At 47.8% G+C, this 72,089-nt stretch overlaps 1 protein-coding gene across 4 annotated transcripts; it reads left to right on the plus strand.

Annotated features, from left to right (window-relative positions):
* The first annotated feature begins 3,188 nt into the window (after positions 1-3,188).
* Positions 3,189-48,384, plus strand: mul2 (mitochondrial E3 ubiquitin protein ligase 2). Of its 4 annotated transcripts, none has more exons than XM_085990053.1 (6): positions 3,189-3,434; positions 4,227-4,316; positions 30,579-30,734; positions 34,825-34,912; positions 38,276-38,396; positions 45,795-48,384. In XM_085990053.1, the coding sequence occupies exons 3-6, from the start codon at positions 30,618-30,620 to the stop codon at positions 46,522-46,524; spliced, it is 1,056 nt and encodes a 351-aa protein (XP_085846179.1). In that variant the 5' UTR covers positions 3,189-3,434; positions 4,227-4,316; positions 30,579-30,617; the 3' UTR covers positions 46,525-48,384. The 4 variants fall into 4 exon arrangements, with proteins under 4 accessions (XP_085846179.1, XP_085846178.1, XP_085846180.1 ...); XM_085990052.1 differs by having other exon boundaries at positions 3,189-3,417; XM_085990054.1 differs by lacking the exon at positions 3,189-3,434 and adding an exon at positions 3,532-4,138.
* Positions 48,385-72,089: the final 23,705 nt, after the last annotated feature.

The raw sequence follows: 72,089 nt of genomic DNA on the forward strand, positions 1-72,089 counted from the left end.
GAGGTAGAGAGGCGGAGAGCTTTAGGCAGGGAATTCCAGAGCTTAGGGCCTAGGCAACAGAAGGCATGACCACCAATGGTTGAGCGATTTAAATCGGGGATGCTCAAGAGGCCAGAATTAGAGGAGCGCAGCTATCTCAGGGGGGTTGCAGGGCTGGAGGAGATTACACAGATAGGGAGGGGCGAGGCCATGGAGGGATTCGAAAACAAGGATGAGAATTTTTAAATCGACGCGTTGCTTTTATGAAAGGCATGGATTAATCAAGGACAGTCAGCATGGATTTGTTCAGGGAAGGTTGTGTCTGACTAACTTGACTTAATTTTTTGAGGAGGTAACAAGGAGAGTCGATGAGGGTAGCTCGTTTGATGTAGTCTACATGGATCTTAGGAAGGCTTTTGACAAGATCCCACAAGGCAGACTGGTCAGAAAAGTAAAAACCCATGGGATCCAAGAGAAAATGGTAAGTTGGATCCAAAATTGGCAGGAAGCAAAGGGTAATGGTTGATGGGTGTTTTTGTGACTGGAAGGCTGTTTCCAGTGGGGCTCCGCAGGGCTCAGTACTAGGTCCCTTGCTTTTTGTGGTATATATCAATGATTTAGACTTCAATGTAGGGTTGATAGTGAGGAAGAAAGTTGTAGACGGCAGGAAGATATCAATGGACTGGTCAGATGGGCAGAGAAGTGGCAAATGGAATTCAATCCTGAGAAGTGTGAGGTAATGCATTTGGGGAGGGCTAACAAGGCAAGGGAATACACAATAAATGGTAGGATATTGAGAAGTGTAGAGGAACAGAGAGATCATGGAATGCATGTCCACAGATCCCTGAAAGTAGCAGGACAGGTAGATAAGGTGGTTAAGAAGACTTACAGGATTATTTTATTAGCCGAGGTACAGAATATAAGAGAAGGGAGGTTATGCTTGAACTAGTTATGCTGAAGTACTTCCTACAGTTCTGATCACCACATTACAGGAAAGGTATGATTGCACTGGAGAGGATACAAAGGAGATTTACAAGGATGTTGCAAAGGAGATTTAGCCTGAACTAGACAATTTCATTCACTTTGCCTCCAATTTCCACCCTTCCCTCACCTTCACATGGTCCATCTCTGACTCTTCCCTTCCCTTCCTCGACTTCTCCGTCTCCATCTCTGGGGATAGGTTATTGACCAATATTCACTACAAGCCCACTGACTCCCACAGCTACCTGGACTACACTTCTTCCCACCCCGCCTCCTGTAAGGACTCTATTCCATTCTCCCAGTTTCTCCGTCTCCGCCGCATCTGCTCCGACGATGCCACCTTCCACACCAGTGCTTCCAACATGTCTTCCTTTTTCCTCAACCGAGGATTCCCCTCTACCGTGGTTGACACGGCCCTTGACCGTGTCCGTTCTATCTCCCGCACTTCTGCCCTCACCCCTGCCCCTCCCTCCCGGAACCACGATAGGGTTCCCCTTGTCCTCACCTTTCACCCCACCAGCCTCCACATTCAACGGATCATCCTCCGCCATTTCCGCCACCTCCAGCGTGATCCCACCACCAAACGCATCTTCCCCCCCCCCCTTTCAGCATTCCGTAGGGATCGCTCCCTCCGAGACACCCTAGTCCACTCCTCTATCACCCCCAGCACCCCTTCCCCTGGCACCTTCCCGTGCAAGCGCAGATGTAACACCTGCCCTTATACCTCCCCCCTTCCCACTGTCCAGGGCCCCAAACACCCCTTCCAGGTGAAACAGCGATTTACTTGTACTTCTTGCAATCTAGTATACTGTATTCACTGCTCACGATGCGGTCTCCTCTACATTGGGGAGACCAAACGCAGATTGGGTGACCGCTTTGCGGAACACCTCAGTTCAGTCTGTAAGGGTGACCCCGAGCTTCCGGTCGCCTGTCATTTTAATTCACTGCCCCATTCCCACTCGGACCTCACCGTCCTTGGCCTCTTGCATTGTTCCACAGAAGCTCAACATAAACTCGAGGAACAGCACCTCATCTTCCGATTAGGCACTTTACAGCCTTCCGGACTCAATATCGAGTTCAACAATTTCAGATCATAACCTCGGCCCCTATCACATTTTTACTTATATTTTTTATCCACACCTTTGTTTTGGTTTCCCCCCCCCCTTTCCTTTTTTCTCTCTCCCATTCTGCCAGCGCATTTCACACCTAATCTAGAGCTGTCTTTTGTCTCCACTAGTCCTATCACCATCTCGTCTAGTTTTGAATACCTCTTAATGTCTCTTCTCTTTTGTTCTCTCCCAGCCCGGCCTCTTAATCTATTTCATTCCCTGTGCCTCTTTAGTCTTGATAAAGGGTTTTGACCCAAAACATTGACTCTAATTTCTCTCCACGGATGTTGCCTGGCCTGCTGAGTTTTTCCAGCATTTTCTGTTGTTATTTCGGATTTCCAGCATCTGCAGTATTTTGCTATTTTACAAGGATATTGCCTGGACTGGAGAATTTTAGCTATGAGGAAGGATTGGCTAGGCTGGGGTTGTTTTCTTTGGAACAGAGGAGGCTGAGGCGAGACTTAATTGAGGTGTATAAAATTATAAGGGGCCTAGATAGAGTGGATAGGAAGGACCTATTTCCCTTAGCAGAGAGGTCAATAACCAGGGGGCACAGATTTAAAGTAATTGGTAGAAGGATTAGAGGGGAGTTGAGGAGAAATGTTTTCACCCAGAGGGTGGTGGGGGTCTGAAACTCACTGCCTCAAAGGGTGGTAGAGGCAGGAACCCTCATCGCATTTAAAAAGTACTTGGATATGCACTTGAAGTGCCGAAACCTGCAAAGCTAGGGACCAAGAGCTGGAAAGTGGGATTAGACTGGATAGCTCTTTTTCAGCCGGCACAAACACAATGGGCCGAATGGTCTCCTTCTGTACCATAAATTTCGACATTCACTATGCCTCTCCACAAATGCTCCCTGACCTGCTGAGCAGTGCCATTTTATTATAAATCCCAAGGGTCCATGTGCCGGTACCGCATGCGCAGTGCCGGGCAGAGAAACGGGTCAGCGCATCGAGGTGCATTGTGGGAACCGTTGGTGTCACTGTCCCGTTGACTACAAGTCCCAGAATTCCGCGGCGTGATCCCGGGGTGCCATGCGCCGCAGCCGCATGCGCAGTGCCGACCTGCGCCGGGAGGTGCATTGTGGGAACCGCAGTTGTCACCGTCCCGTGGACTACAAGTCCCAGAATTCCCGGGGCGCGGGGCAGTTTGGGAGATAGTTCAAGTGGTGGTCTGGCTGAGCGTTGGTTCGGTAACGGGCAAACTTGATCGATAACCCGCCCCGGTGCTGGGGGCTCGGCGTTCTTTCATTGTCACTGCCGCCCGCTGGGCGAGGAGGAGAGAAGAGGGCTTCAGTCCTTCCCAGGAACACCACACGAGCAGCAGCGAAAGTGCTGGGCGGCCTGAGGTGTGTGAGCGGCTCAGGTGAAGTGTGCGGCGTTACCCTGGTAACTCGGTAACTCGGTCACTGGGGCTCAGGGGATGGGGGAAAGGCTGGGGACATTGTCTCTCGGGGGCCGGCAGGACCTTTTCTTGTTGAAGAGCCAGGGCACATTGTGCAAGGACGGCACCGAGGGTGAAAAGGGCTCGGAAGGTCAATCCGTGACCCCCAGGTTTGGGTTGTAAAGGTTGAAGGGGAGGTGAGCAGTTTGAGTTTTGAGGTCCTGGGAAAGGATGAGTTAGAGTAGGAGAGGCTGTGCTGGTTGGAAGCACGTTTACTCTATACAGAATCATAGAATGATGCAGCACAGAAGGAGGCCATTCGGCCCATTGTGTCTGTGCCGGCTCTTTGGTAGAGCTGTTCATCAATTAATCCCACTCCCCTGCTCTTTCCCCATAACCCTGTTGATGTTTTCCCTTGATTTAGCCAATTCCCTTTTGAATGTTATTATTGAATCTGCTCCCAACACCCTTTCAGCCAGTGCATTCCAGATCACAACAACTCGCTGTGTAAAAAAAAAAAAAAAAAAGTTTTAGCATGTTGCTTCTGGTTCTTTTGCCACTCACCTTAAATCAGTGTTCTCTGGTTACTGACCCTTCTGCCACTGGAAACCGTTTTGCTTTATTTACTCTATGAAAACCATTCATGACTGAACACCTCTATCAAATCTCCTCTTAACCTTCTCCAGGTGAACAACCTCAGCTTCTCCGATGTCTCCACATAATTGAAGTCCCTCATTTGGCAAATTCTGCTATATTTTTGATATGTTTTGACAGATAATGCAGAGTGAGAACTGACTAAAGAGGAATTGTTACAGACTCATTCACAACCTGGCTTCTGCACTGCATTCTGCAGACTTCTGACAGGTAAGATTTGTGCTATGAAACAGATTATACTATCTTACTATTTTGAAAGCCCAAAATATTCAGCCAGAATTTGCTAATGGTGCTCACTGTTATTTATGGGTAAATGGTACAGCAACTTCAGGCGAGGAGCAGACTCGCCATTAAATGAGTATATCTAAAAGTTGCTGTCCAAATTGTGCTGCTCTGCCATTAGCTTTGCAAAAACGGCATCTCGCTGTTGGCCTCCCTGCTTTTATAAGGAACTTGCCGTATTTGCCCGTTAAACTCGCCACAGAAATTTAAACCTTGTCACCACAAGCGTAAGTACCCTTTTAATGACATAAGTGTTAATAACTGCCAGTTAACGCCTCTGGCACTGAAAATGAACAAAAGCACATTCCTGCAGGTTTTGAATTTTTCAGGGAGATTTTAAAAATGTCATTTTAACTTTTTTCGCTTACTTTTCCTTTCTTTCTCTTAATCCAATCTATCTTCCTGTCATTATTTCACTTTCTGTACCTGATTATACATTGAATTCACCCCCTTTAAATCACCCTCCTTCTCAGTACATCTTGTGTTTATTTCCCGATCCTTAAATCTCACTGTTTATGGAGATGCCCTGTTAGCTCCGGTCCAAGATGCCCTGTTTCCCTCGCTGTGCCGATATCAGTTTGCACTTTCAGTAATTTTGTGGGCAAAACATCTTTGAGCTGAAGGGTGCAGGGGCAAGTTTAACTAACGACAGACAGCGTTCGATGCCCCGCTGCAGCAAATTCTGGCCCAATATTCTGTATTGTGACTTTCTCTGTTGCGTGTTGTTAAATGAGTTGGTGTACCTCATGTGAATTGAAAGTATGAATGTTGCATACTGGAATTCCCTATTCTGTGATAAAAATTTATGGATTGAAAGAGGCGGGCCCTGTTTAACTTGTTTACTCTTGTCTAATGTATTAACTGCGGAATTTCCCATGCGGTAGAGTAATAGTATGGTATGTGATAGAGCCGGTTGAGAGACACGTTATACTGTATTCAGCATTGTGGAATTATTCATATACTCTTCAAATGTGTTTTGAAATGCTTCATTATGTGTACTTTTAACTAGCTAAGGAAAACACTTATTGGAACAATCTAAAAGATTTGTATTGCATTGTTTGTAAGTGATGACAGTAACAACTGAGCTTAGCTGTTCTGGGAATGGAAATACCCACTGATGTAGAGATGATGCTCTTGCGTTGGGGATAATGACATAGCATGTACAGCGCAGAAACAGGCCATTCGGCCCAACTGGTCTGTGCTGGTGTTTTCACTCCACACCAGTCTCCTCCCATGCCATCTACCTCCTTTCAGCATATCTTTGTGTGTTCCCTTTTCTCTCATGTACTCATCTAGTTTCCTTTTGAAAACATCGAAGCTATCTACCTCAACCGCTTCCTGTGGTAGCCAGTTCCGCACTCTAACCACTCTGAGTAAAGAAATTTCTCCTTATTTCCCTATTGGATTTATTAGTAACTCTCTTGTATTTATGGCCTCTAGTTTTGGATTCTCCCGCAAGTGGAAACATTTTCTCGCATCTACCCTGGCCAGCCCATTTTAAAGACCTCCATCGGGTCACTTTTTTTGGTCTTCTCTTTTCTAAAGAGACGTCCCAACCTGGTCAATCTTTCCCGATCGCTGTAATCTCTCAGTTCTGGTACCATCTTTGTAAATCTTCTTTGCACTTTCTCCAGTGCTTCTATGTCCTCCTTTTATAGTATGGAGACCAGAACTGTGCACAGTACTTAAGTGCGGCCTGACCAGGGTCCTATACAAGTTTAACATAACTTCACTACTTCTGAATTCTATACCCCTAGAAATAAATCCCACTGCTTTGTTAGTATTTTTAAATGCTTTGCTGACTGGCGATGCTGCTTTTAATGATTTGTTTACCTGTATCCCTAATCCCTTTGCACAGTTTTTTTTATTTTCTAAGGTGTAGGTGATGTTTCTATTTTTCCTACTCGCATTTGTCTATGTTATAGTTAATTTGCCACTTAACTGCCCAATCTACAAGTTTTCTAATGTCTTGTATTGGTTGCATTCTTCCTCCGTATACCCCCCTGATGGGCCGTCAATAACCACAAAACTAGAAGTTATAGACTTAAACAAGTTGGCTTTTAATCACTAAGATCAGAGCTAACATCTCAACACAACGACTGGTTCACAGGAATGAGTCATACAGATCCTGGGATCTTTATGTAAGCGAAGTCGGGGGCGGAGCCAAGACCTGGAACCTCCCAGGTTAGTCGGGAAAGAGGAAGTGAAACTATACACAGTGGGGGAGGGTAATATACATGAGTGCAAAACGAATACAGGACCAAGACAAACAGATTTCATTACATTCACCCCTTCTATAGATTTAGTCCATCGGGGTGATGTTTCTTAAAAGTTGGTATAAGTGAGTCTGTCAGGAGGTTTTGCAGTTCTGTGATCGGCGCAAAGCCGGTTGGGGTGCCTCTAGGGGAGTGGATTCTGGTTCCTCCGCTGTCCGGGCCTCCGCAGTGTCTTCCAGGTTATCTGCAGTGTCCTCCAGGTTAAAGTTGGGTATTGATACCTCTGGGCGTCCTGTCTCTTTGTAGTGTAGATCTTCATCGGGTAGTCTCCCATCGTTCTCTCCGCTCCCCGAGGGAGCCAGGTCTTTTATGGAAACAGTGTCCTCTCGCCCGTCAGAGTATTCGATATAGGCGTACTGAGGGTTTGCATGGAGGAGCTGTACCTTTTCCACAAGGGGGTCCGTTTTATGGCCTCTCACGTGCTTCCGCAATAGTACTGTCCCCGGAGAGGTCAGCCACGCGGGTAGAGATATGCCCGAGGTGGATTTCCGGGGGAAAACGAACATCTTTTCGTGAGGGGTAGCGTTAGTGGCAGTACATAACAGAGACCTTATGGAGTGGAGCACGTCTGGGAGGACTTCCTGCCAGCGGGAGGTCGGAAGGCCTTTTGACTTTAAGGCTAACGTGACAGCCTTCCAAACAGTAGCATTCTCCCTTTCCACTTGCCCATTACCCCGGGGGTTGTAGCTAGTGGTTCTGCTAGTGGCTATCCCCTTCGAGAGCAAGAACTGGCGCAGCTCGTCACTCATGAATGACGTCCCCCTATCGCTGTGTATGTAGTTCGGCATGCCAAACATGCAGAATAGATTACAGAGACACTTGATGACCGTGGCACTGGTCATGTCTGGGCAGGGAATGGCGAAGGGGAAGTGGGAATATTCATCAATGATATTGAGGAAGTATACGTTACGGTCGGCAGAGGGAAGGGGTCCCTTGAAGTCCAGACTTAGGCGCTCAAATGGCCGTGTGGCTTTGATAAGGTGTGCACGGTCAGGCCTGTAGAAACGAGGCTTGCATTCCGCACATTTGCGGCAGGCTCTGGTCATTGCCCTGACCTCCTCGATGGAGTGGGGCAGATTGCGGGACTTTATAAAATGGTATAGTCGGGTGACCCCTGGGTGACAGAGGTCGTTGTGGAGACCCTGTAATTTGTCCGTATGAATGCTGGCACACATTCCCCGCTATAGGGCGTCTGGGGGTTCATTAAGGGCTCCCGGCCTGTACATAATATCAGTCGAACGTGGATAGTTCGATCCTCCACCTGAGTATTTTGTCATTCTTGATTTTCCCCCTTTGTTATTAAACATGAAAGCCACCGACCGCTGGTCGGTGAGCAGGGTGAAACGTTTGCCGGCTAGGTAGTGTCTCCAGTGCCGCAGTGCCTCCACTATAGCCTGTGCCTCCTTCTCGACAGAAGAGTGCCTGATTTCAGGTCCCTGAAGGGTTCGGGAGAAGAAGGCCACAGGTCTCCCAGCCTGATTGAGGGTCGCAGCTAAGGCAAAGTCTGACGCATCGCTTTCGACTTGAAAGGGAATGAATTCGTCCACTGCACACACTGCAGCCCTTTCAATGTCCTGTTTAATACTGGTGAAAGCCTCCCGAGCTTCAGCTGATAGTGGGAAGGACGTCGATTTAATGAGGGGTCGGGCCTTATCAGAGTAATTGGGCACCCATTGGGCATAATACGAAAAAAATCCCAGGCACCTTTTTAAAGCTTTGGGATTGTGTGGCAGGGGCAGTTCCTTTAGGGGGCGTAATCGGTCAGGGTCCGGTCCAATTACCCCATCTTCCACCACACAGCCGAGGATACAGAGATGGGTTGTGTTGAAGACACATTTGTCTTCGTTGTAGGTTAGATTCAGCTTTAGGGCAGTTTTTAAAAATCTCGCAAGATTTAGATCGTGGTCTTGCTGGTTGTGCCCGCAGATAGTGACATTGTCCAGATAGGGGTAGGTAGCTTGTAGTTTATTCTCGTCAACCATGCGGTCCATCTCACGTTGGAAGACCGAGACCCCATTTGTTACCCCGAAGGGCACTCTGAGAAAATGGTAGAGGCGCCCGTTCGCCTCGAAGGCGGTGTATGGGCGGTCCTCCGTTCTAATGGGGAGCTGGTGATACGCGGATTTGAGGTCGATAGTCGAGAAGACTCGGTATTGCGCAATCTGGTTGACCATTTCTGATATGCGGGGTAAAGGGTAGGCGTCCAGCTGGGTATAAATATTAACAGTCTGGCTGTAGTCAATTACCATCCGTTTCTTTTCGCTATTTTTAACTATGACTACTTGGGCACGCCACGGGCTGGTACTGCATTCAATAATGCCTTCCCGCAGGAGTCTGTCCACTTCCGCCTTGATAGTGTCTGTCTTCCAGACTGTACCGTCTACTTTTGGTCACTATGGGCCTACAGTTTGGAGCGAGATTAGCGAATAAAGAGGGCGGGCTGATTTTTAAGGTTGATAGGCCACAGACTGTGAGTGGTGGCTGGGACCCGCCATATGCTAGCGTGACACTTTCATGGTGGCACTGGAAGTCCAGGCCCAAGATTACATTAACACAGAGTTCTGGCATCACGAGGAGTTTAAAATCCTTGTAGTCCGTGCCTTTTACAGTCAGTGTTACCACACAGTAGCCCAAAATGTCCGAAGTGTGGGGCTTAGCAGCCATAGCAATTCTGCTCCGTGTAGGGGTTACCGTTAATGAGTGCTGCCGTACCAGGCTAGGGTGGATAAAACTCTCGGTACTCCCACAGTCAATTAAGCATTTCGTTAAATTCCCGTTTACCTGTATGTCCATCATAGATTTTGTCAACGGGTGTGGCCTGGATTGATCCACCGTGATCGAAGCCACTGTTGGGCCCTGGGCGGCTGTTGAGTCGGGAAAAGATGGCGGCCCGCACGGCACGCACGAGGCGGTGACGGAGTTGGAAATCAGATTCCCCCTGCAGACTTTGCTAAAATGCCCCTTTTTTTCTTACATTTGAAGCATGTAGCGTCCTTCGCTGGGCATCGTTGTCTGGGGTGCTTGGCCTGGCCGCAGAAGTAGCATTTCGGGCCTCGAGACATTGCCGCTGTAGTAGGACTCCTGGGTGAACTTCTGTGTGGGGACTCCGGCGGCGTAGAGCTGGTCTGAGACCTGGATGGGGAAGATGGCTGATTCCAAGATGGCGGCCCCCTCGGCGCACACGAGGCGGTGAGGGCCGCATGGCCGGAAGAATAAGAGTCAGAGTTTTTCTGGGCCACGTCCAGCGATCGCGCAGTGGCCACTGCCTTTTTTAAGTCCAGGACCTCCTTCTCCAGCAGTCTCTGCCGGATATAATTCGATTTGAGGCCCGCGATGAAGGAATCGCGGACCAATTCGTCAGAGTACGCGTTGGCCGTCACTGCCTTGCAGTTACAGTCCAGGACCAGGTCCTTTAGGCCCTGTATGAAATCGTCCATTGATTCCTCTGGTCGCTGCCTGCGTGTAGCCAGCAGATGTCTGGCGTACACTTCGTTTACCGGCCTCTGGTATTGGGCCTTCAGGATAGTGATGGCCTCCGTGTAAGAGGTGGCGTCCCGGATGAACGAATAAATCCGATGACTTACGCGAGTAGTCAGTAGACTCAGTTTATCTACCTCGCTAGCGGATGAGGCCCCCGCGAAGAGTTCAAAGCATTTGAACCAGTGTCCAAATTGACTTGATGCTTCAGCAGAATGTGGATCCAAGTCCAGACGCTCTGGTTTTAGGAGTCGATCCATCCTAGTATTCTTTAGTGATTAAAATTGATGGGCCTTCAATAACCACAAAACTAGAAGTTATAGACTTAGACAAGTTGGCTTTTAATCACTAAGATCAGAGCTAACATCTCAACACGCCGACTGGTTCACAGGAATGAGTCATACAGATCCTGGGATCTTTATGTAAGAGAAGTCAGGGGCGAAGCCAAGAGCCAAGACCTGGAACCTCCCAGGTTAGTCGGGAAAGAGGAAGTGAAACTATACACAGTGGGGGAGGGTAATATACATGAGTGCAAAATGAATACAGGACCAAGACAAACAGATTTCATTACACCCCCAGTTTGGTATCCTCTGCAAATTTTGATATTGAGTCACTTGTTCCTAAGTCCAAATGATGATCCGGGAGTGTTAGATGTTGATGCCGGTGCAAACCTGTTCAATTTCTGCAGCAGTGGTATAATCCTAGTAACCCTTACCTGTCCCTCCCTTGCCCCTGAAAGGGAAAAATGCCCCAAAGTACCAACTTTTGAAAGGTGCATGTACGGTCTGTCCCAGTGGTCTTGCGATTAAAAGCAATGTCCAGTAAAATATTATGCCATTCAGACCAGAGGTTTGCAGGTTCTGTCCCCAGCCTATGATAAGTTAGCTGATCTCACCAGGGTAGTAGTTAGGGATCTATGATTGTTCTCTCTTACAATCAGCCAGGCTTCTCACTCCTGATTTTCTTTACATAGACCATTGCGAGTAAATGTGTGTATGTAGGTGATTTACAATAACAAGATCCGGTTTAGCTGTAATAATCCTTCCCTGGTTGAGTAGGCTGCTGATGGTCACTTTCTAGGCTCATGCATGAAGGGTTGCCACTTGGGTGAGGTACTGGACAGCTGCTGGTACTGTAGAGCGGAACTCTAGCAAGAGCTAGCACCTATAGGAGAGAAGGGAAGAATTGAAACTTTAAAAATAAAAGTACACTTGGGTTGTGTTACAATGGAAACCGTTGGATGTAAATGTAGAAATTGGGGTATAATAAGAATATAGCCATTTATTATTATTACACTATGGTGAAGGCTTTTACTCTGCTGGTTACTCTGTAATCTTCAGACATACCAAAGGTCCAAGATTTCTTTTGGGGTGAGTGGGTGTGGCAACATCGCTCCCCAAAACTTTGAATACCTAGGGAATAACATGCATTGATTCTTGGCACGATCTGCCCATGGCAATAGTTTACTAGAGCTGCAAACCCAGGAAATAATGTTTAAAAAGTTAACTGAAAGGCTAGCAGACAAGTGGCAGATGGAATTTAATACAGAGAAGTGTGAGGTGATGCATTTTGGCAGAAGGAACAGGGAGAGGCAATATACACTTAATAGCAGTTTAAAGAGTGCGCAGGGACAGAGGGGCCTGGGAGTTAATGTGTATAGGTCCCTAAAGGTGGCGGGACATATTGAGAGAGGGGTTAGCAAAGCATATGGGATCTTGGGTTTCATAAATAGAGGTATTGAGTACAAAAGTAGAGAAGTTATGCTGAACCTTTTATAAAGTGCTAGTTAGGCCACAACTGGAGAATTGCGTCCAGTTCTGGTCACCACACTTTAGGAAGAATGTGAAGGCCCTTGAGAGAGTCGGAGATTTACCAGAATGGTTCCGGGGATGGGGGATCTTAGCTACAAGGTCAGGTTGGAGAAACTGGATTTGGTTTCATTAGAGCAAAGGAGGTTGAGGGGTGATTTGATAGAGGTGTACAAGATTGACGGGTTTGGATAGGCTAGATGAGGAAAGGATGTTCCCACTAGTTGTTGGTACAAGGACCAGGGGACACAGATTTAAGGGCAAGAGATACAGGGGGGAATGTGAGGGAAAAAAAATTTATGCTGCGAGTGGTGAGGACCTGGAACTCGCTGCCAACGGAAGTGATGGAAGTGGACACAATCAATGTTTTCCAGGGGCACTTGAGAGAAATAAACTTGCAGGGTTACGGGGATAGAGCGGGGTAATGGGACTGACTAGATTGCTCTACAGAGAGCCGGCACGGACTCTGGGCCGAATGGCCTCCTTTTGTGCTGTTATAACTCTAAGACATTGAAGGGTTTTTATAGTCTTGGTAGCTGTTTAGGTACATGTGTTTTAGTTTACGAAAGTTATGTGACTTTTTGAATAATTTAGAAAGGAAACCTTGCATCGTGTTGGAAACCCAGTTATTTGCTGTATTTTTATACGGCGTTATGTGCACCAGTCGCTGAAGGTAAGCATGCGGGTGCAGCAGGCGGTTAAGAAGGCAAATGGTATGTTGGCCTTCATAGCAAGGGTTTGAGTACAGGAACAAGGATGTCTTGCTGCAGTTGTACAAGGCCTTGGTGAGACCACATCTTGAGTATTGTGTGCAGTTTTGGTCGCCTTATCTGAGGAAGGATATTCTTGCCATGGAAGGAGTTCAGCAAAGATTCACCAGGCTGATACCTGGGATGGCAGGAATGACGTATGAAGAGAGATTGGGTCGATTGGGCTTGTACTCGCTGGAGTTTAGAAGAATGAGAGGGGATCTCATTGAAACTTATAAAATTCTGACAGCACTGGACAGACTAGATGCAGGAAGGATGTTCCTGATGGTCGGGGAGTCCAGAACCAGGGGTCACAGTCTAAGGATAAGGGGTAAGCCATTTAGGACAGAAATGAGGAGGAATTTCTTCACCCAGAGAGTGGTGAACCTGTGGAATTCTCTACCACAGAAGGCAGTAGAGGCCAATTCATTAAATATATTCAAGAAGGAGTTGGATATATTTCTTAAGGCTAAAGGGATCAAGGGGTATGGGGAGAAAGCAGGGACAGGGTACTGAATTTGGATGATCAGCCATGATCGCATTGAATGGCGGAGCAGGCTCGAGGGGCCGAATGGCCTACTCCTGCTCCTATCTTCTATGTTTCTATGTTAGCCTGAGAGGAGCGATGAAGCTGCCAATCTAGAGAAACTTTTAGTTTACCTAAGTACCTATTTCAACCACTTCCTCACAGAGTGCCTGAACAATGGCCTTAAAAGGAAAGCCCAGGTTAGCTGCTAAAACAACCAAACCCCAAGTTGCTTGTGAGTTTTTACAGTTCATGCTGATGCCTTTTGACAATATAACTCCTTTTACGCTCCTGGAATACAAACCGCAATGATGGCTGACTGCCACAGGAGAAGTGAGAGTACCTGCCTTCAACATCAAGGCCGAATGGAACCTAGTATCGTACCAAGAAGTCCAACAAAACTGTGATAAAGGGAATCCCTCCAGTGGCTAGAGTTCTAACTGACAGATAGATGATTGTGGTACGATAGCAAAATACTGCGGATGCTGGAAATCCAAAATAGCAACAGAAAACGCTGGAAAAACTCAGCAGGCCAGGGCAGCATCCGTGGAGAGAGAAACGGAGTTAACATTTCAGGTCGAAGACCCTTCATCAGAACTGGAAAAAAAGCAGGAAAAGGGATAGATTTTAAAGCAAGTGGGGGCTGGGAAAAAGGTGAGGGGATGAAAGTGCAACAGGGAAGGTCAGTGATAGGATAGAAAGTAGGAGAGATTAAGAGATATTCAAGGAACAAAGGATGGCTCTAGATGAAGTGTGAATGGCCCTAGCAGAATGAAGGACAGCTGCCATGTGGGAGGGAAACATAGAAACATAGAGATAGGAACAGGAGTAGGCCATTCGGCCCTTCGAGCCTGCTCCGCCATTCAATGAGATCATGGCTGATCTTCGTCTGAGATCATAGCTGATCTTACCAGTTCAGTACCCCGTCCCCGCCTTTTCTCCGTAACCCTTAATCCCCTTAGCCTTCAGAAATATATCCAATTCTCTCTTGAAAATATTTATTGAATTAGCCTTCACAGCCCTCTGTGGCAGGGAATTCCACAGGCTCACCACTCTTTGAGTGAAGAAATTCTTCCTCATCTCTGTTTTAAATGATTTGCCCGCTATTTTTAGACTGTGGCCCCTGGTTCTGTGCTCCCCTGCCATTGGAAACATTCTCTCTGAATTCAGCCTGTCCAGGCCTGCCATAATTTTATATGTTTCGATGAGATCCCCTCTCAATCTTCTAAACTCCAGTGAGTACAAGCCCAAACTATTCAATCTCTCCTCGTAGGTCATTCCCGCCATTCCAGGTATCAGCCTGGTGAATCGCCGCTGCACTCTTTCCATGGCAAGAACATCCTTCCGCAGATGGGGCGACCAAAACTGTACACAATACTCCAGATGCGGTCTCACCAGCACCTTGTACAGCTGTAGTAAGGTATCCCTATTCCTATACTCGAACCCCCTTGATATGAAGGCCAACATACCATTTGCCTTCTTAATCGCCTGTTGCACCTGCATGCTCTCCTTCAGTGACTGGTGCACAAGAACACCCAGGTCCCTCTGCACTTCCCCATCTCCCAATCTATTGCCATTTAGATAATAATCCACCCTCCTGTTTTTACCCCCAAAGTGGATAACCTCGCATTTATCCACATTATAGTGCATCTGCCACGTATCCGCCCATTCCCCCAACCTGTCCAAATCGCACTGTAGCCTCCTGACATCCTCATCAGAGCCCACCCCTCCTCCTAGTTTAGTGTCGTCAGCGAATTTGGAAATATTGCATCCAATTCCCTGATCCAGATCATTTATATATATTGTGAACAGCTGGGGTCCCAGGACAGATCCTTGCGGCACCCCGCTGGTCACTGCCTGCCACTCCGAAAACGAGCCGTTTATTCCAACTCTCTGTTTTCTATCCGCCAGCCAGTTCTCTATCCACGTTAATACTTTGCCCCCAATCCCATGAGCCTTAATTTTGCATGATAATCTTTTGTGTGGAACCTTATCGAAGGCTTTCTGGAAGTCAAGGTACACCACATCCACTGGCTCTCCCCCATCTATTTTACCAGTTACTTCCTCAAAAAATTCCAGCAGATTAGTCAAACACGATTTACCCTTTGTAAATCCATGTTGACTCTGTCCGATCCTTTCCCCATTTGTCAAGTGCTCCGCTATTTTATCCTTAATAATGGACTCTAGCATTTTGCCCACAACCGATGTAAGGCTTACTGGTCTATAATTCCCTGCTTTCTCTCTACCCCCCTTTTTAAATATTGGGGTAACATTAGCTACCCTCCAATCCACGGGTACTGTTCCCGAGTCAATAGAGTTCCGGAAGATGATCCTTAGAGCATCTGCTATCTCCAGGGCCACCTCCTTAAGTACCCTAGGATGTAGTTTATCAGGCCCCGGGGATTTGTCGGCCTTCAGTCCCCTCAACTTACCCAACACCATATCCCTAGAGATACTAATTTCTGTCAGCTCCTCCCTCTCATTAGTCCCTATGTTTGTCGATATTCCTGGGAGGTTATTTGTGTCCTCCTTTGTGAATACAGAACCAAAGTATGAGTTTAATTGGTCTGCCATTTCCTTATTCTCCATTATATATTCTCCCGAATCGGACTGCAAGGGACCGACTTGGGATTTTACCAGTCTTTTCCTCCTGATATACCGATAAAAGCTTTTGCAGAAAAAAGCCCGGACGAAAGTGTGGATTAAAAATTAAATTGTGTGGGGTGGCGCGTGCGCCCAGTCAGTTATGCCTCTGACTGTTTGAGCGGTTCAAATCGCTCCCACGCCCATGGGTTCTAGACACCAGACTTAGGTACAAGGTGGCGATACAGAAAAGACTCTAGTAGACAGGTGGTTGGATGTAAGCAAAACCAAGATTTTTATTGAAGAAGAAATTAACACAATCTTATGAAAAGTTACTAGTATAAACTTTTACAGGCAAAATACAAAATAACTATTATACTTATACAGGGAATGGGGAACACACGGCACATCGAGATAAAACGACTATCTTAACAATTCCCTTATCCTTATCCCACCCCCTATACCTAACTAGGTTAAGCTATGAGGGGTCAGAATTCATGCTCACCAATCCAAAAGATCTGCTGAATTCAAAACAGCAGTGGGGTTTGGGGTTTGCTCTTTGTGCTCTCTGGAGCCTGCCGTCGTCAAGTGGTCTCTGGGTGCTGCAAGGGTGTTGTCCAGGTACAAGTACCCCAAAGTTAAAGTCACTGCTTGGGTACTTTACCTCGCAGGGATGATTGTTCCTCTTCCTCGGCCAGCAGTTGGAGTTTGCATGAAGATAGTCGCAGGTCAGCTGGACTGAAGGCCCGATTATTCGATGCTTTTCTTCAGTCGTCTTTCCATTCGTCATCTTCACCACCTCGCCTCGTCGCGTCCCGCCTTGCCTGGCCTGGTTTGTCCGTGTCCGCCTGGCGCAATGCCGGGCGTCCCTGATGGAATGGGGAAGGCACGGGCAGTGGCTGGGCAGTAAGCGCGGGACGGGGGAAGAGCAGTAGCCATGAGGGCGAGGAGCCGGAGCAAAGGCCGAGAGCAGAGCGCAGAGCGAGAAGGCCGCCAGCGGGCTCACAACCATACTCCCTCGGATGGCCCTTCTCTGCACGCCAAATCAGGCTAGTTCCCCGTCCCAATCTCAGCGGGCCATTTCAAACAACGGCAGCAATCTACTCCAACTGCCTCTAGATGGCCGGCAATCGCATCCACCGGCCTGACAACTGACCTGTTTTGTTATCAATACATCTCAATGGGCCTGTCCAGCCTCGATTGGCCCCCCCCCCCCCCCCCCAAGCTGCTCCCGACCATCCATGCAAACCGCCCGATGGCCTTAACTATAGGCCTAACTGCATTTTGATCTGTCTCCGACTTGGTCCAATACACAATTCAAGGTCCTGTCTGGCCCTCAAAATGCAAAGTCTTCCTTCACAGAAACTGCAGCTTTGGTTTCGATTTCTCCACAAGCTGCCTGTGTCGCAGAGTCCAAGCTTCCAAAATCTCTCAGGCTTTCTGCCACGAGGCGCGGACGCCATCTTGGGCACCCTCCTTCATCAAAACGTCCATGCAATGTCCCCCCTCCCATTAACAACCCCTGGGGAAATGTAGAAATTTTGCGAATCCTACCCTCCCCCCGTGATACTAAAACTTGCTTGAAGTATCATACTTTTACAAATTGAGCAAAAAATTTCTGACCCTCCAGTCAACCTTCCCCTGTAATTATCTATCTAATATACCCACGACACATGCACTTCACATTCCGTGAAAATGTAGTGTACATCAGCATACATAGAATAAATTACAGACTTTACACACATCCAAGCAGGGAGGGGGTCCTGCACCACTTGGTACACTTGCATCTTTATTAACCGCGTCGCAAAAAAAACAACAGAAAAAACACTTGTTTAAAAATAACAAACACAAAAAAACGACAATCTTTAATCAAAATACAAGGAAAAAGACTTAAACAAGCGTATCTCCCTCCACCTTTACATAATGTTCCTTCCAGATCTTCTGGTTACGGAATTCCAACAACTGACCTTTTCCCTTGCATTGAATGCAAACTAGATACAACACTATCCCTAACTGACAAATCACGAGAATGTGGGAAGCCAGTCTGATCCACGAAGGGACCTCTGTTATTGAAAATGCCCCACCAGGGTGGAATCACAATATCCAATATCTTAGTCCCTATCTCTACGGTTTTCTGTTCTAGAGTGTAAAAAATGTTTCTGCGCAACTATAACGGCTTTGAGTATTTTGGTAAGGTGTTCAGAGAGAGGGGGAATTTCGTAGCCAAAGTGGGCTATGTACTTTTGCAAATCCGTAAAATTCTCCTTCACAGTGAGGTGAACAGTGGAGGGTTCAGGAATGGGGACAATTCGCTCCTGGACCACTTGAACTTTTGCCTCGGGTTTAAAACAGAAGCTGCTTTCACTGACTGGACACCAGCTATGCTGTCCATGCTGGTAGTGGGACGTGCCAGTGGTGACACAATATGTTCCACCTATATATGCTACCTGGGGGGAACATGGCCTTGTGCCATTGCCTCCATGGTACAATTTATAGGTTTTGCGCCAGCAGCTCTGAACCCACACTGCGGTTTTGAATAGGCATTCAAGTGCTGGGGACACAGGATTGTGTGCGCTCCCCGGCTCCGGCACCCTGAGAGGTCAGTACCTGTCATAGCGTGCTCCCACTTTATGATGTAAGGTGGGACCGCTGTGAAACAAATGTGTGCACCCCCTTGAATGACTCCAATGTTCTCAACCCTGTATACCGGTGCGGGTCGGGCTGTCCTACCCATGACCGGCATCCTAACTTCTACTCCCATGATTGTGTGGTTGGACTGCCCACAATCCACGGGGACTGGATAGGCGTCGGAGGCTAGTCGGAGTTGGCACGGGCTCAATGCATTCTCAAAAGGGTGGAGGGCTGCGAGGTGCTTGTTGCTAATCCAGGAGGGGACCAAACCCTGTTTTAAATCCTCCAGATTACTGCGGCCCTCGCCCAGTAACCACGCCCCGTATAACACGCACACCTCATTCTGCGCAGCCTGCTCAGAAGCATTTCTGTCCTCCCTTATGAGAGCATTTACCGTCTTTGCGTGCTTTTCCAACTCCGCTATGATTTCCTTTAAATGGACCGTCATGGCCTGGTCCTCATGCAACTCCGAGCCCACTACCTTGTTCTCATCCAGCAATATCTTCTTTAACTGTGTTTTTAAGCCGTTTATCTGGGTCTGCAGCTCTATGTCATCTAAACTGTTGGATGACAGAGGACCCAGTATTAAACGCAGTAAAAACATCATTCAATACTCCCCATTGCCTCCCTGCATTACCCAAAAACTCTCGGTGTGTGGTGTACAGTTCGGTTTTGTCCACGTGGGCGAAATCTAACTCATAGAACTTCTTGAACATGTCCTTTAATAGGGCCTGGTATAGCTGCTCTGTTTCTTTAGGACACCACTCCAGCAAATGTACCTCGGTGAGATTTAAAATCACGGAGGCCACCGCATAGTGTACCCCCTGGTACAGCATCTGATCAGTAGGTACTAGTACCAACCCACTCCCTGGTCCCTTGGTGGTGGTGGTGGTGGTGGGGCACCCTTCCCTGGGTAACCTCGCCGCCTGTGCCATGGGCGGGGGCTTACAGGGGCGGGTTACAAGCTCAGTGGCATTGACTGGGATCGGGGTGTATGGGACCGCACGCACCTTCAGGCTCGTATCCCACTTCATCCCCTCTCCAGTGTCGTGCCACTGCCGGTGGAAAACGATGGCAATGCCTGTGGGGCAGACCTCCTCTGACCCCCACATACAGATATAAATCCCTTGGTCCGGTTCCCACCACTTGTCCCAACGCACACTTAATCCTCCATGAATCCCTGTGATCGTCCAGTGGGTGTTGTTCCCCAACCGTTCCCACTCGACTTCGGGGTTCCTCATGTCCTTGCTCAGCTTCCTGAGCCACCACCACCTATCCAGTGGAATGTGTCCTTTACACGTCAAACATATTCGCTTTCCAACAGTGACGCTGACCCTCGTGGTAACGACCCATACCCTGGGGCACAGGAGGGAGGTCTCTCCGTACGTGAATCCAGTTTGGCTGGAGTACTGAGATGAATTGGACCCAGCCATCCTGGCCACCTTCCCTCGTGGAAGTAGACGGCGGTCTCCTCCGCATCCCGTTCACCGCTCCCATCGATCGCTGTGGGCGCCTTGTCTCCCGAACACCCGTAGATGTGGGAGTCCTGGATGTCGCCTCGTCTTTCGATGCTCATCCCAATCAGGGTGAATAGGATCATGACACCCTTCATCCTGAAAATCTTTCTGCAAAAGATACAAAAACATGCAGCCAGGTCCCCAAGAGATTCTCTGGCTTGGTGAAGCATGGTCGGGTCCCACGACCTCGACCCCAAACATACACACTCTTAGCAGATTAATCACTTAAAACTACCCATCACCTTATTTAACTTAAACTAAAACACCCAAGCCTAAGCTAAATAATTAAACTTAACAATAAACACTAACCAAAACTTAAACTAAAACTATATACATCTGCCGCCCATCTCCGGGCGGCCAGGCTAATCCCTGGTCGGACTGCGGCTCGCCGCCACCCCCGACGTGACCGCATCGTCCTTCACTGTTGGTCCCTTGCAGCCCGTGGCTGCTGGCTGAGGACCTCTGTCCTTGGACCCTTCCCTGGCTCGAGGGGCGACCCTTGGTAACTGGAGGGCTGGTGACTATGGCTTTCTCGGCTGGGGCGTCCGTGGGGACCTTCTGGGGACCTTGGCGGGTGGGGCTTTCTTGGCCGCTGGGCCTTTAACCCGAACCACTGCTCCCTCAGGCTTGACCCCTCCCGAACCTGGGCTGGGGGCAGGTAACTTTTCGCAGCCTGCTGCTGCAAGCTGAGAGTCTCCGCCCCTAGGTTCCATGGCTGGGTCCGGGGCGGGGTTTCTTGACCTCGGGTCCCTCCCTCTACACCTGGGTTAGGGGTGAGGTTTTTGCCCTCGGGTCCCTCCCCCTCATCTGGATCCCAGAAGAGTGGGGGGAAGTGTCCCAATCGATGTGCAGTCTGTGAACTCGCTCCCAACTGGCTGTTTTCCCCTTTCAGGCGTAAACAGCTTACACTGGTTGATATGGAACCATTTTGTACGCCGGGGCATCTTCACGGCGTACACCATGGGGCTGGCTTTATCTACAATGCTGTAGGGCCCCATGTACAATGGCTCCAAACTCCCCACTCGGGCATAGCTTCTCACCATGACCTGATCTCCTACCTCCCACTCGTGGTGCTTTCTGGGTTCTAGCAGCAATCGGTTACTCCGATGCTGCCTTCCCATGTTCCCAGCCGCCTGCTCATGGACCTGCTTCAGATGCTCAAAGTTTCGGGCGAACCTGTCCCGGTTGACCTCTGAGCTGACCCTCCGTGAGCACCGGGGCTAGTACATGGGTGGGGGTCTGCATAACTCTGCCAGTCATTAGCTCGTACGGGGAATACCCCGTGCTTTTAGACTGGCTGGCCCGGATCCCCATCAAAACCAACGGTAGGACCTCAGCCCATTTACGGGGCAAGTCCACCGTCTCCTTTCTTAACTTTTCTTTCAGGGTCCGATTCATACGTTCCACAATCCCTGATGGCTGTGGGCCACGTGCCATTTCCCTTCAATGCCTAACGGCATAAGGGTGTTCTGCATCACCTGTCCGGTGAAGTGACTCCCTTGGCCGGACTCCACAAACTGGTAGTCCCCATCGCGAGAACACTTCCCGGACCAGGATCCTGGCAGTACCCAGAGCTGTGGCTGCTCTGCAGGGAAAGGCCTCTACCCATTTGGTAAACACGTCCACTAGAACTAGACAGTACTTATAGCCTCCCTGGGCGGTGGGCAGGGGCCCGATGTAGTCGACTTGTATCGACTTCCATGGTCCCTCTACCCTCCTGACTTGTCCCATAGGTACCTTCCTTTTGTGGGGGTCAGGGTTATTCGCAGCGCACACAAGACAGCCTGCACAGAACTCGCGGACATCGTCCTTGAGTCCCGGCCACCATCCCGTCTGTTCCACCCGTTGCCAGGTGGTCTCCGGCCCGGGGTGTCCCACTCCTGGACCCTCATGGGCCAGTTGAAGGAATTCCGTCCGGTGCTGCTGCAGCACAACCCACTGTTCCCCCCGGAACAGCATGCCCTCTTTAACGGAGAGAGTCGCTGTGCCGTACGGACCTTCTATTCCCTTTCCCTCAGCAATTGCGCTGAGGACTGCTTTTAGGGCAGGGTCTTGGGCTTGGACCGTCTTAAGGTCCGGGGCTAACGCTACCCCTACACTCCCTTGGGTCCCGTCCCCACCTCTGACCGCCGCCATGGGTCTGGACCCAAATGGGTCCCAGAAAGTGCCTGCGCAGGCACCCTCCTTGGCAAGCAAGCCAGCCTGCTGGTTGCCTTGGCCGCGGGGTTCTGTGGAGGAATGGGCTTTCACCTTGTGGATGAAAACCTCCCCTTCCATCCACACTGCTGCCAGGATCTTTTCCAGCAGGGGTTTTACTGTGAGGGGTCTCACGTCAGCAGAGGGACCAGATGGCCAGGTACTCCGTACACGAATTGCATGTGAACATGCTGTCCGAGCAAATCGTGTAGGGGGTGGGGAAGATTTCGGGGTGTGTAACAATGTACACCACCGCGGACAGTTCAGCCTGCTGGGTGCTCATGGTGCTGGGGAGCTTAATCGCCAGGGCAACGTTTGCCGTTGGGTCGTAAACTCCACACCCGGTGAGACGCTCGCCAGCAGATACTGTGCTGGAACCGTCTACATAGATCTCGCGGCCTGTGGGATGTATCCCGGCCCGTAAACCTATGTTTACTTCCCAAACCCCTTCAATGGAAGGGCTGTTCCAGGATATACCAGGTTGGCTGCGAGCTTTGGCTCAGAGACCCTTCACCTTCAGATCCATCTGTGAGAGGAGTAAGGTCCAGCGGGCAATGCGGGCACTGCTCACTGTTCCATCCTTGATCCTCCCGTCCAGAAGCATCTGGGTGGGTGTGTGATGGGTGAGGAGGGTGATGGGAGAGGTGCCTGTGAAGATCAATGATCTTTTCACAGCCCAATGTGTGGCCAAAAGGTGCCGCTCACAGTTGGAATAGCTCCTTTCCACATCAGTGAGTATCCTGGAGGAGTAGACCACCGGACGCAGCTGGCTGTGCCGCTCTTGGAGCAGCACAGCGCTCAGGCTGTCACCGCTGGCTGCTACCTTCAGGGAAAAACTCTTTTCCCCCCCCATCTATGGCCCCTAGAGCTGGCGCGGTCTGCAAGTCTTTCTTGAGCCTGACAAATGCTGCCTGGCAACCCTCCTCCCAAAGCCACTCCACTCCCTTGTGTAGGAGTTGGAGCAGAGGGGCTGCGGTGGCTGCATAGTCCTCAATGAAATCTCTACCGTACCCGGTTAGCCCTAGAAACGACCTCACACCCGTTACTGTGTTAGGGACCGGTAGTTCTTGTACCGCCTCCCTCCTAGCCTTATCTATGGCCCTTTCTCCAGCGCGCACGGTCAGACCGAGGAATTTCACCTCCTGCTGGCCGATCTGCGCTTTCTTGGGATTTACCTTGAAACCCTTCTGCCCTAACAGCTCCAGCAGTTCGGCTAATAGCGGGCCATGTTCCTCTTTCAAATCAGTGAACAGGAGCAGGTCATCCACGTATTGAACCAACTGTCTGGGCTGGCTAAAATCCTTCAAACTGTTGGCCATGCACTGATGGAAAATGCTGGGGCTGTTGTGGAAGCCCTGAGGCAAACAGTTCCACGTGTACTGTTGCCCTTTAAACGTAAAGGCAAACTTGTACTGATCCTCCCTCCTTACAGGGATGGACCAAAACCCATTTGAAATATCCAGCACCGTGAAAGTGGTCGCGGATGCTGGAATACTCCCGATGAGGTCGGCAACTGCTGCTACTGTGGGTGCGCAGGCTGGGATGTTACTATTGAGCACTCGATAGTCCACCGTGGCCCTCCAGGAATTGTCCGGCTTTCTAACCGGCCATAATGGAGAATTCACGTGGGTAGCTATCGGTCTCAGAACTCCCTGCTGCACTAACGAGGACATGGCTGCTTCCATGTCCGGTTCTGCTTCCCTGGGGAAGTTATACTGTTTCTGTGGTCGGGCCATGGGGTCCCTGTCTACGCTGACCTCAAACCCTGTGACCCTCCCGCAGTCGTGTTTGAGAGTGGCAAATGTGGCCAGGTGGGCCTGCACAAATGCCTGGAACTCTGGTGGGGTGTTGCTGACCATGAGCCCGAGGTTATAATCCTCTTTGGGCTTCATGGTGCAGAGGGTCCCCTTCCCTTCCTTTCCTGGGATTACTACGATCTCTCTGTTCTTTACTTTACCTGCCCCCCAAAGGCAGTGATTCCTCAAATCCGCTAGGATCCCGTGGCCTACGATAAAGTCGGCTCCCAGGACCCCTCTTCCACCCTCCACATCCCATTTCATCAGGACACAGGTCCACTTGGAGCAGAGCGGTCCTAACCGAATGGTGAGCGGGATGGAAATTGAGCCAGCCTGTTCCCTACCCGTGAACCCTGATAGACTGTATGGGACCCCGCTGGAGAGAGGTGAGGTGGTGGGGTTAGCTGAGTAGACCACGGTGCATGATGCCCCCGTTTCTAACAGATAGGTCCTCGTCACCTTCTCCACCTCCATCTCCAAAAGGGGTCTTTTCCACTCATTGTATCGGAGAGAACACAGATAAACAGGCTGCGTTGGCTCTAGTCACGGCTGTGGGGCGGATGGGGTGAGAGCACCGGTGGCGGCTGCTACTCTCCCCTGGCCAGTCAGTAAGGACCTCATGGTGTCCAAAAGTGACTCGACCTCTGCGGAAGGGGTCCCTGTCCCCGCCTTTTGGGCTGGGGCTGTGGGATGCTTTCCCTTATCTTTCCAAGGGTTTTTGCACTCCTTCTGCCAGTGACCATCCTTCTCACACCCGTAACAATTGGTCTTTGGTGTTGGGGGGGGGGGTTCTCCCTTCCTGGTGCCACTCTTTCCTACCCGGTCTGGGTTTTATCTCGTGCACCTTTCCCTTGGGTGGGTGTACATCGGCTCCCCTACCGTTTTTGTAAGCCAGAGTGAGCTGCCTAATTACCGTAAGTTCGGTGGTCTGGGGATTTTTGGGATCGAACCAGGCTTCTGCCTTGGCCCGGACCTATGGCAAGCTGTTCGCCACCAGACAACGGAGCCAATGCGTCAGGGAATCCCCGTTCAGGAACGCCCGATCTGGCATCCCCGGACAGGCCCTCCGGTACACCGGCCACAGCCGGTCTGCAAAAGCCTGCGGGGTTTCCCCTGAGAGCTGGATCGTCTTCTCCACATGGGAGAAGGGACTTCCCTCATCCATCCCCATGGCCTCCAGAACCGCATCTCTCTCCTCATACCCGCACTGCCCCCTTTTACACTCGTCAGAGAGGGATTGGAGGAGACTACTCTCTAGGGAGAATAGCAGCATCTTGGCCTTCTCAGCGTTATCGCAGTCGTTGACGCTGGCTGTTTGCTCTACTTCCCTGAAGTGGATCGAGGGGTCTCCCTTTTCGGAGAGCCTCGGGAGATGGTTGACCATAGCCCTAAGCTGTTGGGTGTTAAAGGGTAATACGAACTGGTTTTGGAGGGGTCCCTCAATGTCGCCATTGGCGGGTGGGCCGAACCTCCAATGTCGTGCTGGGCACATCGGTCCCGGCTCCGACCTCTCTGGCAGGGGTTGCTCTACCTCCGCCTCTGGCTCCACTCCAGGTTCCACCCCCCCCCCCCCCCTTGCTGCCAAACCTCGCTGAAACTTGGCGCTACGGGTGGTGGTCGTGAGGTCTCTCTCTCTCAACCGGGTCGTCCCTGGACACTACCGGTGATGTTGGAACTGTCCTCCCCTCATTCCCCATAAAATCTGCCTGGCCTGCCTTTGGGCTTATGAGGCACACCATGCCTTTTGCCTTCCGGAGGGCCTGGCTCAGATTTTCTATCCTCTCTTTACAGGGGCCATGGTCTGCCTCCTCAAACCCCTGTTCGCTTGCTAGCTTATACGCTGCCTTTACCTCCTGTACTTTCCCTCCCTGTTCCCTAATCTGCCTTGCCAAGCGGGCGTTCTTCTCCCGCAACCTTAATTCATTTTCTTTGGCCTCAGTGACTTGGCACCATAGGTATTCCAACTGGGCCTTGTGTTCTCCCACTAAATGTACTCTCTCCTGATTCAGAGCCTGCAAAGCTACTAATAACTTTTCCCCTGCAGGAGCCTTATCCTGGATCTCCAGGGCTGACTCCCTTAGCTCGACTGCCTGTGCTGCAACGAGCCTGTCCAAAAGCTGGACCTGCTTTTTGAAGCACATCAGCCAAACTGCCTTCTGTAAGGACTTCTTGTGTTCCTTTCCCTCTATCCACTTAGCTGCTGCATCTACCGGACGCCCAGCCTTTAACAGAGTGGTGATCCACTTCTTCGTGATATTCACCTTGCTAAACACATAATCAGAAATCCTTTCCTCCATCATGGTTCGCTCATCTGAACCATTGTCTACTGCATTGCAACCTTGTTGCCGGTGTCCTGCCGCGGTCGCCATTTCTGTAGGGGGTGGTGTGGGGTGGCGCGTGCGCCCAGTCAGTTATGCCCCTGACTGGTGAGCGGTTCGAATCGCTCCCACGCCCCTGGGTTCTAGACACCGGACTTAGGTACAAGGCGGCGATACAGAAAAGACTCGAGTAGACAGGTGGTTGGATGTAAGCAAAACCAAGATTTTTATTGAAGAAGAAATTAACACAATCTTATGAAAAGTTACTAGTATAAACTTTTACAGGCAAAATACAAAATAACTATATACTTATACAGGGAATGGGGAACACACGGCGCATCGAGATAAAACGACTATCTTAACAATCCCCTTATCCTTATCCCACCCCCTATACCTAACTAGGTTAAGCTATGAGGGGTCAGAATACATGCTCACCAATCCAAAAGATCTGCTGAATTCAAAATAGCGGTGGGGTTTGGGGTTCGCTCTTTGTGCTCTCTCGAGCCTGCCGTCATCACGTGGTCTCTGGGTGCTGCAAGGGCGTTGTCCAGGTACAAGTACCCCAAAGTTAAAGTCACTGCTTGGGTACTTTACCTCGCAGGGATGATGGTTCCTCTTCCTCGGCCGGCAGTTGGAGTTTGCATGAAGATAGTCGCAGGTCAGCTGGACCGAAGGCCCGATTATTCGAAGCCTTTCTTCAGTCGTCTTTCCATTCGTCGTCTTCACCACCTCGCCTCGTCGCGTCCCGCCTTGCCTGGCCTGGTTTGCCCGCGTCCGCCTGGCACAATGTCGGGCGTCCCTGATGGAATGGGGAAGGCAGTGGCCGGGCGGTAAGCGCGGGACGGGGGAAGAGCAGTAGCCGCGAGGGGCCGGAGCAAAGGCTGAGAGCAGAGCGCAGAGCGAGAAGGCCGCCAGCGGGCCCACAACCATACTCCCTCGGATGGCCCATATCTGCGCGCCAAATCAGGCTAGTTCCCTGTCCCAATCTCGGCGGGCCATTTCAAACAACGGCAGCAATCTACTCCAACTGCCTCTAGATGGCCGGCAATCGCATCCGCCGGCCCGACAACTGACCTGTTTTGTTATCAATACATCTCAATGGGCCTGTCCAGCCTCGATGGCCCCCCCAAGCTGCTCCCGACCATCCATGCAAACCGCCCGATGGCCTTAACTATAGGCCTAACTGGGTTTTGATCTGTCTCCGACTTGGTCCAATACACAATTCAAGGTCCTGTCTGGCCCTCAAAATTCAAAGTCTCCCTTCACACAAACTGCAGCTTTGGTTTCGATTTCTCCACAAGCTGCCTGTGCCGCAGAGTCCAAGCTTCCAAAATCTCTCAGGCTTTCTGCCACAAGGCGCGGACGCCATCTTGGGCACCCTCCTTCATCAAAACGTCCATGCTGGGTCCCCCCTCCCATTAACAACCCCTGGGGGAATATATAAATTTTGCGAATCCTACACCATGGATGCTGCCCTGTTCTGCTGAGTTTTTCCAGATGATTGTGGTAGTCTAAAGCTAACCATTGCAGCCATGGGTTGTCGCTGCAGGAGTTCCTCAGGGCAGCATCTTTGGCCAACCATTTTCAGCTGTTTCATGAATGACCTTCCATCTGTCATAAAGTCACTGACAATTCCACCATATTCAGCTCCATTCTCAACTCTGATAATGAAGCAGCCCATGTAAGCCTACAGCAGGACCTCGATTGCATTCAGGCTTGGACTGACAAATGGCACGTAACAGTCACACCACATAACCGCCAGGTAACAGCCAGCTTGAACAAGAGAAAGTGCAGCGACCTACTCCGACCTTCAACATCACCATCAGTAAATCCTCACCATCAAATGCTTGATGGTCAACACTGACCAGAAGCTGAACAGGACCAGCCAAATCAACAAGTGGCTATAAAGCACTTTGGAACGTCCTGAGCTTGTGTAAAGCGCTATATAAAAGTAAGTATTTTTAAGAGCAGGGCAAAGACTGGGTGCACTGCAGAGAGTCACTCTCCTCCTGCTCCCTCAAATCTTCTCCACCATCTATGACGCTCGAGTCAGGTGCCCTTATCAAACTGACAAATGACATCCTATGTGACTGCGACCATTTTAAACTATTCATCGTCATCCATCTCGACCTGTCTGCAGCCTTTGACATGGTTGACTACACCATCCTCTGCCAACACCTCTCATTTGTTGTCCAACTGGGTGGGACTGCCCTTGCCCGGTTCCATTTCTTTCTATCCAGTTGTAGCCAGAGAATCACCTGCAATGGCTTCTCTTGCTGCTGCCACACCATTACCTCGAGTTCCCCAAGGAGCTATCCTTGGCCCCCCCCCTGCTGCCCCTCAGCGACATCACCCAAAAACACGTCAGATTCCACATGTACGCTGACGACACAAAGCTCTACCTCACCACCACCTCTCGTGACCCCTTCCACTATCTCCGATTTGTCCGACATCCAGTATTGGATGAGCAGGAATTTCCTCCAACTAAATATTGGGAAGACTGAAGCCATTGTCTTCTGTCCCTGCCACAAAATCCATTCCCTAGCCACCGACTCCATGCCTCTCCCTGGCGACTGCCTGAGGCTGAACCAGACTGTTCGCAACCTTGGCGTCCTTTTTGACCCTGATCTGAGCTTCCGACCAACATTCCCTATAAGACGCGTGGCTTCTCTGCCGGTCCCGCGCAGCCCAGAACCGGCTTTTCCAAGGTTAAAGAACTGTGAATGTGCCGTGCAGCCCCTTAAAGCGGCTGCGCACCCAAAAAAATATTGGGGCGCAAATTGCTTCCGACCCTATATTCTCCTCACCAAGAGCATCTACTTCCACCTCCGTCTCTGCCCCTGCCTCCGCTCATCTGCTGCTGAAACCCTCATCCATACCTTTGTCCCTCTAGACTCGACTATTCCAATGCTCTCATGGCCAACCTCCCTCCATGTATCCTCTGTAAACTTGAGCTTGTCCAAAACTCTGCTGCCCGAATCCAAACTTGCACCGTCCCGTTCACCCATCACCCCTGTGCTCGCTGACCTACATTGGCTCCCGTTCTGGTAACACCTCAGTTTTAAAATTCTTATCCTTGTTTTCAATTCCCTCTATTGCCTTGCCCCTCCCTATCTCTAACCTCCGTCAGCCCTACACCCCCTCCAAATTTCTGCGCTGCTCCAATTCTGGCCTTTTGCACATCCCTGATTTTAATCGCTCCACCATTGGTGGCCGTGTCTCCAGATGCCAAGGCCCTAAACTCTGGAATTCCCTCCCTAAACCTCTCCGCCTCTCAACCTCACCCTCCTCCTTTAAGTCGGTGCTTAAAACCTAGCTTTTGGTCACCTGTCCTAATATCTCCTTATGTGGCTCAGTGTCAAATTTTGTCTTGTGACTAGTGCTTTGGGATGTTTTTACTACATTAAAGGCGCTATCTAAATGCAAGTTGTTGTTGTGATAGAATTCGCACTGCTTGCCTGGATGAGAGCAACAACACTCGAAGCTTGACACCATCCAGAACAGTTGGCTTCACAGAATCACAGAAACCCCACAGTGCAGATAGAGGCCATTTCGGCCCATCGAGCCTGCACCGACACATATCCCACCCTATCCTTGTAACCCCACGTATTTAATCCCCCTAACACTAAGGGTCAATTTATCATAGCCAATCAACCTAACCCGCACATCTTCGGACTGTGGGAGGAAACCGGAGCACCCGGAGAAAACCCACGTAAACACGGGGAGAATGTGCAAACTCCACACAGACAGTCACCCGAGGCCGGATTCGAACCCGGGTCTCTGGCGCTGTGAGGCAACAGTGCTAACCACTATGCCACTGTGCTTGATGGAACCCTGTGCCACTGGACTCTATCCACACCCTCCACCACTGGCACACTGTGGCTGCAGTATGTACGATCTACAGGACACATTGCAGCAACTCGCCCAAGGTTACTTTGACATCACCTCCCTCCTCTGGACCTCTACCACAGAGAAGGACGAGCAGCAATGTTGTGGGAACAGCATCCCCTACACGTCCCATACCACCCTGACTATAGGATAGGACAGCACTGTTTCATTGTCGCTGGATCAATATTTTTTGTAGAATTTGCTACCTCCCACCATTGCGCCAGCACCACAGACGACAGCGGTTCAAGAACCACCACCTGCTCAGGGTAACTAGAGATGGGCAATAAATGTAACCGTGCTATCCCAATAACAAAACAAAAACTGTTTTTGGATGATCTGATTACTTCACGTTTACAAAAGAAAATGAGAGATTATACAGTTTGTGCTGGATGTCACATAACACTGCTTTTGTTTTTTTTTTAAAGTCTTGGAAGTTAAAGAAATTGCCTCAATCCAGCTACAAGATGGACAGGATTCCCGTATCCACTGTAGAGCTGATCTGCTTGGGCTCGAGCTTTGCATTTTCTGGGTTGTTTTACTACTTGTATAGAAAGAAAAGAGCAACAGTGGAAGTGCTGAAGGTAAGAAGCATTCCTTTCCAGCTGGTTCCTCCCCCACCCCACACGCGCACAAACTCCTGTGGCTCTCCTTTTACCTTCAATTGGACGGCCAGGACTCTCTGTTTGTGATGGACTGATGAGAACGCTTCCCTGTATAATTTCTTCCCAGGGATGTAGAGTATTTCACCTGTGCCACAGTCGATGTTGTACACTGACAGAAATAGCTGTAGCCTGTTCAGCGTGCTCAGTCGAGTTAGAATAGTTGAGGCCAAGAATCAAAATTTGTGATCAAACATCTGCCAGTGGAGCAATGTGGCCACAGTTGGCACTGTTTTCAATAAATGCCAAAATACAGAGAATACCTGATGGGTTCCCTCACAAGATGATTTCTTGACCTTTATCCTGATTGAATATTGCATTTCAGATTCCCGACCAGAGTTGAAATTGGATCTGCATTAGTTAATTCAAATTCTTTCAGATGCCATGCCACTATTTGAAGAAGAGCAGGGAATAGAAACATAGAAGATAGGAGCAGGAGTAGGCCATTCGGCCCCTCGAGCCTGTTCCGCCATTTAGTGAGATCATGGCTGATCATCTAAATTCAGTACCCTGTCCCTGCTTTCTCCCCAGATCCCGTTAGCCTTAAGAAATATATCTAACTCCTTCTTGAATATATTTAATGAATTGGCCTCTACTGCCTTCTGTAATAGAGAATTCCACAGGTTCACCACTCTCTGGGTGAAGAAATTCCTTCTCATCTCAGTCCTAAATGGCTTACCCCTTATCCTTAGACTCCCCCGCCATCGGGAACATCCTTCCTGCATCTAGTCTGTCTAGTCCTGTTAGAATTTTATAAATTTCAATGAGATCCCCTCTCATTCTTCTAAACTCTAGTGAATATAAGCCTAATCGACCCAATCTCTCTCCATACGTCATTCCTGCCACCCCAGGTATCAGTCTGGTGAATCTTCGCTGCACTCCCTCCATGGCAAGAACATCCTTCCTCAGATAAGGTGACCAAATTTGCACACAATATTCAAGGTGTGGTCTCACCAAGGCCCTGTATAACTGCAGCAAGACATCCTTGTTCCTGTACTCGAATCCTCTTGCTATGAAGGCCAACATACCATTTGCCTTCTTAACCGCCTGCTGCACCTGCATGCTTACCTTCAGCGACTGGTGCACAAGGACACCCAGGTCTCGTTGCACTTCCCCTTTTCCCAATCTATTGCCGTTCAGATGATAATCTGCCTTCCTGTTTTTACCACCAAAGTGGATAACCTCGCATTTATCCACATTGGGCAGATGCAGTATAATCGCCCAACCTGTCCAAATCATACTGGAGTTTCTCTGCATCCTCCTCACAGCACACACACCCACCCAGCTTGGCGACCAATCTCTCTTGGTGCCCTGGACAATATATATCCCTTGCCTAATGGCACTAAAAACAGGTTATGTAGTCATTGCTGTTTGTGGGACATTGCTATGTGCAAATTGGCTGCTGCTTTACTCTACATTATAACAGTGACTACACTTCAAAAGTACTTAACTGGCTACGAAGTGCTTTGGGACGTCCTGAAAACACCAGATAAATGCAATTTCTTTCTCCTTCTTTCTTCCCTCAAACATTTGACGTATAGTTCATTTTACACTGGACTCCGCACAGCATTTGCTTGTGGGGGTGTCCTAGCAGGATTTAGTACAACAATTTGTTGCAAATGAAATCTTATCTTGTTTTTGTTGAACCCCCAATGACTATAATCTGGGATCAGAAGCTCAGCTGGGGGTCAAATAGAACAGTCTGGTTTAATCTGAGACAGTGGCCGGGGTGGGTGATGGAATCGCTGGCAAGGGTACAGAGTTTGTGACTGGCCCAAGGCGATGGCTTCTGTCTTCCCAATGTTTAACTTGAGGAAATTGTCAAGGCCTGGATGTCAGACAAACCATCTGACAACACGAGCAGTTGAGGGGGGAGAGAGGTGGTGTCAACCTAAATGTGGTACCTGACCCCATGTCTTCGGATGATGTCGCCAAGGGGCAGCATATAGATGAGAAGAGATGGGGACTAAGGATAGATCCTTGGGACTCCAGAGGTAACGGCAGAGGAAGAGAACCCATTGCTGGAATTTCTCTGGCTACGATTGGATAGATAAGAGTGGATTCAAACAACTGCAGTCTCACTGAGCTGAACAATGGAGTTAAAGGCATTGGAAGAAGATGATGTGGTTAACGGTGTCAAAAGGCTGCAGGGAGGTCAAGGCTGACGAGGTGAGATAATGAACCACTGTTACGGTCATAGGATGTCACTTGTGACTTTTATTAGGGTCTAGATTATGTGCCCAAGTGGGATAACGAAGCCTTTACCAACAGGATTTGACAAAGGTAATGACAACCAAATTACCATGGCCTCTTCTAGTAGGGAGGATCCAGAACAAGAAGGCCTAATCTTAAAATTAGAGCTAGGTCATTTAGGCGTGAAATCCCTGGGATGAGAGGGTTGTCCTATGAGGAGAGATTGAGTAGATTGAGCTTATACTCTGACGTTTAGAAGAATGAGAGGTGATCTCATTGAAACATGTAAGATTCTGAGGGGGATTGACAGGGTAGATGCTGAGAGGTTGTTTCCCCTGGCTGGAGAGTCTAGAACTAGGGGGCATAGTCTCAGAATAAGGCATCGCCCATTTAAGACTGAGATGAGGAGGAATTTCTTCACTCAGAGGGTTGTAAATCTTTGGAATGCTCTGCCCCAAAAGGCTATGGATGCTGAGTCGTTGAGTGTATTCAAGGCTGAGCTCGATAGATTTTTGGACTCTAGGGGAATCAAGGGATCGGATGGGAAAGTGGAGTTGAGGTCGAATGGCGGAGCAGGCTCAAAGGGCCTTCTGGTCTGCTCCTGCTCCTAATTCTTATGTTCTTATGAAATCAGGAAACACATTTTCACAGAGTTGTGGAAATCTGGAACTCGCTCCCTCAAAAGGCTGTGGATGCTGGGTCAATAGAAATTGAATGAGGTCTATAGATTTTTGTTGGGTAAGGGTATCGAGGGATATGGAACAAAGGTGGGTTAATGGAGTTGAGGTACAGATCAGCCATGATAAGAACATAAGAAATAGGAGCAGGAGTAGGCCAATCGGCCCCTCGAGCCTGCTCCACCATTCAATAAGATCATGGCTGATCTGATCCTAACCTCAAATCTTCTATCACTCTGCATCCACCCGAACCCATGTGATCTCCCGGGAGAGGCGAAAAACCAGATAAAGACCCAATGGCCAATTTGGGAGAAAAAAATCTGGGAAATTCCTCTCCGACCCATCTAGGCGATCGAAATTCTTCCAGGAGATCACTCTGTCCCTATATTTTCTACAGTACTTACCTTCTGTAAAGGCGATCTCCACCCCAGCCAGGAACAGGAATAAAACCATCTCCTGAAATCTAACAGAATTAGAACACCAGTAGGAGCAGAACAAGGCTACACGGCCCCTGGGCCCGCTCCACTACCCACAGGGCCATGACCATTCCGAACCCAGACTCATGTCCAATTTCCTGCCCGCTCCCCGTAACCCTTAATTCCCTTTACTTCTAGGAAACTATCTATTTCTGTTTTAAATTTATTTAATGATGTAGCTTCCACAGCTTTCTGGGGCAGCAAATTCCACAAACCTACCACCCTCTGAGTGAAGAAGTTTCTCCTCATCTCAGTTTTGAATGAGCAGCCCCTTATTTTAAGATTATGCCCCCTAGTTCTAGTTTCACCCATCATTGGGAACATCCTCACCGCATCCACCCGATCAAGCCCCTTCACAATCTTATATGTTTCAATAAGATCGCCTCTCATTCTTCTGAACTCCAATGAGTAGAGTCCCAATCTACTCAACCTCTCCTCATATGACCACCCCCTCATCCCCGGGATTAACCGAGTGAACCTTCTTTGTACTGACTCGAGAGCAAGTATGTCTTTTCTTAAGTATGGACACCAAAACTGTATGCAGTATTCCAGGTGCGGCCTCACCAATCTAATCTAATTGAATAGCTGAACTGGCTCGATGGGCTGAATGGCCTACTCCTGTTCCTTTGTTCCCCATTAGTTCACGTGTTTCTTTTTTAAAATTAGGAAGCCCCACAATTTCAGATCAACAAGCACTTGGTGGAATTTCTGAATGGCACGCCTGGAAAATGTGTGCAGTATGCAGTTGTGGAAGGTGAGGCTTATTTGATTTTGTCTGTGGTAGATTTCCAACTTGCTGCCCGGTTGTAAGACTAGTTGATCAATGGAAAGGAAAATCGGGCAGCTTCATTTTTAAAGTAACTACTGATTAAGCAACAATCAAAGGAGTACTGCAGGATAAGGCCCCACAATGGTCTTATTCTCAATTATATGGGATAAAAGTACTTCAGGAATCTTTTAAAAGCCACCGGGTTATATTATTTTATTTATTTATTTATTTATTTTTGCTCATCAAGGGGAAGGCCTGGAAATGAGCACTTTCTAATTTTGTCACATTATCAGCATCAGGAATTCCAAGGTAGGCTATGTCTTGATGGAGGGTAAAGTTCACTCTACTCTGTCTCAACACTACCTTAATAATAGACTCAGAAAATTATCCACTAATGCACCAACGTGAATTTATTTTCTACACCGACTGTCTCTATGGAATTATGTTTGTGGTAAACCTTGGAAAGTTCTGTGCTGTGGGACTGCACCAAACCTGTGTCACATGGGAGCATTGTAGCTGGCAGAGGCGGACAACTTTCAGCCCATCCGCCTGGACTTGATTTAAATGCAGTCCCGGAGGGGAAGGGACCACATGACTTACCCTGTGACAAGGTTTTAAGAAAAATAAATAAATTAGGTTAACAGTGCTCTTAATTGGGTCGGCCATCTTGGGATTTAGAAGACTGGGTGCAGAAGCCTGATGGTTCCTCACAAAGCCTTGCCTCCCAGCATGCTCTCTGCTCCACTGAAAGCAGTGAGCAACGTGGCAAGATAAAACCTCTCCGGCAGGCAAAGAAATGTGCCGCAACCACCGTCAAACATGATAAAAACCAGTCGACTCAGTCATGTTTGTTGATGCTCCGAATTGAATTTTTTTCTTAGTCTGTTCAGATACTAGGGCCTAGAAATTCCCGTAGCGCCCGCCTGAAATTCAGTTGCAACGGGCCAAGACGGAGGCGGGCGCTACTGCAGGGTTTGGCTGCCTCGCATGGGGCGATGAATGTCTATTTCAGGCGTCCAGCTGCCGCTGCGCCACCCGATGCGGTGCGGCAGGCTGGGGTACTGCAGGCCTCCTCCTTCTCTTAAGGAGGAGCTGCCTGCAGCCGTGAGATCGCCGCTGGATTCCCCCGGCAAATGAGCCCGGCACCACGGAGAAGTGCCGGGCTCGCGGGAGTCAGACAGCAATGCCGCGGGGGGGTGGTGCAGGAGTCCGGGGAGGGAGGTGCGGCCATGCGGCCGCCGGGAAAGCGGCCGGCCGCCCCTCCACCTTTATGCGCCGGCCTCTCGGAGCTGCAAGGCCCCGTTTTTCAAACGTTGTTTGCGGCCGCTGCGGGCGAGGCGGCCGCAACTGAATTTGGCCTTCGGCACGGAATCGCGTTGGAACCGGGGCGAACCACATATTTGTGCCACCCTTTTGCATCTTTCTGGTTTAAGGTTTTTTTAATTTATTTTTTTGGTAGAGTCCATATGTGCTGTTTGGCACCACACTGTTGAAGTATTGGACTTCTGATACTGGAAGCTATGTGAAAGATGGAAATGTTATACTACTGTTTGTTTTTATGTTAACTGCTTTTTCTTTGGGCCTGCCAGGCATATCGGCTACTTCAGAAGTCTAAATTGCATCAGCAGAATGTTCTGATGCTGTCACATCTGACACTAACTGTGTAATATGTGCTTTGGCCTCTGGAGCAAAATGTGAACTGCTTAGCTTTTGGTAGAATAAACAAGTGCCGCATGTATTAGATTTTTGGCCAGTTGCAATACTAGTTTTCTGCCACTAGACAGCATATGTGTGCTTCTTAAATATAGTTTAAATGTGGCACTTGACGAATCATATTGGAAGTGAAACTTTGTTTACGAGACTATCCTTTTCCATCAAAATTAATTTTACTATAATGTATCAATTGGTGCCTGAGAAAATGTGCTCTGTGAAGGAGTTTCTTCACAAGCTGGCATCACCTGTATTTACGGAATGTATTAGTAATGTCCAGAGACACTGAATCCGAGAATGGTACAGCACAGAAGGAGGCTATTTTGCTTAAGAGCTATCCCATTGGTCCCATTCCTCTCGCCTTTCCCCATAGCCCTGCAAATGTTTCCTCTTCAAGTATTTAGCCAATTCCCCTTTGAAAGTTGTTATTGAATCTGCTTCCACCACCCTTTCAGTCATTGTATTCCAGATCATCATAACTCGCTATGTTAAAACAAAATTCTCCTCATCTCACTTTTGGTTCTTTTGTCAATTACCTTAAATCTATGTCCCCTGGTTACTGACCCTCTACCACAGGAAGCAGTTTCTCCTTATTTATTCTATCAAACTCCTTTGTAATTTTGAACACCTTAAATCTTCCCTTAACCTTTAATGCTCCAAGGAGAACAACCCCAGCTTCCCTAGTCCCTCTGTGTAACTGAAGTCCCGCATCCTTGGTACCTGGTATCATCCTGGTACTAAAACTCCTCTGCATCCTCTCTCAGGTCTTGACATCCTTCCGAAAGTGTGGTGCCTGGAATTGGACACTACTCCAGCTGGGGCCTAAGCAGTGATTTATAAAGGTTTAACATAACTTCCTTGCTTTTGTACTGTGTGCATCTGTTTATAAAGCCAAAGACTTGTATACGTACACCCCCAGGTCTCTCTCTTCTTGCACCTCCTTTAAAATTGTACCATTTAGTTTATATTGCCGCCTCTCCTCATTCTTCCTACCAAAATGCATCACTTCGCACTTCTCTGCATTAAATTTCATCTGCTACGTGTCTGTCTGTTTTCCTGAACTGTCTTAACGTTGTGTAACCCTTCATTTAAAAATCTAAACTCTGTTCCCTTTAACTGCCCCCCTATTGAAGTACTGTGTTTTTGCTCAGTGCTTCACAGTGGCAATGGAACCAATTTGGAATCTGGTGATTGAAACCAGAAAACACTGTCCTACCACTCTGGTGCAGCGTGCTGATACTCCAACCTGCTGCACCATGCTACCAAGTGCACGTTGCTCTTTATTTCACCTGTAGCTGCTGAGTTCCTTTTCTCAACATATTTAGGTAATAGTGAAAGTGTATATGATATTTAACCCATTTGCTGTTCAATCTCTTGTATCAAAATGAACACTGCAGCAGTAAGCCCTGGTTAGACTAATTTTCAGTCCATTATTTCCATTAAGACCGGTGTGTATTTAAGACCACATGTAGTAATTGCAAAATTGAACTTGAAACCATAGTCATAAGACTTGGTCATTCCAGCACTAAGCTGGGGTGTGTGTGTCTTGGTGTTGAATTTTAGGGCAACTACCTGTCTTCCTGCATCCTCCTCAAGTTTGTGTTTAAATGTTCTCTTTACCCCACCCCCCCCAAACAGGTATCACTCGACCAGTTGGGGAGAGTCTGCGCAGCCATTATCAGGATGACTGCACTGGGGTAATGCAGCGGCTTATTTTGAAAGAGCACAAACTGATCTGGAATAACTTGGCTAGGAGTTGGTATGTGTCCACAATAATCCTTGTTGCTTATAGTCTAGTGTATGGCCTTGTTTTCTTGAAGGTTATATTCAAAACCAGTTTTTTTTTTTAAATAACTTTTTTACTTATTGAAATATCAGATGTAGTTCTCTAGAACAAGATGAAATCCATCCCTAAGATGCCTATAAATTAAACTACGAGCGTGATTCCTCATTACGTCTTGTGAAGGTGACCTTTGTAATTACATATGCTGTTTATAGAGAGCAGTATTACAGCACTGCTGCCCAAACAATCACCTGTGTCCAGTTCTGTAGCTAGGAATTTCTTACTGTAATAAAATGTAAAATCTTACTCTGAATTATTAATAGTGTAAGATGAGGGTTGGAGTAATCACCACATACCATCACTTGTAAAAGACTTATTTTTATGCCTGGAGTACTTGTAAGTTATAGGGTTTTCATGCTTCTGAAAGAACGATTGTTACTCACTGCAGTAAGATCTGATGTTGATCCAGTTAATTGTGACTTTGAGAGACTTTAGATTAATTACATACTGTGCTTGAGTGTGACTTTACCATCTGCTAATTTTTTTTATATAAACTGTTATTAACGCCTCTATTTTAGTAAAATATGATTTGAGAAAAGAATAATGGCCAGGAGAATGTCCTAATTTTTGTTGCTGCTTGAAAAACTATTTCTGTTACTAACCAATCTTTACTGTGCCATGCCCAGGCTTTCAAAGATTATGGGGGGAGAAATTCGGTATCGCCCTGTTTGGGGCGCAATTATCAGCCGGGCGCAAAGTTTAGCACCTGACGCTAATTATCACCTCCGACTGCAAACTTGGGTGATTTGAGCGCTAAATCAGGTGCTACACAACTCTCTTAGGCAATAACGCCGAGGAGCGAGGCACTACCTCAGAGCGCTGGCGAAGCTCATGTTGGGGAGGGTTTAAACTAAAATGGCAGGGGGACAGGAAAGGGAAGCAAGGATAGAAGCAAAAGACAGGAAGGAGAAAAGCAAAAGTGGCAGTCAGAGAAATCAAGGGTGTAAATCAAACATGGTCACAGTAAATAATAATTCTAAAAGGTCTAAGAGTGTTTAAGACACAAAGGCCTAGAAATTCAGTTGGGCGCGCCAGCCGTTAGCGCCTTAGGGGGAGTAGATCTCGAGCGCTAGGCGCTTATCGCCCGGGCGCAGCGCGATCTGCGCCTCTCCCCAACTTCAGGACACATTTAGCGCCGGCGCAAAGTCTTAGCGCGCGCCCTGCTGCGCGCGCAGATCATGACGTCATTTAATAGTGCAACGCCCTTTGTGCGCCCCAAACCGGAACTTCACTCGCGCTGGCCCAATGTGCGCCGGGTGTCCCGAGCGACTGAAGTGGAACGGTACACAGGCCAGCCGGGCCGGGGGGAGCGCTAATTAAAGGGCACTTACCCAGCAGTATAAAGGCCAGCCATTTTGCAGCATTCACTCTTGTGCAACGGTTTTTTGGACAGAGACCAAGGAGGAGAGTTTACTGGTTTGGACCAACACTTGGACAGGTATTTTTGGCTCAGGCCAGAGCTTACCAATTATCTTAGCCTTCATTCAGAGCTCAGTGTTTGCCAGCATATAATGGGGGCTGCATTGGGTGGCAACGCTGAATTTCAGCCTTATGCCAGAAGGGCTTACAGACGCCGTGAGAGAGTGGCAGCCCTGGCTAGACGCAGAGGGGGCAACAGGCGTCGCCAACTGAGGCCTTACCCACGCAGGGTATACCGCCAGCAGACCTCCTATCTGACCATGTCTGCCGCGATATGTGTGTTAGGAGGCTGCGATTCCGAAGGGAGGTGGTTACAGACATCTGCCGGCTGCTTCAGAGAGATCTGCAGCCACAGCTGATGCGCAGGACGTCTCTGTCGGTGGCAGTGAAGGTGACGGTGGCTCTCAACTTCTATGCCTCCGGCTCCTTCCAATCCGCTACTGACATCGCTAACATCTCCCAGTTCACCGTGCATTGCTGCATCCGCCAGGTGACCGAAGCCCTTTTCAGAAGGAGACATCAATTCATCTCCTTCCCCGTGACCCTGGACAAGCAGCAGCAACGTGCAGTGGGGTTTGCAAGAATAGCGGGCTTCCCCATGGTGCAGGGCGCCATTGACTGCACGCATGTGGCTTTGCGGGCACCTCTTGAGCATGCCGAGGATTACCGCAACCGGAAGGGCTACCATTCCCTCAATGTACAGCTGGTGTGTGACCACAGGCAGCGCATCCTAGCTGTCAATGCCCGCTTTCCAGGCAGCAGCCACGATGCCTTTATCCTGCGACAGACAACTGTGGCTGACATGTTCCAGGCACAGCCTCCCCCAAGAGGATGGCTTATCGGGGACAAAGGCTATCCTTTGTGTACCTGGCTCATGACCCCGCTCCGCGCGCCCACGACCCCTGCTGAAGAGGCATACAACGAGAGCCATCAAGCGACGAGGAGCCTCATAGAACAAACAATCGGCGTGGTCAAGCAACGGTTCCGCTGTCTCAACCGCTCCGGGGGAGCCCTCCAGTATTCGCAGGATCGAGTCTCCCAATTCGTCGTCGTTTGCTGCATGCTGCACAACCTGGCTATCCGCAGGACTCAGACACTGCCACCTCACGTTGGACCACCACCTCAGGAGGAGGAGCATGAGGACGAGGAGTACCAGCCCAGGAGGGACGCACAAGGTCCAAGGGCCGCCCGTCGTCGGCTTATTGAACGTCACTTCTAGGCCCCCTGTCAGGGAATGGCTTGTGCCAATGATAGAACATGATTGCAGCCGCTCCGCAAGCCCTCAGCCGGTTAAGGCAACAAACACTTCAAAGATCAAACATGGACAATGTGAATAAATAAAATGCTTTATTGTACAAACTCTGGGCCCTTCCCACATGAAAACCAAAAACAGAGGAAACCCCCAAAAAACACTCAAACACATTACTCGCTCCCACAACCTGGGGAGGATTAACAAAATAGGGCAACTAAAATAGCCGTCATTCTCGGCCTTCGTCCAAAACAAACATCACATCATCGGCCTTCAAAAAACAAACATCCAATTCTCGGCCTCAAGAAACAAACACAAATGGCCACACATTCGACTATTTGGCCCGCTAGGGCGATGCCGTGGCCATCTTTGGGTGGCCCCTGCCCGCCCTGCTGCTCCGCCGCAAAGTAAGGCCATTGGCTGCTGCAAGGCTGGGGGCAGGCTCCTGAGGGGCACATGTCGTGACGGCAGATGCCCTTGGGGGTCGGCCTAGTCGAGGTCTGGGCGTCGAGCGGCCGGCTGTTGATTGCTGCAGCTATGGCTGGCCAGCATCAATCGCTGCAGCAGCTCCTGGCAGCTCCACTGGGGGAGTGGCAGTGGCGGCTGGAGGAATGGCGGCAAGCTGGCGGATGGCAGGCGCTCGCTGGTCGCCTGAGACACTGGCACTCGCCCGGGCCAGCACTGCAGCATGCGCACCAATCTGCCGAGGGACAGACCGATGTGCTGCTGCAGCGCGCCGGGCGCCCTGGCAATGCCTGGCTGACACAGCGAGTGTGGCAGCAGTGAGTGCCCGTGTTGACCTGTTCACTGCCCGCAGCAGAGCAGCCAGTGACTGGACGGCACCACTAATCACCTGGCCAGTCGCTGAAAGATCTGCCCGGTATTCCGCCCGACTGGTGGCCTCTAAGGGCCCGAACTCGGACACACTCCGAGAGAGGGAATCGATGGACTCAGGCAACCGTGCCACTGCCGCCATGAGCTCCGTGTGCCGGCGCTCCGAGTCCGCGGACAAGTCTTCGAGGCGTTCCATCTCCTCGGCGAAGAGCATCTCCTGACTGGAGGCCGGACTCTCCCTCTGGGGAGAAGGCCGCCGAGCTGGCCGACCCTTCCTGCGTTGCTGGAGGCCGCTGGGCCCAGCAATTGGATTCCCCTCCGACGCATCCCCCCTCTGGGGAGAAGGCCGCCGAGCTTCCACCCCCCTCCCGCCTTTCTGCAGCACGCAGGTCCCAGGAGCTCCCCTCCCCTTCGACACTTCCGCCACGCTGCCCTCCAGGGAAGACGTGTCCCCTACATTGGCCTGGGTGGCCGCGGCTGAGGGTTCCCCTGATGGGCCGCCTTCCTCTTGCTGCTCCTCCTCGGAGGGTCTGTCACTGGCAAGTTGAGGGACCTCCTCTTGACCATCTGAAAGCAGGAAGGCACAAGAGTAGCTTTAGAGTGAGGAGAGGGCGTCAGTGCGGGATGCATGAGTGGTGGCATGCAGCGCATTGGTCGGACAGTGGCAAAGGATGTAGATCTGATGCGCAAGTGGGACGAGAGAGGTGCAAAAGGTGATGTCCTTACCATTGCTTCCCAGAACAGGGTCGGCATCTCCACATGCAACGGGCCCAATCACCCGGCCACCCATGAGGCGCTCCACGCGATGTTGCAGGTCGGTGAGTGGCTGGATATGGGGTCGTCCTCCCCCGGTCGCAGTCCGGCTCTTGCGATTATTCACCAGCTTGGCCTGCAAGAGAAAGGACGGCCTCTAAGTACAGTGTGTCGCCGTGATCTTGTGTGCACTGCCTCCCATGGTGGAATAGCCTGGCCAGTGTGTCGCCATGATCTGGTGTGCACTGCCTCCCGTGGTGGAATAGCCTGGCCAGTGTGTCGCCATGATCTGGTGTGCAATGCCTCCCATGGTGGAATAGCTTGGCCAGTGTGTTCAGTGCAGAATGTGCAATTGATGCTCATGCCTGTGCCATAGCTGCTGGATGAAGGCTGGCCATTAGAGCTTTCAGGTCCCTTTGCCCATAATGTGAGGTGCACATGCAAGGATGAGGAGGTCATTGGAAAGGGTACTCACCCTGACAATGCGTGTGAGGTCATTTATCTTTTTGCGGCATTGGGCACCGGACCTGGGGACGTCGCTGTTGGCTGACAGCTTGCTGGCGACATGCCTCCAGGCTCTCCTGTAGACGCGGACCGTCGCCTTCTTGCCATTGTCCGGGTACAAAACATGGCGCCTCTTCTCCACAGCAGCAAGCAGCACACTCAGATCACGCTCTGAAAAGCACTGCGCACGTTCACGGGCCTTCTCCATGTCTTCAGGCGCTATTTGGGTCTAGCAGCAGTGTTCAGGCCTAGCTGGAGGGCTCCACTATCCAGGGCGTGGCAGCAGACACAGTCGACCCTTCCCCCTTAAGAGCTGGCCGGCGCCAGGGTGTCTGCTGTCAGTCACGAGATGGCCGCACCTGCGCTGCGCCTGGCCTCGGCGCTATCGATCACCACCTCCGGCTTAGCGCCCAAAGAGAGGCGTCCAACAGCAGTTTTAGCGCTCGCCCGAACTAGTAGGGCGAAGCTAATGAATATCGGAGAAGTGGCCTAGATTTGGCAGCGGCCGCAAACTTTAGCGGACACCCCACTTTAGCGCCCCAAAAGTGGCGTCAATGAATTTCTAGGCCAAAGCCTTTAGGCTTGGTTTTTTTAATGCGAGGAGCATTCGTAATAAGGTGGATGAATTAGCTGCACAAATAGATGTAAACGGATATGATATAATTAGGATTACGGAGACATGGCTCCAGGGTGACCAAGGCTGGGAATTCAACATCCAGGGGTATTCAATATTCAGGAAAGACAAGCAAAAAGAAAAAGGAGGTGGGGTAGCATTGCTGGTTAAAGAGGAGATTAACACAATAGTAAGGAAGGATATTAGCTCTGATGATGTGGAATCTGTATGGGTAGAGCTGAGAAATACCAAGGGGCAGAAAACGTTAGTGGGAGTTGTATATGGACCCCCCCAAACAGTAATGCTGAAGTTGGGGATGGCATTAAACGGGAAATTAGAGACGCGTGCAATAAGGGCACAGCAGTTATCATGGGTGACATTAATCTACATGTAGATTGGGCTAACCAAATTAGTAACAATACTGAGGAGGAGGAATTCCTAGCGTGTATACGGGATGGTTTCCTGGACCAATATGTTGAGGAACCAACTAGAGATCAGGCCATCTTAGACTGGGTATTATGTAATGAGAAAGGATTAATTAACAATCTTGTTGTACGAGGCCCCTTGGGGCGGAGCGATCGTAATATGATAGAATTCTTCATTAAGATAGAGAGTGAAGTATTTGACTCAAAGACTAGGGTCCTGAATTTAAATAAAGGAAACTACGATGGTAGGCTAGGATGGATTGGGGAACGTTACTGAGATGAGGAGGAATTTCTTCACCCAGAGCGTGGTGAACCTGTGGAATTCTCTACCACAGAAGGCAGATAAGGCCAATTCATTAAATATATTCAAGAAGGAGTTGGATATATTTCTTAAGGCTAAAGGGATATGGGGAGAAAGCAGGGACAGGGTATTGAATTTGGATGATCAGCCATGATCTCATTAAATGACGGAACAGGCTCGAGGGGCCGAATGGCCTACTCCTGCTCCTATCTTCTATGTTTTCTATGATGTCAGTTAGCAATGGAACACGGACACACTGACGCTAGCCAGTTCTTAAAGGGGAGGGTCAATCTCCTGTTACATCCTGCTCATTGCAACCTTGAATCTCAGCCTGGAGAGACCTGTACATCAATTCTGCTAGAAGGAACAATGGAGAGGCCCAGGGAAAGAGCTGAGTGCAGCCCCCATAGTCTCTTCTAAATCGATGCAAGGAAGGTCAAATCAAAATGAACCTACAAAGTGCTGCTCCATACCTAAAACTCCTTCACAAAGCGTTTAATCTCTCCAGAAGTCTCTCTCTCTCTATCTCTCTCTCTCTCTCTCTCTCTCTCACAGAATGCGTGGCGCAAAAATGTCGCCGACAAAAAAAGGCAGAAAATGGCCGCCTTTAAATAGCGCTCCACCAGTCCCCGACTGCAAAACGTTCCCCTCTACCTGTCGTTGCCAGTGGCAGGGGGCGTGACTCCATATCCGGTCTGGGGCGTTGCACGCTCGACTGACGTCACGATCTGCGGACGCAGGAGATCATGGCAGTAGTGTTTAGCACCGCCGCAAAGTGTCTGGTCAATTTCGCAAGTGGCACAAACATCACCCTAAGAGGGCGCTAATGGTAGGCGCTAATCAACCAAATTTTTTTTCCCCTGAATTCCTTATCTTGACATAGGAAGTTGCAGAATGAATTACAGACAGCCTTCTGCAGAGGAGCAAAGTTGTAAGCAGGGAGTTACCCTACAACGGGTGTTCCTGCCAGGTCCAGTCAGAGTAGCAATTGTAGTGAGTGAGCATGGATCGGCTGTAGATAGCAAATGGCACGTGAAGAGATGTGATAGTTGTGTCTTTTTAACAAGTGGTTTTAAAAAATAAAAAAAAATCGCATTACTGAGCTAAGGCTATTGAGATGCACTTTTAATAGATCCAATCTTTTTATTTTATGGACCATGTATAGAATTAAAGTATGTTAGCATCTGTTTAATGTAAGCATTTGTTTTCTCAACAGGAGCGACAGTGAGCGGATTATACACCAAAGAGTGAATGTTGTACCCTTTGACCTGATATCTCCTGAAGGAGGGAAAAGTTCAATCCGTGTGATCAGCCCACTGGAGGCATCAGGGCCGCAGTTTGAAACAGTGTATGAACGGTTTCACCAAGCAGCACAAGGCTTCACTGATATCATTGGGCACTACCTGAGCGGCGAGAAGCCCAAAGGCTTCCTGGAAACTGAAGAGATAGTCCGCGTTGGGGCCACTTTGACAGGAATTGGAGAGCTAGTTTTGGATTCTGACAAGATTATCAAGCTCCAGCCTCCTAAAGATGGTCTGGAATATTTCCTAAGTACCTTGGACTTCCCAAGTATCCTGAAACAGCAGGAGTCAAGTGTTAAATTTTGGAAGATATTCATGACCATCAGCACCCTAACTGGCATTGCAATGATCATGGTCGTCCTGCGCAGGATGTACCATGAGTTCAACGAGAAACAGCAACAGGAAGAAATGAGGAGAAGCTACGAACGGTTCAACGAAAGCAGGCGCGTCTCTGGTGTGACAACAGGTGATGATGAAATCCCAGAGAACGCGTGTGTGATTTGTCTATCTAAACCACGGGAATGTGTCTTCCTGACTTGCGGGCATGTTTGTTGCTGCTACGATTGTCAGCGGGCGCTTCCCACACCAACTTGTCCAATTTGTAGAAGTTGTATAGTCAGAGTAGTTCCCCTTTACCAAGCATGAGAGAGTATTACCACACACCAAGCAAATCAATCAAGTGCCTTTAATTGCTGATCTGTATCAGAATGTCAAGCTATCGTATTTATGCAGAGACATTGCTCCCGCCACCACACCTTCACTGTAATGGTGTGTTATTGTCTGCGGTCCCTCTGCTCTCACCACTGCAGCCAGGGTGGCACTCGGGTTTCTGAATATGTGATCATACCTGTTGTTATTCACATACTGATTGGCTATTAACCTTTGTTCAAAACCGAGAATAATCAGCACAGTCTGATACCCTGCACAAAATTATATTTAGGACCAAGAAAGGCCTAATTAACCTGGGTTGGTATTGACGCCAGTTGGAATTTGTAACAAGGCACTATCGCTCCATGTGTCACAAACCCATCATGAGACAAAATAGAAACAATAAACATAAGCAGCTATTCCTCAGCCAGTATTTCATGGTGTCACCATAATTTATTTTAACTTGATGCTTTTTATTTTTAAAACAAAAATGCCCATTAAAGCGGAATGGTATGCTGGAGTCACTTTGACTTAGGTTGCAGCATGGGTTCGTTCCTCAACAACCTACAATTGTGGTCAGTATGTTGACTTCAAAAACAACTTAATCAACATCATCTTGCTTTAAAAAGACATTCATTAATGATTAGCAGTATGTCTAGTACCTGGGAAGGGAGACTGGAAAACTGAGTGAAGGATTTAACCTCTGTTCTGGCACTCCCATTGATCTATTCTTAATCCCCCAGTTCATTCCCTTTTTCTCACTGTCTTGCGACTATTCACAAGCTAGGAATACTAGTGTACAGATAAGTGGAAGACCAGTGGCATGATCATTTATACTGTCAGAGCTGAATACCTGCAATTTATGATCTCCGTCATATAGATAACAGAAATTGTCACTCTTAAGTACTTTTTTGGTATTTTTGCAATGAAATTGATGACCCCTCTACCTACTTCCATGATTGCTTTCTACCACTACAAAAGAGAATGAAGCTTTTCATTGGCACTAAGCATGCTGGGATAGTGCTGCAACAAAGCACTTTCAAAGGAGATGGTCATCGGTGCCAATGGAGGCAAAAGTAAGGGAGGGAAGGAGAAGAGGAGGATTTGAAGGGCATGGAGTAAAAAGGAAAAAGAAAGCTTAAGAGATGTGCAGCAGGCAGAAAAGTTGTCCATTTTTTAAAATGTAAAAAACTGTCTAACACTCCCTTTATGAGTAGTTTTTTCAGGCCCCATCATGAATTATAATCTTGTCTTAGAAAGAGGTAATATACCATGAGGTGGGTTTGTACTATCCTATACTGTACATTAGATGACGAGAAAGTGGAATGCATCTGGGCTGTTTAGGGTCAGTTACTTTCTAGTTAATTTTGTATGATGACTTGATTCTAGCTTTGTTCCCTCATTTGGCTTTGCTGCTGACTACAGCGTTTAGCATAAAGAACCTCCTTACTATGAATCCTTTTATCAGAAACATGCAAGAATTTCCATTTACTGATGCTGTATTTATAATTCTGTAATTTTATTTTTTGATTTGCTTTTAAATGCATACTCCTAACGGGCTTGGTCACGAGAGCATTGTGTGTGCTGTTTTATTTTCTCACCTAAAAATGCTGCTCTAATTGCCATTGCTCCCTCACATTAGTCTGTGATCCTCATATGCTTTGGTTATTAAAATGTTATCAAAAGCCAAATGCTTCCAAATTAAACCGAGCTGTGTTCTGGTAATTGTAATTGATTTTAAAAAGAGAGACAGTAATTATTTTTCTGTTGTTGGAAGCAAGCATATTAGTATGTAATGGTTATCGAGATATATTTAGGTGTATGACAAAGACTAAATAAAAACTTCTCTACTGCTGACTTTCCAGAGTTCTAGCAGATTATGACAAAGTACTTTTCCACAGAGCTGATGTCTATTTTAATGGAGTACAGTAATTCCTTCTGATAGAAAAGAAAGATGGATTTGCATTTCTATAATTCCTTTCACATCTGCAGGCTATCCCAATGAGCTTTACAGTCAATAAATTCTTTGAGGTGTAGTCACTGTTTTATAGACTAACGTGGAAGCCAATTTGCACACAGCCAGGTCTCACAACCAGCACTGAGATAAATGACCAGGCAATCTGGTTTTGGTGGTGTTGGTGGTGTTGGTGGAGGGGTGAATGTTGGCCAAGACATGAGGGGAACTTCCTGTCCTTCCTCCAAGCACCTTGGGACTGTTTACATCCAACTAAATCTCACTCTTTGTTATTGCACAGCACAAATTGTGTGGAAAAATGATGGCTGCAGTACCACGAGAGTTTGAGCAGAAAAGTGCAACTTGGATAGAAGACTGCTTTCAAAGTGCTACAATCTTAGAGTTCTAGTAACTGTATAAACAGCTTGAACTATTACAAATCTGCACCTCTCAATTAAATTACAGCCTTGTAACAATCTCCAATCTCATTTTTATTTTCTTTTGTACCACTTGAGTTGACCAAGACATGAGGTAAACTTCCTGCTTTTCCTCAAAGTGCCATGGGACCTATTACATCCAATGAATTCAAAAGTATAAAGTAAAAACCCTGCGACTGGTGAGTCAGTGCCATCACAATATATAATCCCTCCAATAGCTTTAAAGCCTGTCCAAAATCACTAAGGGTAGCACAGTGGTTATGTTACTGGACTAGTAAGCCAGTGGCCTGGACTAATGATCTGGAGATGTGATTTCAAATCCCACCACAGTAGCTGGGGAATTTAAATTCAGTTAATTAAATAAATCTGGAATAAAAAGCTAGTATCAGTAATGGTAACCATGAAACTACTGGATTGTCATAAAAACCCATCTGGTTCACTAATGTCCATCTGCTGTCCTTACCTGGTTGGGCCTGTATGTGACTCCAGACCCACAGCAATGTGGTTGACTCTTAACTGCCCTCTGAAATGGCCTAGCAAGTCACTCAGTTGTCTGCTATGAGAAACAATAAGAATAAAACCGCACGGACCACCTGGCATTGATCTCAGCACCGGCTATGGACACGACAACGGCACACTCAGCCCAGTTGTCCCTGCAAAGTCCTCACCAACATCTGGGGACTTGTGCCAAAATTGGGAGAGCTGTCCCATAGACTAGTCAAGCAACAGCTTGACAGGATCATACCTTTCAGCCAATGTCCCAAACTCCTCCATCACCATTACGATAGCAAAATACTGCAGATGCTGGAAATCCAAAATAACAACAGAAAATGCTGGAAAAACTCAGCAGGCCAGGCAACATCCGTGGAGAGAAATTAGAGTCAATGTTTCGGGTCAAAACCCTTTATCAAGACTGAAGAGGTATAGGGAATGAAATAGATTAAGAGGCCGGGCTGGGAGAGAACAAAAGAGAAGAGACATTAAGAGGTATTCAAAACGAGACGAGATGGTGATAGGACTAGTGGAGACAAAAGACAGCTCCAGATTAGGTGTGAAATACGCTGGCAGAATGGGAGACAGCTGCCATGTGGGAGAGAAAAAAAAGGGGGAAAGTGGGAGGGGGAACCAAAACAAAGGTGTGGATAAAAAATATAAGTAAAAATGTAATAGGGGCCGAGGTTATGATCTGAAATTGTTGAACTCGATATTGAGTCCGGAAGGCTGTAAAGTGCCTAATCGGAAGATGAGGTGCTGTTCCTCGAGTTTACGTTGAGCTTCTGTGGAACAATGCAAGAGGCCGAGGACAGTGAGGTCCGAGTGGGAATGGGGCGGTGAATTAAAATGACAGGTGACCGGTCTTCCGATTAGGCATGTTACAGCCTTCCGGACTCAACATCGCTTACTGCCGCTGTGACATCGGCCGTCTCCATTACTCTGCTCCCCTCACTCCAACCTACCTCCCTCTGAACTTGCAGCACTCCATTCTCTTAGATCCAACCCTGACATTGTCATTAAACCTGCTGACAAGGGTGGTGCTGTTGTTGTTTGGCGAACTAACCTCTACCTAGCGGAAGCTGAACGCCAACTCTCCGACACCTCCTCCTACCTCCACCTGGACCATGACCCCACTACCGAACATCAAACCACCGTTTCCAAGACTGTCACTGACCTCATCTCCTCTGGAGAGCTTCACCCCGTGGCCACCAACCTCATAGTTCCCCAACCCCGCACAGCCCGCTTCTACCTCCTTCCCAAGATCCACAAACAGGACTGCCCTGGTAGACCCATCGTTTCAGCCTGTTCTTGCCCCATGGAACTTATCTCTTCCAATCTCGACTCTATCTTTTCTCCCCTTGTCCAGTCTCTTCCCACCTACATCCGCGACTCTTCGGACGCCCTCCACCACTTTAACAGTTTCCAGTTTCCTGGCCCCAACTGCTTCCTTTTCACCATGGACGTACAATCCACGGTGGCATAGTGGTTAGCACTGTTGCCTCACGGCACCAGGGACCCGGGTTCGAATCCGGCCTCGGGCGACTGTCTGTGTGGAGTTTGCACATTCTCCCCGTGTTTGCGTGGGTTTTCTCCGGGTGCTCCGGTTTCCTCCCACAGTCCAAGGATGTGCGGGTTAGGTTGATTGGCTATGATAAATTGACCCTTAGTGTTAGGGGGATTAAATACGTGGGGTTACGGGGATAGGGTGGGATATGCGTTGGTGTAGCGGTTACGGGGCTCGGGTGGGATATGCGTCGGTGCAGGCTCGATGGGCCGAAATGGCCTCTATCTGCACTGTGGGGTTTCTGTGATTCTGTGAATCCCTCTACACCTCCATCCCCCACCAGGATGGCCTGAGGGCGCTCCGCTTCTTCCTTGAACAGAGGCCCGACCAGTCCCCATCCACCACCACCCTCCTCCGCCTGACTGAACTTGTTCTCGCATTGAACAACTTCTCCTTTAACTCCACTCATTTCCTCCAAATCAAAGGTGTTGCTATGGGTACCCGCATGGCTCCTAGCTATGCCTGCCTTTTTGTGGGATATGTGGAACACTCTTTGTTCCAGTCCAACTCGGGTCCCCACCCTCACCTCTTTTTCCGATACATTGATGACTGTATCGGTGCCGTTTCCTGCTCTCGCGCTGAACTAGACAATTTCATTCACTTTGCCTCCAATTTCCACTCTTCCCTCACCTTCACATGGTCCATCTCTGACTCTTCCCTTCCCTTCCTCGACTTCTCCGTCTCCATCTCAGGGGATAGGTTACTGACCAATATTCACTACAAGCCCACTGACTCCCACAGCTACCTGGACTACACTTCCTCCCACCCCGCCTCGTGTAAGGACTCTATTCCATTTTCCCAGTTTCTCCATCTCCGCCGCATCTGCTCCGACGATGCCACCTTCCACACCAGTGCTTCTGACATGTCTTCCTTTTTCCTCAACTGAGGATTCCCCTCTACTGTGGTTGACACGGCCCTCGACTGTGTCCATTCTATCTCCCGCACATTTGCCCTCACCCCTGCCCCTCCTGGAACCACGATAGGGCTCCCCTTGTCCTCACCTTTCACCCCACCAGCCTCCACATTCAACGGATCATCCTCCGCCATTTCCGCCACCTCCAAAGTGATCTCATCACCAAACGCATCTTCCCTTCCCCTCCCCTTTCAGCATTCCGTAGGGACTGCTCCCTCTGAGACACCCTAGTCCACTCCTCTATCACCCACAGCACCCCTTCCCCTTCGCCTGGCACCTTCCCGTGCATGCGCAGGAGATGTAACACCTGCCCTTATACCTCCCCCCTTCCCACTGTCCAGGGCCCCAAACACCCCTTCCAGGTGAAACAGCGATTTACTTGTACTTCTTGCAATCTAGTACACTGTATTTGCTGCTCACGATGTGGTCTCCTCTACATTGGGGAGACCAAACGTAGATTGGGTGACCACTTTGCGGAACACCTCCGTTCAGTCCGTAAGGGTGACCCCGAGCTCCCGGTCGCCTATCATTTTAATTCACCACCCCATTCCCACTCAGACCTCACCGTCCTTGGCCTCTTGCATTGTTCCACGGAAGCTCAACGTAAACTCGAGGAACAGCGCCTCATCTTCCGATTAGGCACTTTGCAGCCTTCCGGACTCAATATCAAGTTCAACAATTTCAGATCATAATCTCGGCCCCTATTACATTTTTACTTATATTTTTTATCCACACCTTTGTTTTGGTTTCCCCCCCACCCCTTTCCCTTTTTTTTTTCTCTCTCCCACATGGCAGCTGTCTCCCATTCTGCCAGCGCATTTCACACCTAATCTAGAGCTGTCTTTTGTCTCCACTAGTCCTATCACCATCTCATCTCGTTTTGAATACCTCTTAATGTCTCTTCTCTTTTGTTCTCCCCCAGCCTGGACTCTTAATCTATTTCATTCCCTGTGCCTCTTTAGTCTTGATAAAGGGTTTTGACCCGAAACGTTGACTCTAATTTCTCTCCACGGATGTTGCCTGGCCTGCTGAGTTTTTCCAGCATTTTCTGTTATTTCAGATTTCCAGCATCTGCAGTATTTTGCTATCGTACTAGTGTTTGGTTCACTGCCACACTTCTTCCAGGAATGCCTACCTTGAAGAAGTTCTGCTCTTCTCTTCGACGGGATCTCCGTTTGGCTCTTCAACCTTGTTCATCTTCATTACTTTCAGTTTCCCTTCTCGTGTTTGATCAGGTATCTGCCAAGACTCGGTTTCACAGCCACATCATTTTCCTCAGCAACTGTCTCTGGTTCCGACTTATTCCACGTGGATTCCAACTAAACTTCCACCCTTCATGTTTCGGATCCACCCAGGATTACGAATATCTCCAAGATATTCATCGTTCCTCGAACTACAGCTCTCGCCGCACCCTGAGATCCACGCTCAACGCCATGCGGCGCCACATGAACACTCTCGACTTCTCTCTTCAGCAACACCGGCGCACTCTATCTCAAAGTTGTCCGGGTCCACAGTTCCATTTCATCCTTCGACTCATCCGACGCTTCAACAAAAAACATTTTTTCTTCTTTCCGATGTCAAGGATCGCAAGCTTCATCAACTCTTGGACACCAACGCCCCTCCAGAACCTTCTTCCCCTTCACTTTCCTCTGACCCCCCTTCTCCCAATCTCACCCCCTGCCGCGTTTTCACTCTCCCCTCTGACATTCCACTCTCTGACCCTGAACGATCAGTCCTCAGCAAAGGCCTGAGCTTCATCCCCTTATGCCCCCACCTCAATGAATTTCGAGCTCGGCACGATGTTGCGCTCTTTTTCCGCCACCTTCGTCTCCGTGCCCACTTCTCTGGCCAGGAATCTTCCCCCCCGCATGACTGACACTTTCTCCCACTTTCAGAATTCCCGTTTTACCTGGACCCCTCCCCCTGGCCTCTTACCCTCTCTAGATCTTTTCATCGCTAACTGCCGCCGTGACATCGGCCGTCTCCATTTCTCTGCTCCCCTCACTCACTCCAACCTACCTCCCTCTGAACTTGCAGCACTCCATTCTCTTAGATCCAACCCTGACATTGTCATTAAACCTGCTGACAAGGGTGGTGCTGTTGTTGTTTGGCGAACTGACCTCTACCTAGTGCAAGCTGAATGCCAACTCTCCGACACCTCCTCCTACCTCCACCTGGACCATGACCCCACTACTGAACATCAAACCACCGTTTCCAAGACTGTCACTGACCTCATCTCCTCTGGAGATCTTCCCCCCGCGGCCACCAACCTCATAGTTCCCCAACCCCGCACAGCCCGCTTCTACCTCCTTCCCAAGATCCACAAACAGGACTGCCCTGGTAGACCCATCGTTTCAGCCTATTCTTGCCCCACAGAACTTATCTCATCCTATCTCGACTCTATCTTTTCTCCCCTTGTCCAGTCTCTTCCCACCTACATCCGCGACTCTTCGGACGCCCTCTGCCACTTTAACAGTTTCCAGTTTCCTGGCCCCAACCGCTTCCTTTTCACCATGGACGTACAATCCCTCCACACCTCCATCCCCCACCAGGATGGCCTGAGGGCGCTCCACTTCTTCCTTGAACAGAGGCCCAACCAGTCCCCATCCACCAGCACCCTCCTCCGCCTGGCTGAACTTGTTCTCACATTGAACAACTTCTCCTTTGACTCCACTCATTTCCTCCAAATCAAAGGTGTTGCTATGGGTACCCGCATGGGCCCTAGCTATGCCTGCCTTTTTGTGGGATATGTGGAACACTCTTTGTTCCAGTCCTACTCGGGTCCCCTCCCTCACCTCTTTTTCCGATACATGTATCGGTGCTGTTTCCTGCTCTCGCCCTGAACTAGACAATTTCATTCACTTTGCCTCCAATTTCCACCCTTCCCTCACCTTCACATGGTCCATCTCTGACTCTTCCCGTCCCTTCCTCGACTTCTCCATCTCCATCTCTGGGGATAGTTATTGACCAATATTCACTACAAGCCCACTGACTCCCACAGCTACCTGGACTACACTTCCTCCCACCCCGCCTCCTGTAAGGACTCTATTCCATTCTCCCAGTTTCTCCGTCTCCGCCGCATCTGCTCTGACGATGCCACCTTCCACACCAGTGCTTCCGACATGTCTTCCTTTTTCCTCAACCGAGGATTCCCCTCTACTGTGGTTGACACGGCCCTCGACCGTGTCCGTTCTATCTCCCGCACTTCTGCCCTCACCCCTGCCCCTCCCTCCCGGAACCACGATAGGGTTCCCCTTGTCCTCACCTTTCACCCCACCAGCCTCCACATTCAACGGATCATCCTCCACCATTTCCGCCAGCTCCAAAGCGATCCCACCACCAAACACATCTTCCCCTCCCCTCCCCTCCCCTTTCAGCATTCCGTAGGGACCGCTCCCCCCAAGACACCCTAGTCCACTCCTCTTTCACCCCCAGCACCCCTTCCCCTTCGCCTGGCACCTTCCCGTGCAAGCGCAGGAGATGTAACACCTGCCCTTATACCTCCCCCCTTCCCACTGTCCAGGGCCCCAAACACCCCTTCCAGGTGAAACAGCGATTTACTTGTACTTCTTGCAATCTAGTATACTGTATTCGCTGCTCACGATGCAGTCTCCCCTACATTGGGGAGACCAAACACAGATTGGGTGACCGCTTTGTGGAACACCTCCGTTCAGTCCGTAAGGGTGACCCCGAGCTTCCGGTCACCTGTCATTTTAATTCACCGCCCCATTCCCACTCGGATCTCACCGTCCTTGGCCTCTTGCATTGTTCCACGGAAGCTCAACGTAAACTCGAGGAACAGCACCTCATCTTCCGATTAGGCACTTTACAGCCTTCCGGACTCAATATCAAGTTCAACAATTTCAGATCATAACCTCGGCCCGTATTACATTTTTACTTATATTTTTTATCCACACCTTTGTTTTGGTTTCCCCCCTCCCCACCCCCTCTTTCCCTTTTTTTTTTCCTTTATTTTTCTCTCTCCCACACGGCAGCTGTCTCCCATTCTGCCAACGCATTTCACACCTAATCTGGAGCTGTCTTTTGTCTCCACTAGTCCTATCACCATCTCGTCTCGTTTTGAATACCTCTTAATGTCTCTTTTTTTTCTCTCCCAGCCCGGCCTCTTAATCTATTTCATTCCCTGTGCCTCTTTAGTCTTGATAAAGGGTTTTGACCCGAAATGTTGACTCTAACTTCTCTCCACGGATGTTGCCTGGCCTGCTGAGTTTTTCCAGCATTTTCTGTTGTTATTTCCTCCATCACCATCCCTGGGTATGTCCTGTCCCACCGGCAGGACAGACCCACCAGGTGTGGTGGCACAGTGGAATACAGTCGGGAAGGAGTGGCCTTGGGAGTCCTCAACATTGACTCCGGACCCCATGAAGACTCATGACTTCAGGTCAAGCATAGGCAAGGAAACCGCCTGCTGATTACCACCTACAGCCCTCCCACAGCTGATCAGTACTCTTCCATGTTGAACACCACTTGGAAGAAGCACTGCGAGTAGCAAGGGCACAGAATGTACTCTGGGTGGGGGACTTCAATGTCCATCACCAAGAGCGACTCAGTAACACCACTACCGACCGAGCTGGCCAAGTCCTGAAGGACATAGCTGCCAGTCTGGGCCTGCGACAGGTGATGAGAGAACCAACATGAGGGGAAAAACCTACTTGACCTCGTCCTCATCAATCTACCTGTCGCAGATGCATCTGTCCATGACAACATTGGTAGCTGTGACCACCGCACAGTCATTGTGGAGATGAACTCCCATCTTCACACTGAGGACACCCTCCATCGTGTTGTGTGGCACTACCACCGTGCCAAATGGGATAGATTCAGAACAGATCCAGCAGCTCAAAACTGGGCATCCATGAGGTGCTGTGGGCCATCAGCAGCAGCAGAATTATATTCCACCACAATCTGTAACCTCATGGCCCGACATATCTCTCACTCTACCATTACCATAAAGACAGGGGACCAACCCTGGTTCAATAAGGAGTGTAGAAGAGCATGCCAGGAGCAGCACCAGGCGTATCTAAAAATGCAGTGCCAACCTGGGGAAGCTGCAACACAGGACTACATGCATGCTAAAAAGCGGAAGCAGCATGCTATAGACAGAGCTAAGTGATCCCACAATCAACGGATCAGATCAAAGTTCTGCAGTCCTGCCACACCCAGTCATGAATGGTGGTGGACCATTAAACAACTAACGGGAGGAGGAGGCTCCATGAATATCCCCATCCTCATTGATGGTGGAGCCAAGCATGTGAGTGCAAAAGACAAAGCTGAAGCATTTGCAACCACCTTCAGCCAGAAGCGCCGAGTGGATGATCCATATCGACCATCTCCTGATGTCCCCACCACCACAGAAGCCAGTCTTGAGCCATTCTGATTCACTCCACATGATATCAAGAAACTGCTGAATGCACTGGATACAGCAAAAGCTATGGGCCCCGACAACATCCCAGCTGTCATGCTGAAGACTTGTGCTCCAGAACTAGCCGTGCCTCTAGCCAAGCTGTTCCAGTACAGTTATAACACTGGCATCTATCTGACAATGTGGAAAACTGCCCAGGTATGTCCTGTCCACAAAAAGCAGGACAAATTCAAACCAGCCAATTACCACCCCATCAGTTTACTCTCAATCATCAGCAAAGTGATGGAAAGTGTTGTCGACAGTGCTATCAAGCGGCACTTACTCACCAATATCCTGTTCACTGATGCCCAGTTTGGGTTTTGCCAGGACCACTTGGCTCCAAACCTCATTAAAACCTTGGTACAAACATGAACAAAAGAGCTGAATTCCAGAGGTGAGGTGAGAGTGACTGCCCTTGACATCAAGGCAGCATTTGACCGAGTGTGGAATCAAGGAGCACAATAAAGCTGAAGTCAATTGAAATCGGAGGAAAAACTCTCCACTGGCTGGAGTCATACCTAGCACAAAGGAAGATGGTTGTGGTGGTTGGAGGCCAATCATCACAGCCCCAGGACATCGCTGCAGGAGTTCCTCAGGGCAGTGCCCTAGGTGCAGCCATCTTCAGCTGCTTCATCAATGACCTTCCCTCCATCATAAGGTCAGAAGTGGGTTATTCGCTGATGACTGCAGTGTTCAGTACCATTCGCAACTCCTCGGGTAATGCAGCAGTCCATGTCCACATGCAGCAAGACCTGGATGACATTCAGGCTTGGGCTGATAAGTGGCACACAAGTGCCAGGTAATGACTATCTCCAACAAGTGAGCATCTAACCACCACCCCTTGACATTCAATGGCATTACCATCGCCAAATTCCCCACCATCAATATCCTGGGGGTCACCATTGACCAGAAACATAAACACTGTGGCAACAAGAGCAGGTCAGAGGCTGGGTATTCTGCGGCGAGTGTCTCACCTCCTGACTCCCCAAAGCCTTTCCACCATCTACAAGGCACAAGTCAGGAGTGTGATGGAATACTCTCCACTTGCCTGGATGAGTGCAGCTCCAACAACACTCAAGAAGCTCGACACCATCCAAGACAAAGCAGCCCGCTTGATTGGCACCCCATCCACCACCTTAAACATTCACTCCCTCCACCACCGGCGTTCCATGGCTGCAGTGTGTACCATCTACAAGATGCACTGCAGCAACTCACCAAGGCTTCTTCGGCAGCACCTCCCATACCCGCGACCTCTCCCACCTAGAAGGACAAGGGCAGCAGGTGCAAGTTCCCCTCCAAGTCACACACCATGCTGACTTGGAAATATATCGCCATTCCTTCATCCTTGCTGGATCAAAATCCTGGAACTCCCTCCCTAACAGCACTGTGGGAGTAACTTCACCACACGGACTGCAGCGGTTCAAGAAGGTGGCTCACCACCACCTTCTCAAGGGCAATTAGGGATGGGCAATAAATGCTGGTCTTGCCCAGCGACGCCCATGTCCCATGAACAAATTTTTTAAAAACTGAATATAAGCCACTAGGTCACGTCTCCTGGTTTTCAGGAGTAATTATTTCATTATTTAGAAGTGTCTTGCTGCAATGTTACATTTTATAATTAGTGCTTCTTATAAAATTGACATTGTAACTCGTGGAACTTGAATGTGCACCAGTTCCATGCTAATGACAGGAATAAAAATAATTATTTGTATTTTTGTCCTCTTTTAATTGGGTTTACCACTTTGTATTGAAGCAATTCTGAATGTTTGTGGTCTCTGATCTGTATAATGCTTATTTGAAAGCAGTTTTAGAGTTCGCTAATGCAGCAAATAAACTCATATATAATGAAAAGTGGTGTTCATGGTCATTGCTGTTTAAGCATCGGTGCTAAAATTATTCTTGAACCATTTTGGGTTTTTCTAAATTGGGGATATTGTGACCTAGTTGAACTTTAATTGTTCCTTTTGCCTGTCCTGTGTGAGTGTAATGATAGTTTTTTGATTGCTCTATTTTTGCATTATGATCTGAACTGAGTTTGTATTTTGGCATGGATACATGATCTGAATCCCCAGAGTTCAGGTTCAGAATCTCCCGACTGGTGGCTGGTATTGAGTCTATTAAATGTTACAAAATGTACTAACTTCTCGATGAGAGCTGTTTGTATCCCCGTTAAACTTTGCCAAACAGTGTGAAGTGTCAAGCCTGCGTTAGGTAATTTGCTAAAAATAAATGAACTGATAATCAGTTCAGGGTGGCCAATTATCCAGATTTCAGGGCTATTTTTGCTTGGGAGGATTTGCATCCTAAAAATAAAGTTTTTGGAGTGGAGCCATATTTTGAGACCAGGAGAAAATGACTGAATGAGAATTTTTAAAAGGCCAAGTAAAATTGTAGCTAGTTTGGTCATCAAATAGTGGTATAACTGATCCTCGTTGTTTTGATTTACCAAGTAAATATCAAAAGGCTGTCTACATCTTGCACCACTGAAGCATTCTGGGACATTTTTCTACATTAAAGAACTGCAAATTGTTGTCATCTTGAAGGATGTGAATTTGAAGAATGAATATGTTTCTTGTCCAAAGTACTGGTGGTGGGGGTGGGGTCAGATAATTTTTTTTTTGAAGAATTCAGACTCTAGATTTGACTCAAATATTTGTTTGAAGCATAAAAATGTGCAAACAATAAATGGCTTTAGTTAATAACTTAACTGTTTTTGATTAGTCTTCTGATTTCTTTCTTTCTCTCCATTTATTTGATGCTAACACTTTTCACATTATAAGTACTCCATCTTTAAACGATGTTCTTGTAGGCTCCAATACAGTTGCTATTGGAGGACCTGGGTGATGTTCTAGAATGATCCCAAAGGTGGAGGGATAGTCTTTTACAATTGAAATTGAGCCCTGATTGACACAAGAAGGATTGGTAGGCTGAAATATTACCCTATCACCTTTGGGTCTTGTACTTTGAATTGCCCCTGGAAGAAACAATGGTTATTGTTCAAAATTGACCTTTTGAGCTGGCATAACTGTACTAACTAGGCAATAATACTCAGGGACTGGTAGCATAGTGGTTATGTTACTGGACTAGTAATCCAAAAGCCTGGACTAATGATCCAGAGATTTAATTTAAATCCCACCATGGCAGTTGGGAATTTAAATTCAGTTAATTAAATAAATCTGGAATAAAAAGCTAGTCTCAGTAATGGTAACCATGAAACTACTGGATTGCTGTAAAAACCCATCTGGTTCACTAATGTCCTGCAGGGAAGGAAATCTGCCGTCCTTACCTGGTCTGGGCTATCTGTGACTCCAGACTGTGGTTGACTCTTAACTGCCCTCTGAATTGGCCAATCAGTTGTACCAAGCTGCTACAAAGAACAGTGGTTCAAGAAGGCGGCTCACCACCACCTTCTCAAGGGCAATTAGGGATGGGCAATAATTGCTGGCGACGCTCACATCCCATGAACAAATATTTTTTTTAAACTTTAAGGATAGAATGTAGTAAATTGGTACAATGTGAGTGTCAATTAGCTCGTAACAGAGAGACAGAAGATAACCGTTGGTCCATCTAGCCCACAGTATTCCTTTTGGTGCATTTCTAATAACCGTGAATCCCATTTGTTGACAAGAAACGGTTTCGTTTCAAGAAGGTTTTTTGAAACGCGTTATGGTTTCTTGTTCCACCATGCATCCTGTAAACTGTTCCACATATTTAGCATTTCCAATTTTATTTTATTGTCCTTAATTTGTAAATATGACCCCCTTCTGCTTATAAACAGATGGATGTAGCAGTTCTAAACAGTAATGCATCATTTCTGGGAGCCGGGAGCAGAAGAATATAGGCACAGATCAAACAGAGAACGTGGAAGCAGATGGAGATAGGTGGGAAGCAGAAAAGTACATACAGGGAAGGAAATTAAGAAGCCGGGAGCAGAGAGACAAAAGATCAAACAGAGATGGTTTCCACCTCGGTCCCAAAGATGAAAGAATGTTGTAATGCCCTGTGGCATCTCGTCTTATCTGTATCAAATCATGCAGTTTGTTTTTAACAAAATAATTTAAAATATAATGGCATATTTAACTCAATGTATTCTCCTTTCAATTCTCTTTTGCTCCCCATCACTAGCAAGATAGCTTCATGCACCTATTCTACTGCCCTTTGACAGGAAGGAAAGACTGTACAACCGAGAGGCCTGTCAACAACAGCAAAACAACTTGCATTTGTATAGCACCTTTAATGTAAAAAAATGTCCCACGGCTTCACAGAGGTGTAAGAGAAAAAATGGCTGCTGTACCAAAGGAGGAGATATTAGGAAGGGTGACCAAAAGCTAAGTCAAAGATGTGGGTTTTAAGGAAGGCCTTAAAGAAGGAGCAGGAACTGAAGAGGAAAGGGGTTCAGGGAGGGTATTCCAGAATGTGGGGCCCAGGTGATCAAAAGCATAACCACCTTTGGGATGGTGAAGAGAGAGGGGATGCACAAAAGGCCAAAGTCAGAGGAACAAAGGGGCAGATTTTCAACTTGCTATCCAGGTGTAAAACTGGCTTTGCAGATCAGCTGTTGTAGAAACTGCCTGATTTTCTTTTCAATTGAAATCAACCCCAAAAATAAGATAGATCACATCTGCTGTGTTAAATTGCAATCTAAATGGGACTGAACACGGGGGGTAGGGGGTGGGATGCAATTTTAACATGGGGCACTGAGTGGGATTGGGTGCGGGTCAGGGGTTAAATGGTCAAAAATGGAAGCGTGTCGGGAAGCTGGCTCCAAACCGCCACCCTCTGGCTTTTACGCAGGTGGGACAAGTGACAGGCAGCCATCCCACTCCCAGGAGGCGTGTTGGCATTTTAAATAAGTTAGTGAGGCAGGAAGCCTCGGATTTAACCTGCGTTGTGGATTTAACTGTGGCCGGTTGGTTTTCCCGGGCCTTGGGAAACCTGGCAGCTGCAGCGAGACGAGGACAGCCTCGAGGAGCATTCCTTGTGGGCCAGGAGGAGCAGGAGTGCTTCCTCTCGGCCCCCAAGCGCCCCCACCATCAGACCCACCATGTCCCCCCACCCGGATCAGACCACCCCTGGGGTCAGGGATTGGACTCCCACTTGGTATCGGACGCCCCCCCCCACTCCCAGGGTCAGAGATAGGACCTACTTGGTCCTGCGACCCCTTCTCCAGCATTCCCCGCCTGACTGAAAACCAAACCTGTCAACCAGGCTGACTTCCAGGCGGGGAGCCTATCAGTGCCGAAAGATGTACGCTATGGAGTTAAATCTCCACAGCATGCGGGGAAACTACCGGCCCCCCCCACCCTGTTCCCAGTGCGTCAAAAGGTTAAAATTCCCCCCCCCCAACTGCTAAGGTCTCTGAATATTCACCATTAAATAGTGGTTTGTTGCTGACCATTCACCGCATCTCTCTCACCAATCTATCTCTCTGCAATGGCTTCAGGCAGACTATTCAACTTGAACAAGCAAGGCTTTCAATAAATGACTGAGACAAACAAGATTCAAATATATGGACCTAAAAAGAGCTGCCAAATAAATATATGTACAAATTAAACTCAAGATCTTGCATTTGAATTAAATTGCTTAGCCCATCCCTTGGACATCTGGCTAGGCTTTTTTTAAATTTACTCCTAGAATACCCACAACACTGGCAAGGCAGCATTTATCACCCATCCTTAATTGATCTGTGGGCATTAAGACTCAACCATGTAGTGAGGGAGTGGAATCCGACGTGGGCCAGATCAAGTGGTAGTTTCTACTTCCCAATCCTGCAACTTTCATGGTCATTTTTTCCACAAATTAACAGATTTATTGAATTCAATTTCACAACTTGCTATGATGGGTATTGAACCCACCCTCTCTGGATTGCAAGGCCAGTACTATGGCCACCAAGCTACTGTACCCATTGTAACAAAGCAAGTTGCACCATTTTCTGTGAGCGCAATTATTTTTTATATATATACAGGAAACTTTTTTTTATCCAGCACCGATGGTGCCGGTTCATCAAAAATTCCGGATCACCGAGCGCTATAGTAAAAGATACGAGAGCTGAGAGCTCCGTATAAAGCAACAAACCCTGTTGCTTAGCAACAGGTTCAGAACAATGGCCAAAAATTATAAGCGTCTCTGTAGCTTAGCAACAGCTGCAGCCACACCCTTGCACAGCAACAGATGGATGAAGGGAAGTAATATGAAGTGTGAACCTACTCCTGAATTTTACCGGTTAACCGAGATTTCCGGTTATTTAGGTGCCGGTAAATCAAAAGTTTCCTGTACCATCGAAGTGACAGATGGTATTGCTAGAGAATGGAATTCTTCCCATTTCAGGCACCCACTGTCTGCTTCAAGCACTCCCAGGTTATGTACAACACACCCCGATGAATAGTAAAGCTCCTCTACTCTACCCAGCAACATGCCTCAGCCCCAGAGGAGGACACCCTTCCACACCAGTGTGACATTTGCCCATTTTTCTCACTCACCATCCGTTGGTCGGGGCCATTCAAGTGGAGGGAGTAAAAAGAAATGTTGTAGTGGTAGGGGATAGTATCATTAGGGGGATAGATAGGGTTCTCTGCAGTCAAGAGCGGGAGTCCCGAAGGCTGTGTTGCCTGCCTGGTGCCAGGGTTAAGGACATCTCTTCTGGGCTGGAAAGAAACTTGCAGTGGGAGGGGGAGGATCCAGTTGTCGTGGTCCATGTTGGTACAAACGACGTAGATAGGACAAGGAAGACGGTTCTGTTAAAGGAGTATGAGCAGCTAGGGGTCAAATTAAAAAACAGAACCTCAAGGGTAATAATCTCTGGGTTATTACCTGAGCCACGAGCGAATTTGGCTAGGATAAATAAAATTAAAGAGTTAAATGCGTGGCTCAAAGACTGGTGTGGGAGAAATGGGTTTTGCTTCTTGGGACACTGGCACCAGTACTGGGACAGGAGGGAGCTGTTCTGTTGGGACGGACTCCACTTGGCCAGTGCTGGGACTAGAGTCCTGGCGAATCATATAACTAGGGCTGTAGAGAGGGCTTTAAACTAATTAGTGGGGGGGAGGTTTCTAGAGAGCAAATAATAGAAATGACAACAGAGAAGGTCATAGACTTAGGTAGCAGTGGGGGAATTAAAAAACAGAATGTGTCAGGAAGGGACAGAAGGTATGGAGTAAAAAGTAAAGTACTAAAAAGGGAAAAAACAGGAACTAAGTGTTACAAAACATATTTGAAAGTTCTTTATCTGAATGCACGCAGCATTCGTAACAAAATGAATGAGTTAACGGCACAAATAATGACATATGGGTATGATCTTGTGGCCATTACAGAAACATGGCTGCAGGGTGACCATGACTGGGAATTAAACATACCAGGTTATTTAACAATCAGGAAGGACAGGCAGGAAGGGAGAGGAGGTGGGGTGGCTATGTTAATAAAGGAAGGAATCACTATAATACAGAGAAATGATATTGGGTCAAAGGAGCAGGATAGTGAAACAGTTTGGGTGGAGGTAAGGAATAATAAGGGGAAAAAAACACTAGTGGGTGTAGTCTATAGGCCTCCGAACAGTTGCAACTCTGTTGGATGGAGTATTAATCAGGAAATAGTTGAGGCTTGTAATAAGGGAACAGCTATAATTATGGGGGATTTTAATTATCATATTAACTGGACAAATCAAATTGGGCAGAGCAGCCTTGAGGAAGAGTTCATTGAGTGTATTAGGGATGGGTTTCTTGAGCAGTATGTAACTGAACCGACCAGGGGGCAAGCAACCTTAGATTTGGTCCTGTGTAATGAGACAGGATTAATTAAAAATGTCCTAGTAAAGGATCCCCTTGGAATGAGTGACCATAACATGGTTGAGTTCCATATTCAATTAGAGGGTGAGAAGGTTGGATCTCAAACAAGCGTGCTGAGCTTGAATAAAGGAGACTATGAAGGTATGAGAGCGGAATTAATTAGAGTGGACTGGGAAAATAGATTAAAGGGTAAGACGGTACATGACCAGTGGTGTACATTTAAGGAGTTATTTTACAACTTCCAAAAAAAATATATTCCACTGAGGAAAAAAGGGTGTAAAAGAAAAGATAGCCATCCGTGGCTAAGTAAAGTAATTAAGGATAGTATCCGACTAAAAACAAGGGCATATAAGGTAGCCAAATCTAGTGGGAGGATGGAAGATTGGGAAGTCTTTAAAAGACAGCAAAAAATAACAAAAAGATTGATTAAGAAAGGGAAGATAGATTATGAAAGTAAATTAGCAAAAAATATAAAAACAGACAGTAAAAGTTTCTATAGTTATATAAAAAGAAAAAGGGTGGCTAAAGTAAATGTTGGTCCCTTAGAGGATGAGACCGGGAAATTAATGGTGGGAAACATGGAGATGGCAAAAACACTGAACAATTATTTTGTATCAGTCTTTACAGTAGAGGACACTAAGAATATCCCAACACTGGACAAACAGGGGGCTCTAGGGGGGGAGGAACTAAATACAATTAAAATCACTAAGGAAGTGGTACTTGGTAAAATAATGGGACTCAAGGTGGATAAATCCCCTGGACCTGATGGCTTGCATCCCAGGGTCTTGAGGGAAGTAGCGGTAGGGATTGTGGATGCATTGGTAATAATTTTCCAAAACTCACTGGACTCAGCAAAGGTCCCGGCAGATTGGAAAACTGCTAATGTAACACCCTTATTTAAAAAGGGTAGTAGGCAGGAGGCTGGAAACTATAGACCTGTTAGCCTAACATCTGTGGTTGGTAAAATGTTAGAGTCCATTATTAAGGAGACAGTAACGGGGCATTTGGATAAACATAATTTAATAGGGCAAACTCAGCATGGTTTCATGAAGGGGAAGTCATGTTTAACAAATTTGCTTGAGTTTTTTGAGGAAGTAACATACAGGGTGGATAAAGGGGAACCAGTGGACGTAGTGTATTTAGACTTCCAAAAGGCATTTGACAAGGTGCCACACAAAAGATTATTGCTCAAGATAAAAAATCACGGGATTGGGGGTAATATTCTGGCGTGGGTGGAGGATTGGCTCTCTAACAGAAAGCAGAGAGTTGGGATAAATGGTTCGTTCTCAGATTGGCAACCAGTAACTAGTGGTGTTCCGCAGGGGTCAGTGCTGGGTCCCCAACTCTTTACAATCTATATTAACGATTTGGAGGAGGGGACCGAGTGTAACATATCAAAGTTTGCAGATGATACAAAGATGGGACGGAAAGTAGTGAGTGAGGAGGACATAAAAAACCTGCAAAGGGACATAGACAGGCTAAGTAAGTGGGCAGAGATTTGGCAGATGGAATACAATACTGGAAAGTGTGAGGTTATGCACTTTGGCAGGAAAAATCATAGAGCAAGTTATTATCTTAATGGCAAGAAACTGGAAAGTACTGTAGTACAAAGGGATCTGGGGGTCCTGGTGCACGAAACTCAAAAAGTTAGTATGCAGGTGCAGCAAGTGATTAAGAAGGCCAATGGAATGTTGGCTTTTATTGCTAGGGGGTTGGAATATAAAAACAGGGAGGTATTGCTGCAGTTGTACAAGGTATTGGTGAGGCCGCACCTGGAATACTGCATACAGTTTTGGTGTCCATACTTAAGAAAAGACATACTTGCTCTCGAGTCAGTACAAAGAAGGTTCACTCGGTTAATCCCGGGGATGAGGGGGTGGTCATATGAGGAGAGGTTGAGCAGATTGGGACTCTACTCATTGGAGTTCAGAAGAATGAGAGGCGATCTTATTGAAACATATAAGATTGTGAAGGGGCTTGATCGGGTGGATGCGGTGAGGATGTTCCCAATGATGGGTGAAACTAGAACTAGGGGGCATAATCTTAAAATAAGGGGCTGCTCATTCAAAACTGAGATGAGGAGAAACTTCTTCACTCAGAGGGTGGTAGGTTTGTGGAATTTGCTGCCCCAGAAAGCTGTGGAAGCTACATCATTAAATAAATTTAAAAAAGAAATAGATAGTTTCCTAGAAGTAAAGGGAATTAAGGGTTACGGGGAGCGGGCAGGAAATTGGACATGAGTCTGGGTTCGGAATGGTCATGGCCCTGTGGGTAGTGGAGCGGGCCCAGGGGCCGTGTAGCCTTGTTCTGCTCCTACTGTGTTCTAATTCTGTTAGATTTCAGGAGATGGTTTTATTCCTGTTCCTGGCTGGGGTGGAGATCGCCTTTACAGAAGGTAAGTACCGTAGAAAATATAGGGACAGAGTGATCTCCTGGAAGAATTTCGATCGCCTAGATGGGTCGGAGAGGAATTTCCCAGATTTTTTTCTCCCAAATTGGCCATTGGGTCTTTATCTGGTTTTTCGCCTCTCCCGGGAGATCACATGGGTTCGGGTGGATGCAGAGTGATAGAAGATTTGAGGTTAGGATCAGATCAGCCATGATCTTATTGGGTGGTGGAGCAGGCTCGAGGGGCCGATTGGCCTACTCCTGCTCCTATTTCTTATGTTCTTATGTTCTTATGTTGTATTTCTGAGTGAGATTTCCAATTTGTCCCAGATTTGTGCTGAAGGCCCATGCCCATTTGGAACTGGATTGACACTGCCCAAACTCATTTCACATAGACTCAAACAAAGGACATTTTCATCAGCCTGGGCTGGATTTGAAGCTAGGTGCGGAAAGGCTAGTATGAAAAGCCATTGGACCTCTCAACTCTCCTGATGTGCATTTAACCCCATAAGAGAAACAAAGAAACCAATACTATATGAAACCAATTGCTTGATTGTTGTCAAAGTAACCACTCTCTTCATTTTATAACTTGTACTTATCAGTGTAGTCTGCCAGTGACATGACCTTTGCAAAGCCATGTATCCTTTCCAATTCCTTCCTTCAGTTATTTGTGATCTTCAGGGATTATTCAGCTCAACAATTTATACAAGAAGCAACCCAAGTTCAAGTCAAAGTAGAGTTTTAGAAGCTCGATCAATAAGCTTGATTGTATATATCCCCGAAGAAGAGGAAGAAAACAACAAACATTCATTTATATAATTCCTTATCGTATCGATCAGAAATATCCTAAAGTGATTCACATATAATTAATTACTTTGAAGTGCAGTCACTGTGATGTAAGTGAATGCAGTAGACATTTTGCACACAATAAAGTCCCATAAACAGCATTGACATGAATGATTCAATAATCTGTTTTTGGTTGAGGGAAGAATGTTAACCAGGACACCAGGGGAAGTCCATACACTTCTGCAAATAATATCATTTAATATTTAAAATTCATGCATAGGTAATAGTTTGTTGCAAGACCTCCAGGGTATAAATCATTTTGTGTGAAGAAATCAGCCTCATTTGAAGGACTGAATACCTTTTCACATAAGACCATATGCTGACATCAGCTTGTTGTGGGGAAATGGGGATAAACACTTATATATGTGCCTTGATACTGTGCACCTGATACTGTAATAAGAATTGAATGTACGAGCACAATGTGAATAATAGTCTCACTCGGAAAGCAGCAGAGCGCATCTCAAACACAGTTGACAAATATGAAAATGCACGCGTAATGTGTGTGACGTAAGAAACCTACTGGGCACTTGGTCTGAGTATTAAACAAGGTTTTAATCAACTGGTTTTCAACATGGAGATCTAGTTGTGTCCTTCACTAGTTCCTGTTAAAGAATGTCCTGAGCAAGCTGGGCCCATGCCCGAGTATTTATACTCTCCCTGGACAGCGCCACCAGCAGGCCGCCCAGTATTACTTCATAAGTCATTTCCACATGAATGACAAGATTAATGTCAGTTTGCATTTAAAGGAATCAGAGGTAGCAGAGCAGGAGGCTAGGCTGATGAGGACAGGAATTCACCAAAATATAACCATTTAAAAAAATTATATTTCTGAATTTGTGTATATATATATATAGTGGTGAGTGTTTGCACAGTTCAAGATGAAAGGTGTCCAATCATTGCTCAAACTGGAACACTTTTCCATTTCTTTTACTCAAAGTCAGCATCAAGGAATTAAAGGTCAGATATTGTGGATCTTCCACTGTAACAACAGAAATCCACAGAAATCCTAGAGAAACAATGTAAACATTGTTAACACCGTTTCTCCAGGATTTCTGTGGCCGAAGTTACAGTAGATGATCAGGAGAGCTCCTACGGAAATTAATGGTGTGTATAGTTAGATAGTGACAAAGGTCCCTATGCTCTGCTCAGTAATATGCCTGTACTGTAACTTTAGTAGACCTTGTTCTATTGTAATAGTGTGGTATTCCACACTGGCTATCTTTATGGTTTCTGTGAGTGCCAATTTAGCAAAATAAACTTTATTTTTTCCTTTGTGCTATTTAAGGTTGCTTCACAGATCCCATACTTCCAACAGAGAGCTGAACTCAAAGGAAGCAAGGATCCAAAAATTGGTGTGACATGTTGTGGACCTATTTATGACCTGCGCTCCTTTTAAGCATGGGCTCCCTGCTGGGATCAGTGCCTTTACCCTTTAGAGTTGGAAGATGGAACACTTTCCATTTTGGGCACTCAGATCCTAAAATTCCACAGTGATGCTCCTGATCATAGCAGGAGAACCCCACTGCACCCCGCCTGTGGAATTTGAAGGCCCAAATCAGAATCAAGCACTTCCAGGTCAGGTGTAACATGGTTAGATGTAGTGTAAAGCTACCACCATTGTTCCAAAGATATGGCTCAGTGCCAGCCTCAGAAGAACTACCTCAACTGCACCAGAGTGGCATTTTCCTGTTTCCTATTCTGTGGCATTTATGAGAGGGCTAATTAATGCTAAATTGGGGCAGTTTGTGAAAAGTCATCTCTTTTGTGCCCTAACCTGCTGGGTTAAAAGGAGCGCAGGTCATAAATAGGTCCACAACATGTCACACCAATTTTTGGATCCTTGCTTCCTTACTTCCTTACTCTTCACCATTTTTATGCTACCACTCAGCAACACTAGCCAAAAGCCCTGTTCCTGGGACTAGGGACAGGGTCACTGGCAAGGCTTGGAAGTCTAAGCAGAGCCTAGGCCTGGTTAATACCTGGAGGGGTGACCATCAGGGAAGACCAGGTGCCGAAGGTCACGGAAAGAGCCCCGAGGAGGGGCGGTTGGTGAGAAGGTCACGGAAGGAGGAGCGGCTGGTGAGCAGGCCCGGGCGTTGGGCTGAAGAATGGTGGAAATGGAATGGCGGCGCGCACAGACGCAGCGGCTTTGCTTCTCCCAGTCATGGGAGCTTGCAAGATCACATTTCGCATGTACTTGTGCAATGACAATAAAGTTGAATTATTATTATTGGATTAGTTCCCACCATTCAGTTAGATCGTAGCTCATTTGTACCTCAACTCTATTTACCTACCTTATATATCCCTTGATAGGCTTACCTAACGATAACCTCTGCATCTCCTCCATTAATACCACGCTTCAGATGCCTGCCGAACATTAAGACCTGAATAACCCCAAATGTCCTCCAGCTAAAAGTTGAACAAACTAAAACTCTCCTCTTCAGCTCCCACTAAGACTTATGTGTCTCCAGCTTAGATTCCATCAGCATCTCTGTCTACCGCCTCGTTTTAATTCTAGAGGTGTGGAATCTTAGTATGCTGCTCGATCTCAAGTACAGTTTTGTTCCCCGCGTCCAATCTATTACCAAAATAACATTCTTTGATTTCTTTTACTGCTGCCAATATCCTAATCTATGCTTCATCACCTCAAGGCTCAAATTCTCCAATGACCTCTTTGTCGACATCTCCACAAACTATTAATAATTTGAAATACTGCGGCCTGCATTCTCATCCACACAAGGTTTCACACTCCCAGCGTCCCCTTTCTTGGCACGCTCCACCGGCTCCCTGTGGCCCAGACTTCAAGATCCTAAACCTTCAAACCAAACAAAACCAGATCAAAAGATTCCACGCCACACCTCACAGCATGTGGCATGCTCCTCCAAATTTGCAAAATAAATTCTCATTGCCTTCTGTTGCATTCAGCATACTGTTTTTTTTTTGACTTGATGTGATTTCCCAATGAAAGCCAAAGTTTTCTGATTATGAACATTTTGTTTTAATTTATCACCACGGAAAGCATCTATACTGTAGCTTCTCTTAAACAGCCATGTTAGGGACAGCCAATGTTATGGCAAGGTATTCGTTATACTGAATTAATTACTGGCTGTACGATAGAATTTCAGTAAAGCCAGTACACTTGCACAAAACACCTTGAACCAACTGTACTTAAGATGCAGTGGCTGAACACTGATTGAGTCCAAGCCACAGACTCATATTACATGCCAGACTCGCTGGCAATAGAAGGGTGATTTGCACAAGTTTATTGGAGTTGCTGACCACACTTGTGATATGATGGCCCAACACAGAGCAAGTCCCAGCTACGACCGCAGCATCACAATTCCAACAGTACAAATACATTTAAAATGCAATAACTGTAGCACAGTTAGCAAAACTGGGACACGTGCTTTGTGATAGTTATAACCGATTATTTATTAGATTTGTGTTTTTTAGAACGAGGGTGCGGTGTATTTGTCTGCAGCTGATTTCACTCAGATTTTTTTTTAACTTGAATTCAAGGGAAGGAAAACCCACAAATAAGAAGATGTACATATAATTACCATTGCAGAGTTAACACAACAAAGAAAACTAATGGTGTAATTATATGAATATATCAACTGCCATTTCCATTACTGTAGAAACCATCCCTTTTTATATTGCACTTTAAGTTGTTTTAAAGTTACAAACAGTGACTATTTTGTTCGAGAAGGCCATACACGCCAGTGAAACTGCTTTGTTGATCTGAACGTGGTGAACAGGAGTAGT

Source organism: Somniosus microcephalus, chromosome 6 (genome assembly GCF_052327205.1).
Source record: "Somniosus microcephalus isolate GS21.2 chromosome 6, FLI_Smic_1.0, whole genome shotgun sequence".
In the NCBI taxonomy this organism is placed as follows: domain Eukaryota; kingdom Metazoa; phylum Chordata; class Chondrichthyes; order Squaliformes; family Somniosidae; genus Somniosus; species Somniosus microcephalus.

Bases quoted from the DNA above. Each gene is read 5' to 3' on its own strand.
- mul2 (XM_085990053.1), top strand. From the start codon at position 30,618: ATGGACAGGATTCCCGTATCCACTGTAGAGCTGATCTGCTTGGGCTCG. The intron at 34,913-38,275 runs GTGAGGCTTATT...CCCCCCAAACAG, and splicing joins GCAGTATGCAGTTGTGGAAG to GTATCACTCGACCAGTTGGG. The intron at 38,397-45,794 runs GTATGTGTCCAC...TTTTCTCAACAG, and splicing joins AATAACTTGGCTAGGAGTTG to GAGCGACAGTGAGCGGATTA.